Raw genomic sequence first — 65,924 nt, 5'->3', positions numbered from 1 at the left:
CCAATGGAAAGTTGGTTGATTTGTCAAGTCGATCTATAATCACCGAAACATCATCATAATCTCCATATGTACAAGATATCTCGTACCTGGAATTCATGGTGATATTCCCCAGTTGCATTTGGATACATGAAGTGATTATGACCACTCGAGCAATTTCTTGATGATTTGTAAATAACATCAAATTGATGCTTGTGAACTCCAATTGGAATGGGATAGGAAAGGCTGGAAATGTTCAAGGGTAGATATGTCTTTTGCTGTGGTAAATGGTAATTACGTTTGCATAACCAGGGTGATACACGAGGGTGCAATCATAGACGTTGTTTTGGTTTTTCCATCACAATGTCAGAAATCTAATTCATTTCAATTGAAGATGTATTTGAGAAGTCTAGGGTTGATAAAGATTTTGGACATGTTTCTCCATAGAGAAGCGTCATCCGGTTTTCAAGTAAAGATGGCAATTGTTGACTCAAAGTCATGAAAAAGGTGGTTCATTTCATACGGTTCTAACCGTTGGGAAACATAAGTGATACCCAGCCATGCTGCATCTACCCAGCCAAATCATTCAGAGAAAATGTCATCGTGGATTTCCAAATTATTGAGGTCGTTGAAAAATGTGAGAATAATGCTCGGGAAGAGACAACACTTAGGTTGTCAGAAATTTTATTCATATCCAACACAAACTAAAGTAACGTTCCTCGATCCATAAGTGAGGAAAAATGCTATTGCTGAAAAATCGCTAATAAACCGCCAATTATTATTTACAAGGCCAAAGATATCACATATTTCACAACACTTTGTGAGGATTTCAAATTCTATAGTTACAACCTTTCAGGAAAATGAATAGAATGTTGTCTGCTGAGATCACGTGTCACAAGAAAAGTACCAAGTTAACCTCTGAGGAACGTGGTAATAAGTTGACTGTCGGTGTTTAGAAAGTTGAATCTTGTTGCTGGGATAGGTGAGAAATTCGTCTATAAGAATACTATGAATTCGTCAGGCTATGGAAGAAAACTTGGCTCAAAAGGTTGTTCAGGTAGACCGTCAATTCGAAGTTAGGGTTAACGGTTTCAATCGTCACCTGATGGAGTTGCTAAAATCTAGATACGATCCTAAGGTTCAGCCTTTCACCTTCACGGATAGGGTTGAGGTTCTTTAGGTAAGGTGTTTGGTTGGGTAAATTCCTAATCGGTAAGTTTTTGTAACTAAGTTCTCTAAATGATGTAGGAGTTATTTGAAAGACGCAAAGAAAATTGGTGTAGTACAAGAAAATGGATCGATGGTGTACTTCACTTCACCATTTGGTGATATCCAGGTAAAATTTTAAGAAATGACGCCAAAAGTATACATCCTCGAAACATACCATATTACTTCTTTTCTCTATGACACGTACTAGTAAGTCTTCACAACTTTCTCGATACTCAATTTGCTCTTATAATGGGAATTAACTCATACTCTAATTCTAATATTTGTCGGTGGATGTGACCATAAGAATGACTAGTCGAGAATGTTTGGGTTACCTAATTGGGTAATATGGTTAACATAACTATAAATTTACTGTCCTAATACAAGGCTTGCTATTAAGTTTTCACGATTTTAATTTCTTCGGCTCAGGTAGTCACTGTTAATCAGTCTATCAGTCGTGCTGCTAATTAGCGCACATATGATATTTTGATATTGTTCGCAACCCTAAAACTGTGAACCAGCGTTCTGACATAAAGGTATCACTCCCAGATATTAGTACCTGTGTCCGGTATCAGAAATCATACCACCTGAATACCGGTTGACAGTTCCCGGATATCGGACAGTATCATCAATTAGTAGTGCCACCATAGGTTGAGTACAGGTTAGAGCCCGCTCGAGTAGACAGTTTCTGATGGTTGGTAAGGAACTGGTCCTGTGAGGTGGTTCCGTTCATTTTAGGGAAAATACTTGCTACATGGGGATTTCTACTAACTATAAGTATAATAACTTGTACTCCCATGCCTATACTCATCGAAATGACGAGTAAATCATCAAAAGAAATTCAGAAAACTAGTATTGGTTGGAATGGCCTAAGGCCGGAAAAAGGAATTTGCTAATGATCTACCTTAGAACGGACTTAAACGGAAGTCGATCTTCCTCCCGAAGATCCGGAATGATCACTTGTAATTTGAAAAGATTAGTGCCATCGGGGACCAAAATTGGATGTCTCCCAGATGATCTTCCGTTGAGTGCTACCACTTTAGCACTAGGTTTTCGCTCAAGACATTTCTTTCGATCTTTCTCCCAAAGATCCGTAGTGATATCTTGTGCATTTGAAAAGATTAGTGCCATCGAGGAACAAAAGTGGATGTCCCCTAGATGATCTTCCGTCGCGTGCTACCACTTTAGCACTAGGTTGTCGCTCAAGACATTTATGGAATCTCGATGAAAGTAAACTTCGTAGGAATTCTGATAGATGGTATACTAACGGATACTGTCATGGAATCAAAACTATTATTGGTTTCCTAAATTGAAAGGGTTGGTAGAAATAACTAGATGGTAGAGGGATTGATTGGTAAATCTCTGGTGCCATACAATTATCAATACATTAGCCCTGTTTCAGGGCCATGAACTCGTCTTCGAATTGGGATTTTCCTTGGCAGGAAGGTTCTTTGTTTAAAATCTAAAAGGTGGTCACCGAAATGTTCTTCTAGAATGTCGCTAGGTCGTCTAAGTCACTCAAAACTTAGAAAAAGTTAACACAATTTTCGTGCTCGACGAGGTGGCAATATTCGAAAATTAGGCTTAAGAACCAAGAATGCTTACATCACACATGTGATGAACGCAATACTGCCCAAACTTATGCTCTGATACTAAACTAACACACCCTTATCTGAAATGTCCACCTGGACTTTGAATCGAGCTATGTTGGCCATCACCAGGAGGGTGATAAAGCCATAAAGTGTAGTGATGTGGAAAAGGTGAATAAATTTAAACCTAAAGGTGCCTAAATATAAGAGTGCGCTTGTGAGCTAGAATGAACTCATTTCACACATGATGTCAGAGCATAAGTAAAGTATAGTAAGGTAGGATGAGAATCATACCATCTAAGGTAACCACCTATACTAGGATTTGCCAAGAATCCTCGTCGACAAGAATGCTCAGCCACTAAAACTTGGAGGGGCGAAAAACAAGGATGAGTGGGCCTAAAAACAAGGCGATGAACATTACTGGAATAATTTGATAGAAGAAGTGCTACATTCGACAACATGATGGAAGCATGAAAAGCTGGTAGCAAATTAAAAAAAAAAAAGTAGCATAATTTGAATAGCATCATGCAAAATAATGTATTTTAATAAGACATAAATGTCAACATTATTGTGGACTCCGCTACAGTAAATAAAGAAAAAAGCTTGACTTATTATAGATTTTTCATACAACAAATGTCATTTTGATTAAGAATGAATAGTAATAAGCCATTTTTATTAAGACTCCCAAAATATGAGAGTGTTGGAGCTCATATTAGTGCACAATTGGCTGCATTTTACGCCCGAGAAGGCCCAATGACAAAGCTCAATAGCCTTGAGGCCCATATTGTTTTTAAATAAAAAAAAAATTATGACAAGTATATTTAGACTAAAAAATTAATAAACAAGGATATCCACTAAGCAAATTTGTTCGTTAAAAGAAAATAGAAAACAAAAAAATTTATTACGAAGATAATTCTCATCGAATCTTAAAAGTTACAACCATACTAACAAAAGTTTAATTTAAAAAAAAATTACATTAAAAAAAATATTAATACCAAATAACTTGATTTTTTTCAACTATATTTTCCTTTGGTTTGATCCAGACCCAAATTTGAGTTGTTGTTGGATTTAGTCTAATTTTCTTATTTTTCAACTTTAATTATATTTTTTATTTGAATATTTAAATATAAAAATCTAACAACTTTCATGGAAAATAATTAAAAATAAAATTGATATCTATTCATATATGAATCCTATACCATAGGCTGATAAAGTACTTTTAATCTGTGATAAAAAGTATCTAGAAAAGTAAATAAAAATTAATCTATCTATCATTCATGAAAATAGTTCAAAGAAATTACATCTTTCATGCATTTATAAATTCATACTAGTATATATGCTGATACATACATACATACATACATACATATATACACATATACATACATACATACATACATACATACATACATACATACATATATATATATGTATATTACCTACAACAGAATTAAGTTAACACAGTTAACCTGTGAAAGAGGTAGAATACAAAATTGAGATACGAAATGAGAAACAATATTCTTATATTTAATTCTAAAATTGGGGTAAAGATAGACGTATAAATATGGGATGATATTTATTACAATTTAATAAAAAGATAATAAAAAGCTGATGTAGATAACTAGGGAATAAACCTAATTCAACAAAGTGGACAAAACCCAATCATGACTCACAAAAATGGACTTATCTAGTTTAAAAATAGGTACTTTACTTTTATTAATTTTTCATAAATGAACTATTTATATTAAGACTTTTCTTTTACAAGTAAATAGAAATAGCTGTAGACATGTAAATTTTGTTGCATGCAAATGAAGTATCATAAAGCTTCACGTAGTATATGACTCATCACAAATGGATAAGTCATGAATAACATGTGGCACAAAGCAAAGGAAATTCCAAAGCATTCCTAAAATGCGGCAAAGGGGAAGAAATCTCCTTAAAATCGGCAAGCGGCCCAAATTGCTCCCAAAACTGGAAAGAAAGCTATAGTGTTTTTACAAAACAAGCAAGAATTGAAGATTGCTCGTAAAATAGGCAATAAAGCCCTATAGATTTCAGCCAAGTAAGGGAAAGTGGTTGAAATTAAGACACAAAACATGCGTAAATTCTCCCATGGATGAATCAAGACACAAATCAAAGCCAAATCCATCCAAAGGCAAGCTTTGAGAAGTCTATAAATACAAGGTCCCAAGACAAGCATAAGGTGGACAATTTCTACATTGAAAGGCCGAAATTCTCACAAAAGGAAAACCTTTGCCAAATCATTGAAGACTAATACGATGCCAAAGCTCTCTTCGAAGAATGTATAACCAAAGCCGAAACATTCCCTTGAAGAATCAATAAGCACTTGTAACGATGTTCGATTCAAGATCAAGTCCATCAACATCACCTTTGATTCCCTCAAGACTTTGTTGCAAGCTTAAAACTTGTAACGACGTTCGATTCAAGATCAAGTCGCCAAGACCCTTGAATCAACAAAATCCCACATCAACATCACCTTTGTTGCAGGTCATACACAAACCTAGATAGGATGACTATCCATGCATTGTTTCAAGCTCAAAACTTGACACAATCGTTTAATCATTCGTCTAAGATCAAGTCATCGCGATCATCGGATCAACAACCTACGCATCTACACCAAATTTGAAGACTAAATCAAAGGAAAGTTGTAAACAGAGATTGTAACCCTACAAATTCATCAATAGAAATCTACTTTGTACACGTGTTCTCGTTTCATTCGTTACAGAATTTTCGTGTTTACAAATTTGACATACCTAGTAGGACCTCTCAGCATCTCATCTCTGTCTTCAAATCCATAAGAAACACACATGGCTTTAAGAAAAGATCAAATTGTTCCCGTAACCAACGCGAAGAACAAGAACATCTTTGCTGCAAATGGTGGCACTTTGGGCGTCACAACCTAAAGCAAGGCAAAAGCTATTTCTGCCATGCCTTCCACCTTTACATCAATTATGCTAAAGGAGCAATAACACCTAAGGCACGAGCCCGTGATCACCCTGGCCTCGCTAAGGGTGCCAAGGGAAAAAAGCCTGAGGAGGTACTCTGAGTCGTTAACTTTCGATGCCGACTCAAGTGACAGCTCATATCTCGTGGCTTTACAAGTCATGACTATTAGTGTGACTACAATCGAGGAGCAGTTGGCATAAATGAATGAAGCAATCGCAAGGCTGACAAGGACGGTGGAAGAAAAAACTTGCAGATTGCTACACTAGACAATAGTCTGGAGGCGCAACATGACAAGAAAGCTGACCCAAAGGTTGATCCACCAAAGAAAGAAACCAATGAAAAAATAGGAGTTTTTGGTGGAGAAAACCGAAGAAAATGTGGAGGTGGACCGAGTTACCACGTTCATGAGATCTCTCTCTATCTAACAGCTGCAAGAAATGATCACAAACATCATCAAGGCGCAGTATGAAGGGAGCTCACATGACTACGTGTTGTACTCAAAGCTTTACTTCAAGAAGATTGACGCCTTAAGGATGCCAAGGGGTTATCAGCCGCCCAAATTCATGCAATTCGATGGAAAGGGCAATCTTAAGCAACATATTGCCCATTTCATTTAAACCTGCAACAATGTTGGGATAGAGGGAGACTACCTCGTCAAACAGTTCGTGCGCTTGCTAAAAGGTATCATCTTTGATTGGTACATCGACCTCAAGCCCACGCCTATTAACAGCTGGGATCAGCTTAAAAGGGAATTCCTCAACCGTTTTTACAGCACCGCCGCAATGTAAGCATGCTAGAGCTGACAAGTACGAAGCAGTAGAAAGATGAACCTATCGTTGACTACATCAACAGATGGCATTCATTAAGTCTAGATTACAAAGATCCGCTTTCTGAAACTTCCACCATTGAGATGTGTGTTCAAGGCATGCACTGGAGGCTACATTGCATCTTCCAAGGCATAAAACCAAGAACTTTTGAAGAATTGGCAACTCGATCCCATGACATGGAGTTGAGTATTGCCAATCATGGGAAGAAAGAGCCGATCATCGACTTCACTGGAGGCTACATTGCATGAGTACTTACCGAATGACTTCTTCCAACAATGCACTATTGTTACCTGTCATATGGTTGAAGTAGAAATAGAAGAACCCTAAAAAGGATAAGTTCTTGGCATCGAGGAAGAGAAGACCCTCACTCCTAAAAAAAGTCTGCCAACATACTTTAGCATTGAGGAAGCACTACTATTGCCCAAGGAGATGCAAAAAATACTAGTAGCGGTCTTGGTGAGTCTCGAAAACCACGAAGTACAAGAAAACAATGATAAAGGCTTGAAACTTTGGCCATATGAGTATGCCACTTGTTGTGCCATCCATGACGCAATCAACTTCACTGACAAAGACTTGCTGCTGGGATCAAAGCTTCACAACCGTCATCTCTTCGTCTCTGGGTAGGTAAGGAAACACAAAGTCAACCGTATGCTTGTGGATGATGGTTTGGCCATAAACATGCCAAAGTCAACAATGACCACAATCGGCATCAAGGTGGATGAACTATCCCGAAGCCGCTTCCTAATCCAAGGTTTTAACCAAGGAGGACAAAGAGCGATGCGCATGATCCGAGTAGAGATGACCATTGGTGAACTCAAATCAAGCACTCTATTCCATGTGATTGATGCAATAACTTCCTACAGCTTGCTCTCATTAAGGCTTTGGATCCATAGGAATGGAGTAGTGTCATCCATTCTTCATCAATGCTTGAAGTTCTACCGAGAATGAGTAAAGGTAATACAAGACGACATTAAGCCATTCACCAAACCCGAATCACACTTTGTGGATGCCAAGTTTTACATGGATGAAGATATGGTGCCCCTAAGCTCTTCCAAAAGAAATCAAATCCACAAGCAAAGTTGCACCAAAGAAACAAGAGTGGCAAGCCGTGCCCAAGAAATAAGAAAGGGAAGTTGTGCCATCTTCAAGCAAAAATGACGATGAGCTTTCTAAGCCAACAACAATTAAATGGACTGTGACGCCCTCAAAAGGACCAAACATAACCGTCTTCCGATACATCCCAATGTCGAGAAGAAAGAATAGGCAATCCCTATTCGAAACTGGAATAAGCAAAGTCGACACACAGCTGGACAAGGACGATGTAAAGTTGTTCAAGACAAATGCAGTTTTACCTCTAACACAGCTAGGCAACGCTAAAGTTTCAAAACCACCACAAGGTTTCATAAAACCTCTGCCAAAGGAGGCAGAACTAAGCTCTCTTCCAACCAAGAGAATCGAAGAAGGTTTCGAACCAAACGCCTACAGACTCATGTCAAAGGTTGGGTACAATTTTGCCTTTTCTTTAAATCTTGGAAAGAAGAATGTAAACAATGTTAATGACAAAGAACGTGACCTTACTGAGACTCAAAAGAAGTTGAAGGAGCGTGGTTACGGAGTTGACAACAACAAAGTTGGACTTCGCTTCACACCAAATACACTGTAAAGATTTCAAGCAAAGCGAAAGATGTTAGTGCTCAACACATCAGTAAAAGCCTTAAACAAAATCAATAGGAGCCTAAACCTACCCCTCGAACGTCAGTCTTTGATAGGCTGAATCGTTTAAACCTCAGAATTTCGGCATTTGATTGCATTGGTGGTCAAGACCGAACTTCCGTCTTCAAGCGGCATAACACGCTAACACCCTAAAACTCTGTTTTCGAAAGGTTGTCAAAACCTAAGAAACAAAGCAATACGGCTAGCTCTCATCCATGACAGTTAGCCTTGGAAAGACTTGAAGAAACCAAGTAGCCGTCTAGAAAGAGGAAAACAATGCCAAAAGAAGAAAAGCTCGATGGTCTAGCAGCAAAAGACGATGTTCGAAGCTCAATTCTTTTAAGGATAAAGCACCAAGCAACCTTGGAAGTTGACACAAAAGGACAACTGAAGGTAAAGAGGTGCACCATCATCCACACTGGCCAATCTTCACACCAATAAGCCCAAAAGGACAACACTGAAAATGAGGTCCAAGACATCTTCCACATCACAATCCAAGAAGACAAAGAAGACGAGATCCCCGAGGAAGACTTCACTGCTGCACTACCACAGCTTGAGGATGGGAGGCAAGCCACAGTTAATGATCTCAAGAGCTCAACTTAGGCACAAGCGAGGAACCAAAGCCTATCTTCGTAAGTGTACTACTAAGTGCGGACAAGATCAAGAAATGCTACCATATGGAGTACAAAGATGTCTTTGTTTGGACCAACAAAGAAATGATTGGCCTTAGCCCTACCATCGTCGTGCATTATCTTACAGTCAAGACTGGAATGTGACCGATAAAGCAAACTCAAAATCGATATCGATCCGAGCTTATCTCATAAATTGAGGTCAGAATTGACAAGCTAATTGAACCAGGCTTCATTCGAGTGGTGCAATACCCTAAATGGATTTCCAACATCGTCATTGTCCTTAAGAAATCTAGACAAATACATGTTTGCATAGATTTCCGCGACCTCAATGATGCTTGCCCGAATGATGACTTTCCCTTACCGATCATCGAAATCATGGTGGACATAACCATTGGCCACGAGGTACTATCATTCATGGATGGCTCATTTGGATACAATCAAATTTGCATGGCTCTTGAAGACGAGGAACTAACAACCTTCCGCATTCCAAAAGGTATTTACTGCTACAAGGTAATGGGCTTTGGTTTGAAGAATGCTGGAGCTATGTATCAACGCAAAATGCAGAAAATCTTCAACAACATGTTACATAAAAACATAGAATGTTACGTGGAAGACGTAGTTGTCAAGACCAAAAAGAGATCTGATCATTTTAAGGATTTATGAATGGTGTTCAACAAACTACGACACTACAACCTTAAAATGAACCCGTTGAAGTGTGCATTTGGCGTCACTTCTGGGAAGCTCCTTTGCTTCATCGTCAAACACCATGGCATTGAAGTAGACCAATCAAAGATCAAAGCCATCTAAAGCATGCCCGAACCAAGGAACTTAAACGAGCTAAAAAGTCTACAAGGGCGGCTAGTCTTCATTAAATGCTTCATCTCCAACCTCGCTGGACACTATAAACCCTTCACTCGACTCATGAAGAAAGGTGCTCCGTTTATATGGGATGACGCATGTCCCAATGCCTTTGTGAGCATAAAAAGGTACCTAGCAAGCCATATGTCTTAAAAGCTCTCGTGCCTGGAAAGCCGCTCATCATATACATTGCCGCACAAGAAGGTTTTATTAGAGCATTTTTGGCACAACAAAATGAAGACCATAAAGAAAGAGCACTCTATTACCTAAGTAGAACTCTCATTGGTGCCGAGGTTAACTATTCACCGATCGAGAAGAAGTACCTTGCCCTAGTCTTTACTGTCCAAAAGCTAAGACACTACATGCATGCTTACACCATCCACTTGGTTGCTAAAACTGACCCAATTAAGTACGTTATGTCCAAACCTATTATGACAGGGTGACTAACTAAATAGGCTTTGCTTCTTAATAATATGAGATCATCTACGTCCTAGCTAAAGCCGTCAAGGGACAAGCCCTAGCAGATTTTCTTGCTGACCATCCAATCCTAGCCGATTAGAAAATCTTAGATGACATGCTGACATGGACAATATTCTTTTACGGATCCGCATGAATGGACAGAGCAGGGGTAGGAGTAGTTTTCATGTCGTCACAAAGACAAGTATTACCCTATTCCTTATGACTAAGTGAACTATGCTCCAATAACGTCGTTGAGTACCAAGCACTAATCATTGGACTCCAAATGGTAATCGACATAGAAATGACAATGCTAGTAGTGTATAGGGACTCCAAGCTCATAATCAATCAACTCTTGACTGAATATGAAGTGACGAAAGATGATCTTGTTCCATACTTTCGGCTAGCAACTCAAGAAGACGAAGCTGCGAACGTGACAGTTTGCCAAAGATGGGTGATCCTGCTCGTCACTGAAATGCTATTGGATGATACAAACGTCATCTCAGTACTTCCAGTTGACATTGAAAAGTGAAGACAACCGTTGATCAACTACTTGAAGCATGGAAAGCTTCCAAACGATCATAGACACCGCTCTGAAATAAGTCGATGAGCACCTTGTTTCCTCTACTACAAAAGAACACTTTACCGACGTTCTTTTGAAAGAGTACTTCTAAGAAGCCTAGGTGAGGAAGAAACCAATCAAGCTATGGAAGAAGCACACTCAGGCGTATGCGGGGCACATTAGTATAAACCAAAGTTACATTTCCAACTCAAAAGAATGAGTTACTACTGGCCAAGCATGGTGAAGGATTCCTAGAGTATGCCAAAATGTGCCAAGCTTGCCAATTCCATGCCAACTTTATACATCAACCACTTGAACCATTACACCCTACAATTGCTTCATGGTTGTTTGATGCATAGGGATTGGACGTCGTATGACCAATCATACCAAAGTCATCTACAGGAGAAGTCCACATCTTAGCCGTAACAGATTACTTTTCCAAGTGGGTTGAAGCCGAACCCCTAAGGGAAGTCAAGAAGGAAACTGTCATCTGTTTCATCAAGAAGCATATCATCCACCGATATAGTGTGCCTCGCTACAACATCACTGACAACGAAAAACAGTTCTCTAACTGACTCATGGACGAGCTTTGGGAGAAATACAAATTCAAGCAGCACAAGTCTTCTATGTATCATGCTCCGGTCAATGGTCTTGCGGAAGAATTCAACAAAACGTTGTGCAACCTCTTGAAGAATGTGATCGGCCAAACAAAGAGAGACTGGCACGAAAGAATAAGCGAAGCACTTTGGGCATATAAGACGACACATATGACTCCTACCCAAGTTACACCTTATTCTTTCGTATATGGTGTGGAAGTTGTTTTACCGCCCGATAGTTAAATCCCCTCATTAAGGATGGCTATACAAGGAGGATTGACTGAAGAGGAAAATGTAAAGCTACGACTTCAAGAGTTGGAAGCACTCGACGAAAGAAGGCTTGAAGCTCAACAACATTTGGAATGCTACCAAGTACGGCTATCTAAGGTATTCAACAAGAATGATCGCCCAAGGTCTTTCCAAACTGGAGATCTTGTCTTGGCATTACGAAGGCCTATCATCACAACTCACAAGACAAAAAGCAAGTTCACATCAAAATGGGATGGACCTTAAGTAATACAGGAGGTCTACACCAATGACGCCTACTTAATCATGGCAGAAGACGACTTAAAGATTAGCCCCATCAATGGAAGATTCTTGAAACGTTACTACCCCTAAACTAAACAAGCAATGCTCCTTGTCTGCATGAGTCTAAATTGCACATGGCACAAAGCTCCTCACCTGCACGAGCCTAAACTGCACAATGCAACAATGCTCATTGTTTGCACAAGCTTAAAAGGCAACACCCAATGCTCCTTGTTCACACAAGCTTAAAATGTGACACCTAACGTTCCTAGCCCGCAACTGTGTACGACAAAACAAATAGCAGCAACTCGCATGCAATCCTTGGCTATTGCAATGAGAAAATTCCACCATGCTAGGAACAACCTCATCACAAAACTTACCATGGATCGGCAAACCTCTTATCTTGTGGAGATCCCAAAATGAAATTGACATATTCCCTTGAGCCGTGTGAAGTGTGTTGGTTGCTAAACACCATGCTAAAAGAATGCACGAAGGACGGAAAGATGATGATCATAAATAAACAATGATGCGTATACAACATGATAAAGGCCCATGTTAGTAAGCACATCTTTGGATCGACTCAAGACATCTTCAAGCCACTCCCAGTAAAACTCAGCAAAGATGGTTTCTCCAGTAGTCGACAAGGTGCTATTCCAAGTCATAGCTCCACTGTGGATGCGATCGCTGAGAAGCTTAAACGAAGCTAGTGGATTGTCACAAACATGGTGCGAAGGATTCAAGATAAGAATCCTTGATGTACACGCCGTCTTTTTCGTATTTGGTCGACCAAAACTATCACCTCCTAAGATACTTCAAAAGACCATGACTTGATATGCATCGAGTTGTCTTTCGCAGGAAGAACAAGCTCCTTAGGGCCAGTTAACGACGCATAAAGTTTCAACACCGTTCCCCTATCTTGCGAGTCACCTTCCTTCGTAAGAATAGTGATGGTATTGCTCTTAAAGCACTTGAAAAATACCATGGCTGCAACAAGTAAAAATAAAAAATAAAAAAAATAAAAAAAAAGACAAAGCACAAGGTGGAACGACAAGAAAAAAAGAAAGAAAAAAAAAATTTCTTTACTAAAGAAAAAGACATGGGAGATAAACCTCGTGAGTGTTGAAGGATGATGATAACAAAGTCACAACGACGAAAAGAAATTAGCCACAAAGCTTGTGCAGCACAACAAAGAGGGCAACTACAAGATGGTCCTTCAAAGCACGCTACAGTAGCACGCAATCGCACTATGCAACCCCGCAACGATTACGCAAGCAGTTTCTTGCACTGTACAACAACATCATCATCAAGAGAAAACTACGACCAAAAGGCACTACATGGCGTAACACCATTACAGTTTTTTGCACAGCACCACACGGTAAAAAGTGAAGCACTACAAAAACTTGGGTGAATTACAAAAAACTACCTCAACTATTGGGTCATTAACAATTTCATACCTCGTCTTTAAAAAATTTCAATGTCATACTGTATCTTTCGAATTTGTTGCAATGTCATACCTTCTGTCAGTTGTCTATCAATTCCTCTATTAAATGCTGACATGGCGTGTGACGTGACACACTTTCTATTAAAAACTAATAAAATATTATTAAAAACTAAAAATAAATAAATAAAAAACCAACCCCCTGCAACCCAGAAGAAGAAGAAGAAGAAGAAGAAGGATGAGGAAGAAGAAGAAGAAGAAAAAAAAGAAAGGAAAAAAAAAACCCAAACTAAACCCAGTTCGTCCCCCCTAACAAAACCAACCCCCTGCAACCCAGAAAGAAGAAGAAGGAAAAAAAAAAAAAAAAAAACCCAAACCAAATCCAGTTCATTCCCCCCTCCCCCGGCGACCTCCGCGCCCACAAACCCCAACCCAGAAAAAAAAAATAAGGATGAAGAAGAAGAAGAAACAAAAAAAAAAAAAAAAAAAAAGAACCAAACCAAACCTAGTTCGTACCCCCACCCCCCAAAAAAAAAACAAACCCAACCCCCTACAACCCAAGAAGAAGAAGAAGAAGAAGAAGAAGAAGAAGAAGAAGAAGAAGAAGAAGAAGAAGAAGAAAAATAAAAATAAAAAACACCCAAACCAAACCAGTTCGTCCCCCCCCCCCCCCCAATAAACCCAACCCCCTGTAACCCAGAAAGAAGAAGAAGGAGGAAGAGAAAGAAGAAGAAAAAGAATTAAAAAAAAAAAACCCCCAAACCAAACCCAGTTCGTCCCCCCCCCACCCCATCCCAAACCCAACCCCCTACAACCCAGAAAGAAGAAGAAGAAGAAATTAAAAAAAAAAAAAAAAAAAAAAAAAAAAAAACCCAATTCATTGCCCCCCCCCCCCACAACCCAACCCCCTTGTCCTTCACCTAACCTGCAACCTAGAAGAAGAAGATGGGTTTTTCTTTTTTTTTTTTTTTTTTTTTTTTTTTTTTTGGGTTGCGGGTGAAAGGGGGGAAGATGGGAAAGATAGGTGCGCGGAGGAGGTGGAGGATGGGTTGCGGGTTGGGCTCTGGTTTTGGTTTTTTTTTTTTTTTTTCTTCTTCTGGGTTGTAGGAGGTTGGGTTTTTTTTTTATTTTTTTTTATTTTTAATTTAATTTTTTTAATATTTAGTTAATATTTATTTAATTTTTTAAATATTTTTTTGTGTTTTTAATAATATTTTATTTAATTTTTAATAAAAAATGGACCCTGCCTCATGCCACGTCAGCATTTAACAGAGGAATTGACAATCAACTGACAGAAGGTATGACATTGCAACAAATTCGAAAGATATAGTATGACATTGAAACTTTTTAAAGACGAGGTATGAAACTGTTAATGACCCAATAGTTGAGGTAGTTTTTTGTAATTACCCCAAAAACTTCAAGTAGCACCCACGATAGCAGCAAGAACGGTGCACACAACAAGGTTGTGACAAAAACACACACCCAATTGTCCTATAAATAAGGGTCAATTGCTTCCTAATGCTATAGGGAGAATACATAGCAAATAGCAAAAGGAAAATCAAAAGAAGGAAGCACATTCCAACTGCAAGAAGGAAGCAAATTCCAAGCAAAAAAAGGGCAAGCTGATTTCGGCACAAAGAGAAAAAAAAACATGATGTTTTTGCAACAAAATCAGCAAAGAGAAGAAAAGGAAACAAAGAAATAAGGAAAGGGCTTTAAAATTTCTAAAACATCAAAGGAAAGTACCTTTCCTTGCCAAAATACAAAAGGAAATCCCTCCAAAGCAAGGACAAGTCTTCAAGTTTCCCAAACCAAAAGGGAAAAACACCCTTTTGCCATGGAAAAAGAAAGGGAAGAAAAAAAAAAAATGCAAATCCTACTTACCCAAGGACAAGAATTAAAGCTTTCCAAAACCTTGAAGGAAATCACCCTCATTGCCAAAATTGAAGGAGGCTCTTACTTAAGGAAGGAAAAAGCATTTTTTCCCACACCCACAAGGACAAAATTCAAGCCTCAAAATACACCAAATGTATTTTGTAAAAAATTATGGAAAATCAATACGCACAATAAGTATGTGTCAATTTATCCATTTTCAAAATTTTCATTCAAGATCAAGCCTCTACAGCCCTTGAATTAAATTTTCATTTCATACAAAATTAAGCCTCTACGACCCTTGAAGAAAATTTCCATTTCATTCAAGACCAAGCCTCAACGGTCCTTAAAGAAATGTTTCGTCCAAGAAATACGCCTCAACGGCCCTTGCAGAATTTCATCATTTCAATTCAAGAAATATGCCTCAACGACCCTTGAAGAAATGTTTCGTTCAAGAAATACGCCTTCACGGCCCTAGAAGAAGCAAACTAATTCAAGATCAAGTCTCGACGACCCTTGATATATAACATTCACATTGCAGGACTTCAAAACATGTTTCCTACATGTGACAAGCACATGCCTACAACGCGCCTTAAAGTGGTGGCATTTGTAGACATGTAAATTTCGTTGCATGCAAATAATGCATCACAAAGCTCCACGTAACATATGACTCATCACAAATGGACAAATCATCAATAACATATGGCACAAATCAAGCAAAGGAAGCTCAAAAGCATTCCTAAAATGCGGCAAAGGGGAAGAAATCTCCTTAAAATGGCAAGGGGCCCAAATTGCTCCCAAAACCGGAAAGAAAGCTAAAGCATCTTTACAAAACAAGCAAGAATTGAAGATTGCTCACAAAATAGGCAAAAAAGATCTATAGATTTCGGCCAAGCAAAGGAAAGTGGCTGAAATTAAGACACAAAACATGCCTAAATTCTCCCATGGAAGAATCAAGACACAAATCAAAGCCAAATCCATCCAAAGGCAAGCTTTGAGAAGTCTATAAATACAAAGTCCCAAGACAAGCATCAGGTGGACAATTTCTACATTGAAGGGCCGAAATTCTCACAAAAGAAAAACCTCTGCCAAATCTTTGAAGATTAATACACTGCCAGAGCTATTTTCGAAGAACGTACAACCAAAGCCGAAGCTTTCCTTCAACCAAAGTTAAAGCATTCCCTTGAAGAATCAATAAGCACTTGTGCCGACCTAGAGGTGAGGACTATCCACGCACTGTTTCAAGCTCAAAACTTGAAGCAATCGTTCAATTGTTCGTCTGAGATCAAGTCATTGCAACCTTTGGATCAACAACCTACGCATCTACATCAAATTTGAAGACTGAATAAGAGAAAAGTTGTAAACAAAGATTATAACCCTACAAATTCATCAATACAAATCTACTTTGTACACGTGTTCTTGTTTCATTCGTTACAGAATTTTTGTGTTTACAATAGCATGTACTAACATGAAGGAACTAGTTACTATGAAATGACTAGGTACTTTACATTGTAATATTATTTTAGCGTTTATTGGAGTGGGGAATGATACTTTGGTTTGTAGTGTTGGTGCCTCCTTGTGTTCTCTACTCCTATTTATTTTGTTAAACTTGTTAGCCAATTGTGGCTTTCCTTTTGTACTTTGGCTTTTGCCTAGTTGTGGAATGCATTTCTAGTTTCTCCAAAATATATATATATATATATATATATATATATTGTAATATTATTCTATAGTTTTTTAAGGTATTTGCTTAATTTGTTGACTTGGAGCACATATACATATATATATATATATATATATATATATATATATTTCTTATTTAGTGTCACACATGCTCTATTTGATTAAAAGAGGTTATGAGTTCAAATTTTATGCAAGATAAACTAATGTTAGAAAAATATTCTTGAAATTCGAGAAACCTCACTTATGATCACTGTTCTAAAAATCACCGTCTTAATCCGTGTGCATTTGAAAATTGAAAGAGTACTTAGACTTGCTTAGGCACTCACCTGTACTAGCCTATGCATCCTCCTAACATGTCTAGACGTTCGCCTAGCCTGCCTAAACCCACTAAGGCAACAACTTGGTCATGACTCTCACTTAGATAGAAGATTAGATAACTTTCATTTTACATTTTATTTTATTTAATAATTGTAGAAGACTTGTTGAATATTTTGATAAACACCTCATTATATTCTGGTTTCCCATGTTTTTGATATGTTCTAATACTTTCTAACCTATATGTCATTGTCTTTTTTAATTTAGGTATCCCAACACCATTATGTATTTGTTAAGTATAAACATGCATTTACTTATACGATATATATATATATATAAGATAAGTTTACTTAAATCTGCCTAGGCTCTCGTTGCTTAGGCGCTGAGTCCCAGTCCACCGCCCAATTAATGCCTAACTTCTTTTAGAACTTTGCTTATGATATGATTTCATGGGCCAAGATATTTTCTAAGATACAGCCTACAACTTTTGCATGCACGTTGATCTTCCAAGTTAGCTTCAACAAGCTCTAACGTGTGTGTTACAATGTAATTCAGGTTCTATATATCTATTTCATAAAAATACTAACTTGAGGCTTTTGTTGGAGAATTTGGATAAGTAGTGTCTTGAAGTCTCCTTCGAGGATGACATTTTTTAATTGTAGATGAACTATTGAGATAAGTGCTTGTTTTAATGTCAACGTGAAGAAAGTTGAGTTTCATCATAAAAAATTGGTAACATAATAAGTAATTTTGTTATTTATAAGCACATATAAAATTCATTATTTTTTCGATATGGGATTAATACTCGTAACACATTGATTCCACTGCAACACATTTGATATACAAATAAAAATACTTCAAAAGAAAAAAAAAAAAAAAAAAAAAACCAACATCCTGATATGAATTTTAATCTAGCATGCACTGACACTGTCTAAGGATCTCACAAATTATATTGTACGAATCCTACGTTTTCTATAATTAATTAAATATATATAATCAATGTTGAAAACTTGAGTTTGATATCCTTCTGATATACATTGTATTATTCAAGTCACGTTAGGCACATAATCCACTTATAACATATCAACATTACAATGATTATGTTACAGTGGGTGCAAACTACTATATATATACGTATATTGCTTTTTCTTAACCTAATTTTTAATCCATGCAGATTTTCTAATGAGTAATGCTAAGGAAATTAAATTTGTAGACACAATTTTGTAAACTAAATGACATAAAAGTTTATGATTTGATTATTACTTATGCGTTGATAAACGTGCTCATTTCCTATTGGTGACATATAATTTAGTTTGCAAATTTTGTTTACAACTTTAGTTTCTCTAACATTACTTTTTTCCAATATGCTACACTAACAGATTATTCTCTAGCTTGAAAGCCTAAATGTTAAAAAAAATAGGCTATGTCCATTGTGAGACCTTATGCGTTGACAAACATGCTCATTTTCTTTTGATGACATATCATTTGGTTTGCAAATTTTATCCACAAATTTAATCTCTCTAGCATAAATCTTTTCTAATATGCTATACTGATAGATTATTCTCTAGCTTGAAAGTCCAAATATTAAAAGATTATGCTATGTCCATTGTGAGACCTTGTGTATCTACAGGTAAGAACTGGCATGAGCGACTGTTCTAAACATTTCTCCAAACTAATGCTATAAGCGAGTGTCGATAATGACACACCTTGACCGAAGTTGAGGCGTGCTGGCACACACTCGAAGGTGAAGTAACCATAAAGGAAAGTGATGCATACAAATATGGATAAATTTAAATCAAAACTAGGATTTATTTAAGCTAATAAAGTGTGTGCGCAGTAGTGGGAAGAACCTATAAAACACAAATGTTCAGAGCATAGATGACATAGGTAGTGCAGTCGAAACTGGTTAAGTACTTAATACACAATAGAAACAGCTCATACATTTAATTATATATATGTCAGAACCGTCGGAGATTCCTTGTATGCCACAGAGAGTTCAGCTATCTAAGACCTAGATGGGCAAAAAACAGAAGAGTGAGTGGGCAAAAACAAAGGTTTATAAAACACATTTATTTTCTGAACATACTAACCCTTCGCTGTAAAACATGTATAGTTTCCAGAAAATCATACTATGTATAAGTATGAAATCAAATGCAAATCAACAATAATTCCAGAAATATGCCAATCACAATATCTCAATGGTAGCATAATAATATTAGATGGTCATCGATCTATGCTAGCACACAAGATAGAGTCACCTAATGCAATATGTATGACAAGACTGAGTGTAATCATAATATACGCTCTAGTGCTACAATCATGTAAAGACTAGCGTTATTCGCGGTCACTTACGAGTCAGAGTTGCCTATTGCAACCTATAAGACAAGATGTCGGAGTCACCTAATGCAACATGTACGACATGACTGACACCTACTTGGATCCAAGGTGAGTGTGCGGTGCGGATGTGAACATACATGTGAAAGACTGGTCTTGGCCTAAGGCAAGCACTAACATCAGGTGCAACAATGATGAGTAGACTACATAAATATAAGCATGCCATAATGATTCAATAATTCTAGTCAACATAATAAACTTACCTGCACATCCCGTAGTATTATTTTAGCATTTCACAACAGTACAACATTTCTTATAACAATATTTAATCATGGCATAATAGGCATGAATCAATTCAAAAACATTTGTGGAAACTATAAAACTTTATATATCATATATATAAAAGAAAATGTCCACTCGCTGATACATGGTCGGATCGTAGCCTTACTTGACCTCGTACTTCTTCAGGATAATTTTCTTCTATACGTGAAATAACAAAAATAATTAATTAATTAACACATACACAAAGAGGCTAGGAAAAACCCCATAGTTTCCTTAAACGGAAGGTTTAAATATACAAAAATGTTATACTCGACTTCACGGACCTGTACACGTCAAGCACATGCCAACCGGAGGCTGGACGGGCCACCTAGCCCACGGCCACACGTGCGCCCAACGCGCAAGTCAAAAACTGACAGACCTAGGGAATATTCCGTTAAATAGTAACGGAATGTAACGGTGTCAGAATATTCCGTCAACTTTGATGGAATATTCTCCCTCTTCTCCGGTGATTTCCGCCATCCGTTGCCGCCAGCGCGTTTCGTCGGAAACTGGAAAAAGTTGTCTGTTTCTGGAAAAAATTTCAAAACTTCAAAACTTGCTCATTTCTCAACCATTTTTAACGAACTTTATATGGAATTGAAGCTCTTGAGGAGTAGAACATATTGTACCTTTCAAAAGTCCAAAAGATGGACAAAAATGGCTTGAAAAAGTCTCAAAAGGTTTGGACTTATTTTCTTCGCCTCGAAACCGTGTGTTTCCATGTCAAATCGACTTCAAACTTAGGCTATTGACTCGAGGGAGTTGTGTGGAGGCTTCCAAACGTCCTAAAAGCTTGTAACTCGGCCAGGAACACGTCGGGAAAAACTCGTCCGAGTTGGAGCTTTCGAGTTGGGTGTTCAAAACTCAACCATGTCATGATCGGTTTGCATGGTTGGGTTCGTGAGGATGAGAGAAGTGTCATGATGGAAATTTTAGGCTCTATTCGTGGAGTTTGGTGGTTGTTCTTAGTGGTTGCAGAGAAGAGAGAGTCTCAGGATAGAGAGAGAAGAATAAGAGAGAGAAAGAGAGAGAGACAGAAGATGAGTTCTAATTGGCTGAGAAAAAGAAAAATATGATTGGGTGCAATAGTGTGGGAAAGTAATTGATTGGTGGTGAAGAAAAAGGGCACCTTTCCAATTTTTAAAAGAAGAAGGGGATAAGATTTTCATATTTTGTACAGTAAGTTGTACATCAAAAATTTGTCTCCTTATCAATAACAGTGTCTCCCACATTGATAAATTAAAATACGAGTGTACCAAATTTTCCCAATGTTAACGTACTTTAATTGTGCATAACTTTTTCGTTACAGATCCGATTTAGGTCTAATTCGCACTCACGCGATCGTAACAACGACTACTAATTAATTACGATAACGAGAAATTTTTTAATTAAAGCCGAATAACCACATCCATGTCACTTTGCCCACAAGGGCATAAATGTAAATTTATACACTTAGGAAGAAAATTACATAAGAAATTAGGGACGGGTCGTCACAGATAACCTTGAGTTTATATCAAACCTTATATAATGATCATGCTTATTTAATAGTTAGCTATATAAGGTTTTGTGTTTGGATCAAAATGTCCCATACAATTAATCTAAGAAAATGGAGTATAGGCAAACAACAAATTAAACCAAGTAACTAATTAACCAACGATATCTTTATAAATATGTTAAAGGTAATCATAGGTGATAAACTGATTAGTCCAATGAGGATCTTGTTACTGCCTCTAAACACTTATTAAAGCCAGGATTGAGTTCCAAAAGCCTAAGAACACTTTCCGTTCTTACTAATTGGAGAGATTTTTCAATGTGATCGATACACGGGATGGTACACTACATGTCATTATACAAATAGTGGGATATATGTGCTAAAAATTTAATAACTTAAAATATAAAATTTCTCACTACTTCTATTAAAACACATATTGTACCACTTGTGTTCCTATCATAATGAAAATTTTCTCTTATTTATTGGTAAAAGTAAAAAATTCAAAAGTAAAGAATAGAAGCATCTTCTAGATTTGTCTTTGCGAAATCCAAAACCCTAAAATAGGGTTTGAGTCAGAAATGTAGAAAGTAGGTTGGTTTTAACCAAATAAATAAATAAACTAATTAATAATTATAAAACTTTTGGAGAGGACAGAGAGTTTGGAGCAGAGGGAACATGATGGCCTCCATGCTTACAAAGCCATGCCTGGAAGTGCCTGACTATTCCTCACTCAGACAGACCCACTCTCACATTATCAATGGCTTCATTCTAAAAAGAGGCATGGGAAATGTAGTCACTTGATGACATGAATCTCTCTGGGAACTCCCCCCAACTTTTCTTTTCGCTTAAGGGTCCACTACGTACTACTGCCATTTCCTGAACTGGATTTCACTGACTCACTACGAGTTTGCCCAATCTGGACCAGACCTAAAATTTCTTGCGGCCACCACCTCGACAATGCATGTTCTTAGGAATTGTATGGAGATGAAATATACGCATTGCCTAATATTAGTGGAATATCTTCTTAAATTACGTACACACAGATTTTTTGAGATTGTAGTGTGGCAGATCACATTCCAACAAATAGTTTGCACTTAGAATTTCTGCGATGCCATTAAGTTGATATGGATGTGAGAGTGAGACGAGAGTTGCAAGTTGACATCTCAACACATAATTGACTATGAAAATTGAATTTAGAACTTTAAATACCATATTGATCAACAAATGAGTAAACTAAAACGAGTTTAGAACTTCCTATCATACCATAATGACTAAGTTTAGTAAAATAAAATGTAAACATCTATCATAAAAGTAAATGGCAACTCTCTAATATCATACTAGAAACTGAACATCCAACCAAAAATCAGTTGGTAATAAAAGATCAAAGATTATTCAAACTACATATGTGAAACTTTCTTTTCAAACTACATATGTGAAACTTTCTTTTGAAATGTGAAACAACTCACAACCAAATGGTCATGAAATTAATCCAAAACTTGCTCTTAAATTCCTAATTTGAATTAATCTCAACCTAAAAAAAATTCAATAATTCTATTTAGATACATAAGACTGAAGACTTACATACTCTCTAATAGAGGTGAGTTCTACCATCGTAAACATAGGTTCTACTTGTATTAGAAAGTGTGTAAAAAAATGTGAGTTTTGTGTGTTTAAATAACATTTCTCAAAGAACTCATATATCATGTTAAGTTCAGACTATACATGTATAACATTTGACCAGGTATATTCATGTCAAATTAAGTAAAAATTATAACTTTTCGTAAGCTTCGAATTAGCAGAGTGGATGAGAAAGATCATCCATAAGTCATCTGCTATTCAAAATGGATAAGTACTACTCTGCTGTTATGTACTTGAGTGAGGCCTTTGGCTAAGAAAAGTAAGTGAATAAGACAGCAGAGGCAAGGGTGAGGCAGCAGAGAGAAAAAAAAAAACAAGTGAAGGGCTCGCAAAGTCACATAGCAGCATGAATGATGCTTGCCTGGAGCAATTGAGAGAGATTCCAACTGAGAGAGAGAGAGAGAGGCTTTCTGAATTAAAAAAGCACGAGAGAAATGATGTGGCGTGTATGGAGGATTAGGATATTGCTCTCTCTCTCTCTCTCTCTCTCTCTCTCTCTCTCTCTAACCCCATCTCCCAAGCTTCGAGATAGATTTTACATTTTGGTCTGGAAGGGCTCGAGGACTTGGAGACTGTGTGTATGAAAGGAGTAACCCTTGTTATTATTTGGTCACTTGGGTGAGGCTTTGTTTGTTTGTTTGTTTTTGTTACTATGTGGGGGCAGTGTGTGACTTGGAAGATTATGGCCACTTAAAACTTCCTAACATGCTTTGTTTGCTTCAGAATCTTCATCACCTACTAGGATGTATCATATCATTCTTTAGTGGGAGCCATCACTTGTAAAGAAATTAAAAACCCAAAGAAAAAAGAACAAGTGTTTTTTCTTTTTTCTTTTTTTCATATGGCTTGTTAATTAATTATGAGTCATGAGTATAGTGACTCGAACCTAGGATAACCCTTGAGATTGCCTAAGTGGCTAGATGGAGATTTAAACGAAGATAACTAGTAAACTCTTTACTGATATAAAAAAGCTTTACTGGTATAAAAAAGCTTAGTTAGGCATGGCCACTACTTGAGAATTTGATTGGCCTTTTAAGGTTCTAATCATCAAGGTTATTCTAACATGAGGTTGACTTGTTATTTGCAATGGGTGAATAATTAAAAGTTAACATTCCATTAAACAAACATGTAAAGAAGTAACTTTGTATTAGTGATTAATTAACGATCATATACTTAAAATCATCTCTAACCTTTTGAAGATCAATATTCTCACTATATTTGTCAACATAATTCCTCTCTAGATATAATAGAATACATCTAATATGTTCATTGCTTTTAATATAACCAAGGTGTAGTAGTACACTTTTAGTATTTGTCACGTAATCAACATAACTAAAAATAATATCTATGGTTATGGTTGCAGTTTGTGAGCTTGGCAAAGGGCTAATGGGAAGAAAACTCGACGTCTGTTGGATGTGACTTAACATGACTCTTTTGCAGACGATTGTAAAATCATCAGAGGGTGGTGCCATCCTTTCCTCGTGGTGCCTTTAGGTCTTCAGTTTGCAAGGTTTAGTCCTCGTGACTAGGGTTTAAGGTTTAGGACTAAAGGGCCTCTGCGAATAAAGATTTGTATTGTATTCTCTGTTGAGTTTGTGATTGTGGAGTTGTTGTGTGATGTGTTCTAAGGACCACGTTTTACATGCCCCATCTTATGTACGTTCTTGACTATTTTTAATGAAATTTATATCTAAATAAAAAATAATAATTAAAAAAAAAAAAAAAAAAAAAAAGGCCAAACTCACCAAGGACCACGAGACTCATAAGTTAAAGTTGTACCCATTTAAGAAATGTGATTGACAATGTGATTAATAGAGGCGAATATTTTTTTTTTTATCGGTAATTTGTGAAGTTTCCTAACCATTAGTTTCCAAAATTTGCTTGAGAGAAAACAAAGTAATACATACTTAGCAGTGTTGGCACTAGCACACGTTTAAATTCATCAGAAGGAAAGTCAAAGAATGAGAATAGGACTTATCAAACCACACCATTCAATCCTTTTTAGTACATGAGCTTGATCTCCATAAACAAAAGGAACAAAAAAGCTTTGAGAGTGAAAACACATAAACTCGATCATGATGAAACTGAGAAGCAAAGCTTTCCAAGGTTTCAATTCTTAGCTTCTGCTGCTCAGCTGTGCACAAAACATGAACATATCGTCAGATGGCACCCCAAGTGAGAGTGGTGGGATCCTCCATACAATACATGATATACATTTAGGCAAATTCTGCGCGCATGGTACAGTAGCACTCACGAATCCTCCTCCACATAGTGCTCCAAGAAAATACCCACCATATATAAAAACACCAACACACTTATATATCTATATATGAAAAAAGGGAAGGATTGGAAAAGGAGCTATAAAAACAGAGAGATTTATTTCATCCACTATTGTATAAAGTTATTCACTTATCTCATAGTCTTATCACTTCAAATCTCGCCCAACACTATGTATAACAGTTAAGCAAGATTCATTCATTGTATAGTATGTGCAGCACAGAAAATACTACGTATGAAAAGTCTATTCGCACTAGTGCACGCTGAGAGATTAGTTATTGTGAATACAAACCAAATATTGGAACCAATTAATACATGTGTGGAAATAAGTATTGTGCGCGTGAAAGTATGGCATGACTCATGAGTCATGACATGGCGGCTAGATAATTAAGCCCTCCCTCTTGTTCATTATCAATGATCAGTTTCATCCCAGCAATTGCAAATGGTGCGACCATGGAGGGGCTCGTAGGGCCAACGTGCCTTCAAACTGAAATACATGGAGATCCGAGGGAGGGGTGGGACCAAGTGTGCCAAGGAGTTGGGACACATGCTAGATGATGTGTAGCTTTGTAGGGTCGTTCATGGTGGTTGTCGGGGGGTGCATGAGGCCGCTGAGTGGGACCAATTATATAGGGTTGGAGATGTTGTAAATTCATGATTTCATTGATTTGGGATGGGGACGAAGGGAAAAGTAACTCTTGTATAAACTAGTGTATTTGCTATAATTGTATTTGTATCTTCTCCTTATGGTTTCTGCCCTCATATGACACGATAATTTATGTACAAAAAACACTAATTTATTCAAAACCCTAATATGGTATTTTATTTTCTTATATGTCCAAACCTAAAAAGGTAAGTTAAGTTCATAGACAATATAATTGTATAAGTTCCCTAATTTTTCATGTGCTAATTTTGAGACTCGTTATTGTGAGAGGAGCGTTGTATACATTCAATACATATAACTGATGAAAGAGTGAGAGATTAAGTTATATATAAGTAAAAAAAAAAAAAAAAAAAAAAATTGGGCTAGGGGGGGGCCAATTAAGTATTATGGGTAAAGTCTTTCAAAATGCCCTTCTTTGTCCCTTCAAATTACCAAGTTTTTCAAAAAGGATATGAATTAGTCCTCCCAAGTTGAAGTTAAAGAGGAAGATTTTGGATTCAACTTTTCCTCATGTAAAAGGTGGGGACTTTGTTGACACTTGATAGTTTGGTTTGGTTGAGACTTTTTAAGTAAGATTTGATTCTAACAAAGTGGTTGACTATTTTTGAATGGTGATGTGTTTGTGTTGAGAGAGAGAGGGAGAGAGAGAGAGAGAGAGAGAGAGAAGAAGAAGAAGAAGAAGAAGAAGAAGAAGAAGAAGAAGAAGAAGTTGCGTGCAGAAGAAAGAGAGTGTTGTGGTGTGGGCTTTTAGATAGTGTTGAGTTTGGTGATGCGCGTGCAGCACAAAGAGGTGGGATTGTGGGCATAATGGGGGCTGCCAGCCACATATCCATAAGATTTATTCATGACGCCATACATTCTGCATCATTCCTCTTCCTAAAACAGAAAAATTTTGATTCCTAAACTCACATATTTTCATCATTGCTTTCTCAACCCTTTCTAATTCTCTCAATTCAAAATTTAACTCTCTATACTATACACCTTAGCTACTAGTGCATGCCCTACATGCATCATACAAATACAAATTGGTTGCTTCCGTTTCTATGCATCATGCAAATACAATTGGTTACTTCCGTTTCTATTGATGTTTTCCAACCTAACAGCACATGCATCATACAAATACAAATTGGTTGATTCCGTTTCTATTGATGTTTATCTTCCAACCTAACAGCATATAGTATACAATATCAAACGATGTTATGAGCTCAAATCTAACAGAAGTTAGTTGTGTTGTTTATAATAATTGATCACGTAAAACTTCGTTTGAATGTGTGATTTAAATTGAAAATTTGACACCATAACTTGTTTTTAGTTGTGCATCTATAACCTAACATGCCAAAAACTTTTGCCAAGAGAAAGCTTCTTCCTAGCTAGCTGATCATTCTGAATTATAGATGTAATCTTTCAGCAATAGTCTTGAATTAAAAGCCAAGGAGAACCAGAAATGTAATGACTAATGAGGCGAGTAGTAGCTTAGGTTGGCTATGAAACTTCATTGGAAAACCCACCAAACACTAATTACTCCCTTTTACTTCAAAGTTACTGTACCTAAAATTAACACGAAAATCATTGTATGAGAGATACAATACAACTATGTGTCGGTAGTTTTGGCAAATGAATGAAAAGAGAAATGATAAAGGAACTCTTTATAGATTATTTGTCAACTCATAGTTCAACGTCAATTTTTATACCAACATTATAAAACATTGTGCCAAAAACATTAGGGGACATAGGGTCTCACTTTTGAGAGAATTTCTTTAGCATTTCTCAAATGAAAATATGAGCCAACAAAATTATATGAAATGTTAGGCAGCATGCAGTTTGAAATTGCTAAAGGTTTAATTAAGTTACTTTTGAGAGAGTCACCTTACCATCGAATAAAATATGAACCAACAAAATTATATGAAATGTTAGGCAACATGCAGTTTGAAATTGCTAGAGGTTTAAGTTACTTGTATAAAGAAAAGGTTTGGCTAATCAAAGTTGACATAATTAATTCTATGTATGGCAATCTTTTTCCTAATTTTCCTTTTGGGCGAATGCTTAAATATCATCGTTTACGTTATACTGCTAGACATACGCGTAAAGATCTCGTATTTCGATTTTAGCTCATATCTTGGTTCTCTTTTAACTGTGATTATCACGGTCTTGTAATAGCTCAAAAACAAGTTGGTCTTCCATTTTTTGAAGGGGAAACAAAGATGACAATGTCATTTGCATGGAGAATAAAAATGATGGGAGAATGGCCTTGATTTCACGTATGGATCTCCCCCTAATTCAAAGATATTCTCATTATTTTTATCAGCCACGCCTGATTCCTTTTATTTTTGTTTTTTGCAAACGAAATTATTATTGTTTTAACTTATAAGCTAAAATATTCATGATATTCTGGGCACGTCTTTACCTTTTTTGTTATCAGCACCTGCTCGATCAATGCTCAAGAACATATGGCAGCGTTGTCCCTATCAACCAGTTGTTTTCATATTTTTAGTGTAGTTTTCACCTTTCCATTATCCCACTGCCCATTTTCAAAGTTTTGAGTGGTCATATTGCAGCTCTTTTTACACTAAATTTATCAAAATTACGAGAAGGAAAATTCGAACTTGGGTTCAAAAGATGAAACACATTGCTCTACCCCAACTTGACTAAATTCAAATCTGCAATTTTTTAAATCTCTTTTCTTAACCACTTTTTCTAATCTTCTATAGTACGGAAAAATTATTATGCCTATAAAAAAAACATATTGAATTTAGCAACAATGCTAATAATTCTTGTCATGGATAGGAACAAACAAGAACATATCTACTTCTAGTCTATAATTATGTCCCAGAATTTTCAAGCTAGGACTTAGATATAATTCCTTGTAATTGTGATGCTGAATTTTGACCCATCTTATTTTCAATTATTGACATTCAAAAGTAACCGAAGTTTCCCAAAATTTGGCAGAAAAACACATGCAGATAATTATCTTCATCAGCTAGAACTTGTGATGATAAGGTTCTTGTACAAACAACAGTTCCCTGTAGGCTAAGTACAACCTACTTGTGACTGAGCAGATCAAGCATATATATGGATCCATCTGTCCAATTCTTACAATCGTAGAATTACTATGCCTATTTATGATGTTTGTTTCTTGGTCCAACATCAATTAGTCTTAAGGGACCTCCCCTGTTTTATTGCTTATTTTTTAGACAGCAAGTGAACCATGAAATGAAATTATATGTGCAATTTAGCACAACTCATACCATGCAAATTAAACTCGTTTAAGTAAAGCAAACAACGATAGTAATAATATCTGTTAACCAGTGTTACACCTTGTAACACAATTTGGAATCCACAAGAGATGAGAAAACTCTTCTACCAAACCAGTAGTTGACATAGAAAATGACATCGAAACCCTTAAAATGCCCTATATCATAGCAAAACAATAAATTTTGACCATCTTGACGTTCTTTCGAAATACGTAGTATGAATTCAAATCAGGCATCATGACCATAACTTCATAAAACTCAAAATTTGTTTTCTTTAATATGTTTATTGAGTTGTTGCATGATTGAATTCATTAACTGTTGTGATCGTTAAGAAATTGTAAGTACATAATAATTTAATTTTTAACATGATAATTGGATGGAATATGTTTGTCATCTTAATCAAAATGGACTGAAATGAATTAAGTGGAAACAAATCATTAATCGGCAATATGCATTGTTGGATTTGCTTAGCACTACTCATGGGAGAGAACAGTGACTGTCTGCCGACTGGAAGTAAGTGGAGAGAAGTGCAGGATTCAGATACAAATCATACAAACAATAGACCAGAAAACAAAACAACAAAAAAAATAAAGATTAATATTATACGCGTGGGCATAAATTCCGTTTGCTTGTACACATCAGTCTCTCTCTCTGTGCTGAAAGAAAAGATTTTGCTCACGAAAAATAAAAAGGATTTGTAAGCAAATTTCAATATACATATCATCATCCTTGTTCACTTCATAATGCCTGCAATCATGATTCTTGGTTGCCTCATCCGCATGCCCCTCCTCTCAACCCTCCCTCTCTCTCTCTCTCCTCCCTCTCTCTCTCTCTCTCTCTTCTCCCCCTCTCCCACCTACCTATAAATTCCACACACCCCACCCTCTCTCTCTCATCTCTACATTCCCCACTCACAATCTCTCTCTCTCTCTCTCTCTCTCTCTCTCTCATCTCATTTCATCCTCTGCATCTCTTCTTATCGCTATTTGTTCATTTGGGCACTTGTTTGATTTGCGCCCTTGTTTTTTAGGGCACCTTGTTCGTTTTCCTAGGGTTTACCCGACAGTTTGTGTGTGACCTAAACAACCCGAATGGCGGTTTCTGGTTTTGAAGGGTTCGAGAAGCGATTGGAGCTACACTTTTCAGGGGACGACCCTAAAAATGTAGGGTCGCTCGGTCTTGGTCTTCGCCTCCTTGACTTTGAGTCCTTGCAACAAGTCCTACATGCCGTCCAATGCACCGTTGTCTCGGCCGTAGCGAATCAGCACTTCGATGCTTACGTGTTATCCGAGTCCAGCCTCTTCGTCTACCCCACCAAGATCATCATCAAGACATGTGGGACCACCCAGCTCCTCAAATCCATCCCTCCACTCCTCCGCCTCGCTTCGCTAGATCGCGGCCTCACTCTCATCTCCTGCCGCTACACCCGCGGTAACTTTATCTTCCCCAGTGCCCAGCCTTTTCCCTACACCAACTTCCAAAACGAGGTCGTTTACTTAGAGGAGTCACTTCCCGCCACTCTCTGCTACCGAAAGGCCAACGTCATGCCCTCCAAAACCCCCTCGCACGCGTGGCACGTGTTCACAGCATCCACGCAAAACACTACATGTCGTGTAGGCGAAGACGACAACGACGGCGGATTGTTCACCCTCGAAATCTGCATGACCGAGCTCGACCGCGACCTCGCGCGCAACTTCTTTCTCCGTCCCAGCGCCAAATACGACGGCGACTCTGCTGGCAAAGAGATGACGGCGATCACTGGAATTTCCGAAATTAACCCTCGGGCTCTGATCTGCGACTTCGCCTTCGACCCCTGCGGCTACTCCATGAACGGCATCGACGGCGACCGCCACTCCACCATCCATGTTACCCCCGAGGACGGGTACAGCTACGCGAGCTTCGAGTGCGTGGGGTCGGTCTACGACGACCGCGACGACGTTGTTCGGGTGCTGAAGAAAGTCGTCCAAATCTTCCGGCCGGCGACGATGTCGGTGTCGACCACGTGCGCGAGCCACGAGGTGTGGACGCGTGTCGCGGGGGCAGTGGAGCCGCTGGGGCTGAAGTGCCGGAGTTGCGCCGTGGACGAGTTTCCCGCCGCCGGCAACGTCGTGTACCAAACGTTCATGGATCGTCGGAATACTGAAAATAATAATAAGTAGGATTAAATCGTAATTAAGTGGGGTTTTTTTTTTTCTTAATTTTAATTAGAATTTTAGGGGAAAAAGCGATCGGACGGTGGAGGTGCGAGGTGAAAGAAGGTGATGATCGAATGTGAGGGGTTGACTGTTGGGATAAATAGTAGAGATGACGTGGAAGCTAGCACGATGATAATGCACCCCACTTAGGCTTGTCACGCCTAAGATTTTGAGGTTGTTTTTTGTCTGGTAGTGGGGGATATCAATATGAAGTGCTATTTGTTGAGAGGGAAGTTTACTTGAAGTTTCTTTCTTCTACATTCTCAACCTCTATTCTTTTCATTTTTCTTTTTCCCCCAATCTTTTTGGATTTTCTGTTTAATTCTCTCTATTTTCTTGACCCTCTCCCTTTGTCCCTAATGCATGCTCTAATTTGTTTTTGATAATCAATTACCAAACAAAAATAAATCATAAGAAATTACGCAAAATGAGAACTCATAAAACGAGCAAAGAATGTGCGCATGATTGTCTCAAGATTAGTTGCCCCATTTCATAAGTCTGCAGTTGGACGTCTATCCATAACATGACAATATGTTATATGTATACGTTCAAAAATGTGTTCAATCTCTCTTTTTTTGAAATCAAACTCATAATTTTAAATATTCCTTGTTCATTTTATGAGAATACAACTAAGTATTCTGAGATGTTAATTTTTTCAAGTCATTGTACTTGTATGCTATAAATTTATAACTCAATATCTTTGGGACCCTAACAACAAAACCATCATCGTATTCTATTGAAAATATCCTTTGTTTTAAAGTGGCAACCCTAGTTTGCATGCATGGGGGGTTTAATAAACTTTTCCATAAACAAAATAATTCTCCCTCCATGATAATATGCAACGGGCAATGAAGTCACGACCCCTCACCATGATGTCATCCAATAGTTCCATGTCGCATATAATTTTATTTAATTTTTTAAGGAATTTTAACGAAAAATTCTTGGTATTGTTTACTTTAACGAAAAATCATATTTTTACATTAAAAAATCAATCCTAGTATTATTCACTTTATCCTTTATTTTATCCTTATCGTTAAAACTCAAAAATTTCAAACTATTTTCATTAATTTTTCTAATTTTGTATCCTTTTTACTTTCACGTTAATAAAAAAAAATCATATAATTTGCACGTGATAATTATTATTAAGTTGAAGTGGTCCGACACACCTAATAGCTACAGGTAAAAAGAGAGTGGAAGCTGGTTCAAAGAACCACCTGTCTAAAGTTGATTTGTCCTCAAAAGGGTTCATATGATATGAAATTATTACATTGGGGGCTAAAACTTTATTTTGTCTAAAAGTGGGTTCTTTTCATAAACACTATTTTTGGAGAAATATTTCATTGTGAACGAAACACGGAGAGTATATCACGTGTTTTTATATAAGTGGTGAGAAATTTCATTTTCTAAATTATTAAATTTTTAACACACATATTCCATTATTTGTATAATGACACGTGATGTACCATCTCGTGTACCGGTCATATTAAAAAAATTTCTCATATTTTTGGTAAGTGGACTGATTCGTAAAATGGGTAAAACTGTTAACAGGCTACGGCCCATTTCATGACAAAAACAAGTTCTAAGCCCAAAGACCCAAAATTCTTACCCAAATAACTAAGTGAAATGGACTACCTACACGTGTTGGTCTTTATAAATTTTTTTAAATATTTTGTATTTTAACAAAAGATATGATCTACACTAAAAAAAAGATAGGCAAACTTAGCTTAAAAATAGGCTAGTAATTATGTGGTCGAATATAAGACCTCTCACTTACAAGGGAAGAGGAATACCACTAAATTGTAATATAAAGTAGCATAATGATTTTTTTTTTTTAATCATCTTTATAATTCGAGGGACGTGAGAGAGTCGGATGACAAGTATGGTGCGTGACGGCTATCTGTATCACACATTTCATACAATGAAATCCAATCTGTAAAGCAGTATGTTTCTCTACATAAATAAAAAAACTCCTAATTAAACATGATCATGTTTGAGCCTTTGAGGAGTGTGAGACAGTTGAACGTTTAGTTGTATGGTGTGTTACAGGATATCATACTTCTCGTAATTGAAATCCCATTTATATATGAAGACAATATGTATCTTTACATTACTTTCAGAAAGTTTTCCATCTACCGCAACTATTTGGTCAACCTAAAGATTGAAGTAAAGAAGTTGTATTTCCTTATACGTTTATGATGTCGGTAGCACCTTAGTAATGTGATAAGTAATTCTCTCTTGCCAAACTTATATATGATCAAACAAATTCTTCTGTTGCAAGACTGAAAGTAACACACCAGAACATGATAATTAATCATGGTTTAGCGAGAGAACATAAACATGATTGAGCTGTTTCCCCTTTTAAAGTGCATGCCTTAATCAAGTAATTAATAAAGCATTAAGAATCTAAGATGATTAACTAAAAACGATAAAATTTAATTAACCCATCAACTTTTGGAGCTTTATTATCAAAAGCTGAAGATTAAGATGGAGAAAAAGGCTACACATCAAAAGCTTGCAAGAATGACAGAATCTAGTGGGACTCTTTTCAGGTCATGCGACAATGCTTTTGGTTCCCCAATCATCTTGAAAATTGAAATTAAATTGCTGCCCAACCCAACACCCTCTTTTCCCAAAAGCAAATATTGGAATTTTTCTGGGAACAAGGTTCAAGTTCTTCGGAGAAATTCTTATGTCATCTCAAGCCAAGGGTTACAGGTCATTTTAGCCCCAATTTGTATAAATCTATCTCCATTTTGATTCTCGTCAGATATGAAGTTGAACCACATTATTATGGGAAGTCTATTATAAGACTTAACTCACTCCTCTACTTTATTAGTGTATATAATATCGTTTGTTAAAAAAAAAAAAAAAAAAAAAAACAAAAGATCAGGGCTAACTTTTGCTAAGGACAAACTACAGATAGAAAGCCCTCAAGTCCTTCAACAAGCCTTAACATGTGTATTCCATAAACTATAGTCTTGTATAATTGGAGATGAAAAATTTTAGCCCTACAATATTATTTAAAATCTTAATTTTTTTTGGAGGGTAAAACATAAGGAAAACTAATGAAAAAAGCTTGAAAATTTTGAATTTTAATGATAATGACAAAATAAATGGTAAAGTAAATAGTACCATATTTGACTTTTTAGTGTAAAAATATGATTTTTCGTTAAAGTAAATAGTACTGTAGACTTTTCGTTAAAACTCCCTAAAACATTACCATGGGCTACGTTTACCTTTTGTTATGAGAGGCAGTCTTATGTATATTAGAAACATAAGTCACGATGTATTATTTTATGTGGAGTGAATGAAGGAATTGATATGTCTCATTTATATTAATAAATAGATTTTACGTTTTATTATTTAAATGATATAATAATGTTACATAATTGAATTTGAATTCTGAGTATTGAAAAATTGTCGTGAGATTTGTCTCACAAGTTACAGCTCAAAGAACTGTAAGCTGTCAGAAGTGTCCATCTTAATCATTTGTATTTTCGCAAGTGTTGAAGGAGAAACTTCCAGGTTAAACAGAGATAAGGATTCAAATGCTACAACAATTCCATTTACTAAAGAGCTGTGGATATAACACATCATATTGAAACTCTTAACTTTCACGCACACCTTTTCATCCATTTATGGAAGATGGCTGGAGTTTTGATTTCTAATTTTAGACAATTTTGAACTTCATGAGTCAATTGGTGATTTTCTACACTATCGTGGTGGCCGTGTCATAGTTTATTGGTTGTGCAAATTTATCTTTGGATCAAGAAATTAATCACTAAAGAGGATGTATACATTTAGCACCTCATTTTATCAGTGAAATCTCTACATGCATTGCATATTGTCAAAATATATCTAACTTAATAGCGTCACTCTCTCGTTTCAAGGTCAAAAATTGTTTGAAATTTAACGCATCATGTGTACTTATTTACTATACTTATCATATGTTCATTAAATATAATTATTATTACCAAATTATAATTATAACATGTACACTAGTATTGCTTTACCACACACTCAAAACATTTCACCTCTAAATTAAAAAAAAAATATCGATATGCGTTAATATTTATATTCGAAAGTTGTCACAAATGTGCGTATCAGGTTTTTCTTTTCTTTTTGTTCCCTTGATCTTGTCTTTCCACAAAGCAACCGATCATTTCGAAAAGCCTGCTCTCTTTACCTTTGCCAAAATTATATTCCATGCGAACCCCACACGTGCTTGTATGGTGATTTGATGCATTTGCTTTGCTTCTGATAACCTTGCTTTTTCGTGGTTTTATTCCAAATTTGAAACGCACTAAATAATAAAATTGCTTACTTAAATTTGCTTTCATATAGCCACTTAGTATTACAGTTTAGTGGTATTCATCATTACTTGTAAGTAAGAGGTCTTAGGTTCGATTATCGTCAAAGGTGAAGTTAAACCTCATTATTACTAGTCTATTGTGAGGCTAAGCACACACTCTCCTATTTAGTGTAAATAATATCGTTTGTTCAAAAAACAAAAAAATTAATTTCATACAAGGTAAGCATATTATTAATATTTAATTAGGTCGGCAATTTGAAGGACTCAGTCCAATATTTGAATTCAAGGAAGATGGTTGTTTTATTAGCACATTATATATTGTTAAACAAACTCCATATTTTCTTTCTCAATTTTAATACACTCTGCACATTTTCCCTTACTATCCTCACATTCCACACATATTATATAAAATTAAGTGCTTCATTAGTGTCTAAATTATGCCTAGTCTAATGCATATTGTAAATTGTAAGTTCTATAGTCTGCGTTAAATGTTGTTAAGTCATGGAAATACTAGAATATGTATAACGACTCTGCAACCGTTGTTGCAGAAAGAATGAAACAAATATGAAGTCTTATTTTATGTGAAATCTCCATAACGTTGATTTTATGTTTCATTTGTCGTAAAGAACTATTTCCAATCAAACGTGTTTGTGCTTTTAGTGATTTGAATGTTGTTCTACAGTAGAGAGGGAGTGGCTATGAGAGCTTGGAAAAGAAGTATATTAGAATACATGTTGAAAATAATTTGGAGCGTATACAGAAAATAAGTTTCTTTCTTAAAATCTTATAAAGCCTAAATAGTCATCTCATATTAGGATATGTAAGTTAATTAATAATAAATTTTTGTAGGATGTGTATTCAACAATATGTGACTTGCATCTTTTCTTCTTTTAGATAGGCAACGGAAGCAAGCATGAGTGGGAATGATCAATGATTGGAGTTTAGTTCTTTAGTTCGAGTGAGGGTAACATTCCGGTCTTAAGCAAAGTCGTCCTGCATTTCCTATTCAGTCAGTTGCATATTTGTAAGCATGATTGTAGAAATACAAATGGGCGAATGAGTTTTTCAACAAATTAATATATGGGCGTGCCTGGTGAATCCATTAGATTCATCCTCAGAACGCCCTTCGTCTCTATTAACACGTCACATATTGTTAAATACACCCCTAAAAAGGTTTATTATTAAATAAAGAAGCCCAACCAAAATCACTTCCGACATCCACCCCCACATCTCCAAAACCAAAGACACCCAATGTTCTTCACCCCTTCCCCAACGATCCAGCCACGCCACTTGCACCTCCCCTACCACCCACAATCGAAGACCCAAATCTCATCTCATCATTATATAGAAGCAATGCTTCAATACCGCAAGGATAAATCAATTAAGAAACATCATCCAATTAAGTCATTTGTTTAATATGAACCACTAAAAACTAGGTTAACGAGTGAGTTTGTGCGTAGAACCTTAGTTATTCATTAATAATTTTCACAAAAATTCAACTATTTTGTGAAGTAAACCAATTTGAGTTCAAACTCATTGAGTTAAATCATTCAATAGGAATGAAAAAAAGTTTCAGAGGTTGGATTTTTTTTTTTTTTTTTTTTTTGGGGGGGGGGGGTGGTTGATTTGTTTTCTTGGAGGACATCGATGGGGTAATTAAATATTTCTCTTTTAACTAATAGGTTTTTGTGATGGCTTTTTCTTTCTAAACCCATTTTTTTATGGGGGCAATATTCATAATAAGTTTGGAAAAAGTAAAATACAAGAGGAGTGCATAAATTATTTTCTAAAAATAATTAGATATTTTTGTTTAATGAAAATCATTTGCTTGATATAATAATTAAAAGGGTTAAAAACCCTTTTGGTCACTATCAAAAAATATAATTTTGTCACTGTGTTTCTATCAACAGAATAGTAAAATATTTAATCTATACTAACTATTAATAGAACACTCTTTGTCAACCAAAAGATGGTGAAAATACCATTCTATCCCTAAAGACAAAACTAAAGAAAAATAACCAAAATAAAAGTTATGGGCATTATAGTAAATCAAACACAAAACAATTTTGCTATTCATTTTCTCTCCCTCGTAGTCACCCCATTTTTCCTCTCATCTCTTGGGCGTGTATGGCTTTGACCTTGATTAACTGTGTTGTTTTATTTTGTACGTTTTTGTCAGGACTGAAGACGACAAAAATTTACTACCACAACCTCCGACATCCACCCCTACCTCTCCAAACCAAAGACACCCAATGTTCATCACTCCCTCGCCCAACCACCCACCCACCCAGCTACCTGCACCTCTCCTACCACCCCCAATCAAAGACCCAATTAAATCGCTTCCCACCATAAGGATACATCAATTAAGAGACATCATCCAATTAAGCCAATTTGTTTAATTTGAACCATTAAAAACTAGGTTAACGAGTGTCTATAACCTTAGTTCTTCATTATTGATTTTCACAAAAATTCAACTATTTTGTGTATTAAACCAATTTGAGTTCAAACTCAATAGGTTTAAATCATTCAATAAGAATGACAAAAGGTTTCGAGGTTGGAGGGAGGGGGTGTTTTCTTAGAGGGGCATAGATGTGATAATTTGATACATTTCTTTTCACTAATAGGTTGCTTTTCCTCATGTCTTTACATGGACAATTGATCTTCTTTACATAGACAATTCATCTTCTTCCTTATGTCTCACCGTTCTACAACTATAGGATTGGCCCGTGACCACTCTGGTCCCTTATGGCTCCACCCCTGCCATTATGCACACATCACACCAAATTAATAAAAACATAACGGAAAATTTGCACAAAAAAGTGCATAATTTCATTTTTATCGTGTCAATAACAACATTGAGAATAAAAGCATTAGTCTCTAAACTAAAAACTTTAATCAGTTTCTAAACTTGCCACATTGTGAAACAACAATTTTTATTTAATATTCAAATAGAAATGTTAAGGGGGCTCTAAAATGTGACTTTCTATGGATTTTCTCCTACCTCACATTTTAACTTTAATTCCCGTATAAATATTATAAAACGTTGTGATAAAAATATGAGATGACAAAAAATATATAGTGAACTTTACTTTTAAAAGAGTTTCATTAACATTTCTCATAATCAAAACTCTAATTAGTCCAAAGTTGATGAACCAAGCTCAATTTTTTTTCTGACAATGTAGTAATAAATAAATTTTTTATATATTTAGAAATTAAATTACAGAAAGGGACAGTACCTTTTACATGGTTTGGTCGATTTCTTGGGACATGGGTTTCTTTAACACACTCAACCCACCCATGCACACATAGAATATCATTGCCCTCCCTCTCTCTCTTGAAAGAAACCCCATTTCGTCACCATTTTCAGTCACAGAGGGACACAGGGACACGGAAAGACCCCATCTTCTTTGGACTCTTCCTTTCTTAGGGTTTCGTATTTTTTGAATCTTTAAGTTCTTGATCCCTCATCTTTCGCCCTGAAAAGAAAGTAGAATATGTATATTTCCATCTGAAAAACTGCAAAGTCCTCGGTTTTCTGTGTCAATTCCCCGTTGCGCGTGTGATCACAGAAGCATCAAAATGTTTCCACCTTTTTAACTTTTTATTCCCCTTTGCGTAGCTCTGTGGTTTTGTGTTGAACATCGTTTCTGGGTGGCGGATTTTTTTCTCTTCTGAGGAGAATTTTCCCGGAAAGTTCTTTTCTTTCAGGGTGGAAAACAAAACCCACCAGAAATTATCATCTGGGGAAGCTTAATCCTCTGTTGTCACTGCTCCCAGGGATCCATTTTCTCAGTTCATTTGCTTTTAGGGTTTTATTCGTCGTGCCTAAATTCTGGTTCTGAATCATGAGCTCTGCTCAGAGTCACCACATCAAGCCCCACAATGTCGAATCCCAAGACTACCCATTTCGCCATTCGCACCAAGAATTGCGTTTTGGAAGCTGATCGCGCTTGGTTTCTTTCAGGCATTTTCTCAAACACGGGCTGCAATTGGCCTGGAATTGAATTTCTTGGCTCTGTTCATCTCGATTCTTTTCCTTATAGAAGCCATGGGTTGTGTCCATGGCAAGTGTTGCGGCCGGTACCCCCAGTCTTCGGATGGTGATCTACGGGACTTCAGAGATGCTGGTCCGTACAGCGCTCAGAGGAAGAACATACTCTCAGAGAGGTCATTGGAATTCGTCCCTGTTCCTTCACACGATTATCGTTTAGAGTACTCTTTGTTAACGCAGCGCGGCTACTATCCCGACTCGCCGGATAAGGAAAACCAGGATAGTTTCTGTGTTAGAACGCAAGTCCTAGGTAACCCAAATATCCATTTCTTTGGTGTGTTTGATGGGCATGGCCAATTGGGTACCCAGTGTTCTAATTTTGTTAAGGACAGGTTAGTAGAGATACTAGCGAATGATCCCACATTGTCAGCTGACCCTGTGAAAGCTTACAATTCTGCTTTTCTAACGACGAATTATGAGTTGCATAATAGTGAGATTGATGATACTATGAGTGGTACTACGGCGATAACTGTGCTTGTTATTGGGGATACCCTTTATGTCGCAAATGTGGGTGATTCGAGAGCAGTAATTGCAGTGAAAGATGGTAATAGAATTATTGCAGAGGACTTGTCTTCTGACCAAACGCCGTTTAGGAAAGACGAATGTGAGAGAGTGAAGCTGTGTGGGGCCAGAGTTCTGAGTGTTGATCAAGTGGAAGGGCTGAAGGATCCAGATATCCAGTCGTGGGGTGATGAAGAGAGTGAAGGTGGTGATCCTCCAAGGTTGTGGGTTCCAGCAGGGATGTATCCTGGAACTGCGTTTACAAGGAGTGTAGGTGATAGTACAGCTGAGACGATTGGTGTGGTTGCTACTCCAGAGGTGTCAATAGTTAAGCTGACACCTAATCATCTCTTCTTTGTTGTTGCAAGTGATGGAGTTTTCGAGTTTCTCTCAAGCCAAGCTGTGGTTAATATGGTATGTCACTTTGACCATTTATAAACTGCAATAAAGCTATAGTTCCATTATTTGTTATCCTTTTAATTGATGTTCAACTGGTTTTTTCATTGATGCATTGTATTTGATTGTCTCATTATGCTAATACATTGATCTTTTGCTGCTTTTGTTATCTCACTGATAGTTCATCATCTTGTGTGTTGTACAATGACCAAGGAGAACGATTGTTTGTATGCTCTTGTGTTCATATGGTCTATGATAAATTGGGATTTGTTAGCTCTTAAATCCCGACATATAAAAGCAAAAAGTGCGGAAGAAACTTCTATTGCCATCAGAAAATAAGTTGTTATTTGGAGTTCCAGATACGTTGATAAGTTGATTTCAAATATCGTTGTGGAAGAATGTTGATAAAACTTTCTCGTCATTGGTATATCCATTATGGTTGTTGAGTCTGATCTCAATATAAACTAATGGTAGCACTATTGGTTGCTTATTTAGAATCATTAATGTCACGTTGTCGTATCTGTACCAAAGAATATTCCAAAACTAGAAGTTAGCTTGCGTATTTTCCTCTTTAGCATCTATGAACTGCTAGTCTTTTGATCCTTTACAGTTTGCAAGCAGTTAGGGTTTGAGGTACTGCCCTTTTGTATCCATATATCATCTTCTGCCTGTGTAATTGACCAATACATATATGTGGATTTCATCCTGTATCGCTACAGAGTTTTCTGTAAATATGTAATTATTTAGCATCAATGCCACTCCAAAAAGAATAAAAATGTCAAACAGTTTTCTCTTTTTAATTTTTAACATTTCTATTACTATCCTTCCTGCTCACAAATATTAGGACACCATTCTTTATACAGGCGGCAAGATATCCAGATCCTCGAGATGCATGTGCTGCCATTGCTGGAGAATCATACAAATTATGGTTGGAACATGAAAACCGGACAGATGATATAACAATAATCATTGTTCACATCAAAGGCTTGTCCAATGTACGAATTCTGCAAACCTTCTCTTAATTTTGTTACATTTTCTTTAGGCTGATTCCCCTGCTCTGTATGAACTCTCATCAGTAATTATAGTGGTATGCTGTAAGATTCTTGGGTGTGGGATATGTTGTCCCTAGGGCTTCCATAATTAGGTTGTACCTTGTTTCTGTTTGGTTTCTATAGAAAAGTTGCACGTTTTAAGCGGTTAATTTTTTATCATATGATTTAGCAGGGTGACATCCGACACTAGATAACATATGCCCATGCCCAGAAGAGGATTTAAATTTACAACTAGCTTGATGATATTATCTATAATATGAAGGAATAGAGGAATATGAGCAATCATGTTACACTCCTATCATATTGCTGCTATTTCACATGACACATGCATAATCTGATATTAGCTATAGAGGGCGTTGTTTTCCGATGTACACTTTCAACTGATGGCTCGTTTACCAACTTTATATTGTGCGTGCTACAGTCTGCTGCTGGTGCTACAGATGAAGCAAGTGGGGCCAATAATAGGCCAGCAACACGAGTGAGAAAAACTTCAGAGTCATCTGTTACCACTGGGTCGGAAGTTTACCGCTCTGTGAGAAGTGATTCCTCAGAAGTAGAGTCTTGTCAGCTTGTGCTTTCGATGAGTCGAAGCCCAGCTATTGTTGTTCCATCTCCTTCATGTCAGAGATCTTTGAGTTGGTATGTCTGTTAAGCTCTCGTATATCATTTTATGACTATCATTCTATCAACTATCCATTTATGTTGCCTCCATTGACTGCAGTGGTTGAACTGAAGGGAATTGACGGAGCTGCCACACGCCCCCTTGTTATTTTTCTCAAGTGGTACTTCTTTACACGATGTTCCCTTGGGTCCTTTTATATCTGATACAATCCCAATTAAGTTGATTGTAACAAGCTTATTTTTGGAGAGTAAACCAATGCCTTTGTTCAAATACCTGACTCAACTTTTTCTGTTTGCAGGATGTGGGTTGGTGGTGCATTCAGCCGTTAGCAGAAGTATTGGTTCTGCAAATAGAAGAAGTTCCCCTGAACGCTAATCTCTGATCTCTAGGTTCCGTTGCTAATCTCACTAATGACACAGTTTCTGACCTATATGATATGCCTGGAGAACATTTCTCCTTCTGCTAATCCAAGAATGTAGAGAGGGAGGAAATGAGATTTGATATAGGAGGCACATACAGGAGATTCCTTTACACGAAATTCAGGGTGAACATTTCACGCACTCTTGTAAAATCTTTAGCTTCCGTTGTAATTCGTCATATCCTAAAACTGATGATTAGTAGATGTAACATATTGTGTGTTCCTCTCTCTCGCTCTCGCTCTGTGTGTAATATGATTTCCTATTGAGAATATGAATTCGATTCTTAACTGATTCAGGCATGACATACTTGTGAGCAATATATTGCGTTTTCTATAACGCTGATTCTCTCCCTATCTATTCCCTTCCCTCACAATTCCTTTTTTTGTCTCTGTAAAAAATCAATATAAGGTGTTGACGTGATTTAATCGTAACCGTTTAAAATAGAAGGAAAGCGAAGGGAAGGTAAGAGAATCCTACTCTTCCTATTATAGCGTTTCAGATTCGAATCTTGTTTAATTTTGTTAAAGATGAGAAGACGTGTGATGTTATTTGGATGATGATTTTTTGAGCAATAATGTTGGGTATTGGATTCAATAATGTGATGACGGTATGAGATTGTTTGAATGTGGCGCCTTTTTCATGTTGTTTATTTCCCCATCAAGTGACCGAACCTTCAGTGCAAGAGTGGCCTACATGCCTTCACCTTTCGTGGTGGACTTTAAGTCTTACCCTAGCCAGTAGCCATACCTACTGGTATCACGACAGGTGAGGTAGTTGAGGTAAATGACAAAAAACTACTTGTATCACGATATTTTCATTCTTCATTTTTTTAAATTGACAATATCATACCTTATCTTACGAATTTGTGCTAATGTTAGACCTTCATCAGTTTTTTCTGTTAATTTCTTTGTTAAATGCTGACGTGATACGAGATCCACTCACTAATCCAACTCGATTAAAAAAAAATAAAATATATTTTTAATAATAAAATATTCAAAAATTAAAAATTAAAAAACTGAAAAAAAATAAAAAATGGCCAGGGATCTGGCCTTCCCTTTCCTCCACCTGCACCCACCCTTTTTCTTCTTCTCTTTGATAGCCACCAAACCCTTCCCCATCCCCTCAACCTTCCACCACCGTCTCTCTCTCTCCTCTCTCTGAGATGCAGTCTCCCTCCTCCGTCCCTTTCCCCACTCGCACTCATCCTTCCCTCACCACCACTTCCCAAACCGACCTATCCCTCCCCTAGTCCCTCCATACCCAATCTTCCTTCACCACCTGCACTCGATGCTTAGCTCGCCGCTGGGAAGCTCGATCCAGAGGAATCGAATCTCGTTGAAATTCTTCAAGACTTGGGTCAGGGAGGTGGGTGACGCCGGATTGGTTGAGGCTGTTGTTATCGGCTGCAGAGGAATATGGGTCATCGACGGAACTGGCCTAGCGCTTGCAAAGGCAGACCACAACTCCATCCCTTTCTTCTCCAATGAAACCACCAACCCAGTCCTTGTCTCTGGCTACCCCACCTCAACCTCTCTCTGCTTCAGCGAATGTTATTCCCATCTCCAACGAAACCCAACGTCTCTCGTATGGACCTCAGCATCCCATCTTCCAATATATCGATCTCCTCATCATCTCACCCCCTCCATCTGAAAAATCTGAAGCTGCCGCCCGCTATCCTGAGATGCGAGGCCATCCCCTGCGACAAACTCGAAGTCGCCTTCCAGGCCGTCAAGATTTAGATCGCCGATCAAGTAGTTTTGCCGGTTGAAAACTCCCTCGATGGGGACACAGAGGTCTGCAATTTGACGAACCTCAAGGAATGGTTGGGGCTGCACCGCGCCGTTTTGGAGGGAGGGAAGGTGAACAAAATTAGGGAGATCTTGTTGAAGACAAGTATGAGGAGGAGTCAGGGTGGGATCTGGGTTTGGGTTGGGGGAAGACGGGAGAAGATAAAGACGAGAGAGAACGGTTGGTGCGGGTGGGGGAAAGGGAAGGCCGGATCCCTTAGGCCATTTTTTAATTTTTTTTAGTTTTTTAATTTTTAATTTTTAATTTTTTTAATTTGTTTAATTTTTGAATATTTAATTATTAAAAATATATTTAATTATTTTTTAATCCAGTTGGTTTAGTGAGTGGTACCCGTCTCTAGCCACGTTAGCATTTAACAGAGATATTAACAGAAAAACTGACGGAGGTTTGACATTAGCACAAATTTGTAAGATGAGGTACGACATTATCAATTTTAAAATATGAGGTATGAAAGTGTCATGACACGAATAATTGAGGTAATTCCAAATTATAATATGCTATGATGTATCTTATAGATCGGGTTTTTTCTGGACAGATATTGGTTATTGAATTATTTATCAGGGCATTAACGGCTAGAAACAATAGTATATAAGATACACCAGGGCATACTAAAAAATCACAACTCCTTTGTTTATTAGTGTTGTGAAAACATTGCCAGCCAATTACTGGAAACAAGTGCTCCATCATGGTGCCGTTCAACGCAGAGCACCTTCTTTTTTGGGGACCCGCGGCCAAAGAAAGAAAAAGATTGAAGTCTAGGTTCAAGCACGCGTTTGTTGTCTTTGTAGATTCGATGAATGTAAACCAAGAAGAAAGCAAAAAAAAAATGCTAGGATCAGTCGTGCATCAAATCATGATGCAATCTTTTTATGAGAGCGGATTGGCTATGTTGTACAAAACCATCAACGGCTAAGACCGTGTCAGGCGTGGTGGATGTGGTCTACTGTCATCCGTGGTTGAAAGATGGAAATCTAACGGTTATATTTCAAGTAAATTAACTCAAGTCGTTTGAAAATTCGTACATAAATCGTTAGAAAATTAGAAATAAATGGACAGCTTCTCGTCTATCACATTCTGTAACATGTTACACTGTTCTAGCAATGTGCTTAATTTTTCAGCTCCCTTGGTCGCTTCTCCAGTCACCACCATTTCTCTGCCAGCATTCTCCAACCTCCCATTTTCGTGGGATACGTTTTCTATTTCTGCTTCACCATCGTGCGCTAAACTTCGTTCATCCTCCATCCAGTCATTTGCATTCAGGGTCTCGTGGATTTCACCATCAGATGTTTCACGAAGAGCTAGACCCGATTCTAGCAAGGGCCGCCCTCTATGGGATGAAGGAGGGCCGCACCCAACTTCGATGACTTCATCCAGAGTCGGCTGATTAAGGTAAGAGGGCGAAGGTCCGGTATCTTCAAGCCCCAACTTACCCAGGTTCCCAGAAACTGTGTTAAGACGAGGACTTTCCAAGACATAAGCTGAAGAGAATGCCCCATTGGCTAAACCCATTAACCGCCAGTTGAAAATTCGTCGGAAGATGATAACCCAATTCGGAACTATATAGCAGCACGAGTCATGGCGCTCAAGTCGGCAGCTTCTTTGTAGCATAACATGTGCCTCTTTTATAGCAAGTGCAGGTCCCATCATCTTACTTGAATGCGTCAGGTATTCAATCAAGCCATTTTCAAGTTCATCTCTCAGGTTTTCAATCTCATTTCCTGCATTACATCTGGGTAGCCACGAAATACTGTCGGGAAACGTTGGAAGTCTACAATCCCCTAGAGCCGACATTAGTGATTCAACTTTTTCCGACGAGCTCCATCCTACAATTGGCAGGCACCAATTGACAAACCTGTACTCATCACTGAACTCCTCTAGCAAAGCAATCTCGGGGCAAGGCCAACTGGATGGATTTGATTCCACAGCAGCAGCAATTTTCTTCTGTGACCAATCCAAGGCTTTGTTGAAGGCAAGGATACAGTTGTCTGGACCTACTTCATAATCTTTCATTTTGTCTAGTGGCTCCAATGAAGAATTCAAGTAGGTAAGAATGAGTTCGCGTGTTTTCACATGATGAAGAATGGGTTGAAGGGGCGATTCACTTGCAAGCCATCGTAGCCCTTCCCTAAGTCGGTTGTCACTGAAAAACCCATCCCATTGGTTTTCAACAAGCGGGACAACATGAAAGCTGCTTATTCGTGACTTATCCAAGTCATGGAGACCCAAATTATCGACAATAGTGGAGTCATCAACATTGTTCTTGTATGAGCCACTTAAGATCAGAAGGGGCAAACAGGAACCGTAAGGTATCGACATCAGAAGATTACGAAGGCGGTCTTTTTGCAATTTCCAAGGGATGCTTTCAGATGTAAGAAACAAAATAGCACTTGCACCGGATACACTTTCACTTGGATTATCAGAACTTGCATCCTTGACCACAGACAAACAGCAGTTCAGATCTGAACCAGATTGGTCACGAACCCATTTCTTCCATATTGAGACACCAGGGGATGAAATTACAAGATCCTCATCATCATCGTCCACATCATTTGCCGAAGGCATGAGCTTTGAAAGCAACCAGGGGGCTACTCCTGAGACATGGCTCCTCTGCCCCAGTTCATCACCTTCTAGATTGTTCATCTGAGAACATACAACAGTTTTCCAGCATAGGCATCTAGCATCCGGGTTTCTTCTGCCTAGTATATCTGCTATTACATCTGAAACATTAAGTCTTGACCATGACTGACCATGCTTTTTATATCTCTCCCTCAAAACGAGATCAATGTCAAACTCGCCAGAAGTGCTTGGTTGCTACAAAATGAAACAAAACGATTTAGGCTGAGATAAATAATCACTTAGATTTCTTCCCAGCAAATAAACCATGTTCCAACAGATGTAAAAACAATTCTCCTATAGGAACCAATGCTTCAATAAGTCAGAAAAGAACATTATGGGACAAGAAATCCAATAAGACAGCAGTACACAAAGAAACAATCTCTAAAACCAAAATTTTAGTTATCCTTCCATTGACGAAACTATTGAAACATACTTGAACCCACAACAATCACCCAACTACAGCTTCACAAGCGGCATGAACAAGAAAAGAAAGGAAATCTCTAAAATCTGAATTACTTAAGCTCACAAAGAAGGAAATTTACTGTCTTCTTAAACTATCATCTTCTAAGCACAAACAAAAACAAAGTGGCACAATAAAGCACACGGGCATATTAGCTTCAAAAAATTGAAAAAGCTTACATCTCTCTTGAGTTGAATTGGTGGCCCCAATGATAAAGAATTCAATGCAGCATTTGCTGCTAACTGCTTTTTCTCTCGCAGTGCTCTTAGCTTCAGAGAACGTCGCTTCCATAATCTGATGAGGAAAAAAGTGGGAACATGAAGGTACTGGATAACAATAGCTTCAACATACAGCCAAATAACTACAACACGCTAAATACCTTAGCATCAATTTGAGTTTTGCCTCCTCAATTTCTTCCTGTTGAGAATTCGCCATAACATCAATGTTTTCATCTACCTGATGGAGGTCTGGAATTTCCTCGTCTTCCAACTTATCGGTGACCATATTTTGGAAAACTGGATATTCCATACTGGAACTATATGTACCAACAGATGATCTCTCTTGTACAGCTTTTTTTGACTCAATTTGCAATGGCATTTGTTCCATTCCAGAATGCATGCGTCCCTCTGGAGAGTTACTAAAAAGAGCATCATAGTTTGGCTTCTCCATGGTATCAACTTTATCAGGCTGGGGTGTAAATGATGAGAAAGCCCACGAGGAAGGAGACACAGCAGATGCCCTACGGGGACCTTCACTGTATTGACGAAAAATTGGTGTTTGAATCGTTTGCTGCTTTTGTCTGACATCTTCTGGAGATGAAAAAATTGGTGCTTGAATCATTTGCTTCTTTTGTCTGATATCTTTTGGGGATGAAACATCTTCAAAATTAGGCCTTTTTTCATCAACTTCACTAACAGATTTTGTTACTTCAATGGCTGGGACATGACGAGCAGGACTTTCCTTTTCAACATATGAAATATTTTTTGGTTCAGGCTTCTTTGTCTTAGTCATCAGAATTTCTTTTGTTGCTTCAGAAGACAAGGATATGACTTGACTAGAACCCAAAACATCCTCGACTATCCTTCTTGACTTTTTCATATCGACCAGTTTAGAACACTTGGTAGGATAATCCTCATCAACATTGAGAAATGGGCCTTCCTTCACTATATATGGCTCTTGGAATGACTTTATTGCAAACCCGTGATACTCTGAAAGGCTTTCAATTTCATCTTCCTAATTTCAACCATCAAAGAAGAAGCATAAGATAAGTAAAAATGGTTCATCCTTCCCCTGTACCAAAGCATACATACCTCCATTGCCAGCCACTTGGCAGCATCCGCAATAGGGAGACCTTGGTTATTCTGGAGACCTGCATGTATAGAAGCAAGTGCCTGGGTTCGTAACTGGTCAAAACAGCAAAGAATGTTAGTTATATGTACCAGCATACAAATCTAACATCAGCAGGAACAAGTAAAATACATGAGCTGAAGATTAGCGGTTTATTATGGCGTTACAAGAGACCCTATGGCCGAATCTTACTGCCTTGGGTCTTTATGTATGACTATCATTAGAGCCTAGGCCCTAGACACTGCAAAGCAGTGCTGTGAAGGAGGAAGAGAGAAGAAAACACAGTAACCATGCTTTAATCAAGTTCAACCTAAACTTCTAAGTCTTCTATTCACAAAAGATTTTCATCTGAGTACAATGAGATTGATTCGCAACTTCTTCCCTTCTTTACATAAGAAAAGCTACCAAGCAAAAATCTTAAACACTTCACCTCAAAGAAACCACTTAGAAAACCCTAGGTAAACCGTATTCTAAAAATAATCTATATTTAGCAAAAAAGTACAACTCTACAATAGCATAAGAATAATGGAGACTTCAAATTCTTTTAAGCCTACACTCTTGATGACACTTTGTTCAAAATAATGTTCACAACATTTCCCTTGAATGTCACAGATAGAGCAGCTGGAAGGGAAAAAACAAAATCTTTATTATGTTTCCATCTATCTAGCTCATCAAGTTTCTAAAATCACAGCGCATACTGCATTTTACAGTACTTGCTACCTTAGCACTGTATGCTTTGCTGGTAGATAGAGCAGTCTTGTTTATTTTTTGTGGGGTCAAAGATCCCCATTTTGAAGCAATACCACAAACTAAGAAATTTAATCACACCTTTGAGAAGTGAGCATGCATTAGGCAAGCTTGGAGGTAACTTGCTTTCCTCGCAAGTCGAAAGAAAGCTATAAAATTACCAGTTCTGCAAGCTCTGCAAGAGGAAATCAATTTATATTAAAATTCAGTTTACACCAAAATCAGAAAATACATTTGAAGTGATTACCTAGCTACATCACGCGCAAATAGCACCTCTGAAGTTTGTCTTATTTCTGGAGTCATCTTTGCAAGATCAAGTGAGAGCTCTGCAGGTTCAACCTAGCAGGAATCCCGAAAACTTTAGACAACAACAAAATGAACCGAGTACAACAGTGTGACTACTGCAGGAGACCTTACCATGTACCCAGGATGCTTGTCCAGCTTGAGAAGGGCATAGTAACCTCGAAACTCTTTTTCTGTAGGAATGTTTATTCCTTTCTTTCTGTGATCATCATACAATTGGAACAATTCAACAGATGTTTTATTCATCTGTTCGATATTGAGGTGTGCATCAAATCCCTCAGAAAAGCCCTCTCCTCTTGAGTATTCACATAATTCATGCATGACAATTATGTGAAGTCTTATCTGAAACTCAATGCATAACAATCAGTGCTTTGTACTTATCACCAACCAAATGCATATCCTTGAAGAAGAAGAAAAAATGCTGAGATAGTATGTATGTGAAATACGTAGAAAGGTAAAGAGGAGTTTCCGAGTTACTTATCAAAACAAAGAGAAAAAAACATGAGTACATAAGAATAATTTAACCAGCCATTTTTATACAGCTTGGAACTAGACGATGAAAAGGACCTCAGAAAACTATTAGGAAGAGCCCATAAGAATAAGATAATTTCGCTATCCCATCATCCTCACTCCTTTCATAATAAAAACATGTCCACACATTTTGTTCACAGTTAATGTTGATAATTACAAGTTATGTTAAAGCAATAGCATATCAGCAAACAGGAAGAAAAGTATAGAGGAGAGGACTCACCATTTGCTCCAGCATAGTAATAGCCTCTTGGTTAAAAATGTGCTGCATTCTCAAGTCCATTCGAATTGCTCGCATTCGATCCCATAGGAAGTTGTATATGCTAAGAAACCCATCATTGTACGGCTTATCAAGCAAATTGAGCAAATAATCAATTGTCCTCTGCAGGATCCGCATTGGTCGTATCAGGTTTGCATCTCGCTCAGCTGTTCTGTTATACTGTATACAAATGACATTGAACATCCATCATGCTTCATCTTATTAATGAAGTAGTTTCTTGAAGAGGGCGGAGGTGCGTGTGGGTGGGGGTGAGGAGATAGCACAACGAATACCTTTTTAACAGCAAGGGACATGCTGGTTTGATTTCTATCCCCATCCAAGCGCTCATATTGATCAAGATCCCCTTTCCTTTCTCGTTCTGCCCTTTCTGACTCTGAAATATTAAGGAAAACTTAGTCAGATTAAAGGACTGAATGTCTCATACTCTTCTAGCACAAAAGAAGAAAGCAACAGATAAATTACTAAAAATGGAGCGTTAATCTTTCATTGATATTTCCTCACTTATGGACCCTCGATATTTTGGTCGATACTATCGGCCATCTGTCCTACTTTCTTCCACATTTTATCAAGTGGTCATGCTAGAGGCATAAAGAGCCATAGATAATTGTGTATCATGGTTGAGAGGCATACTAGGACACATATCCGGGCACAACCCAATAATGATACCAGACGACTCCACGCCTTCATCCTCAGGTAACGCATTGCCATCAGTACCATCCATAGCCAGTTCGGTAGATTTATATGCAGCTAATTTGTTCCTCTCAACATTAGATAGCTCATGTCTATATGCAGAAACCCCTGGCTCTACAATATCAGGATTGTTTTGTGGAGTTTTACTTAATTCAACCTTGAACCGGGCTAACCGCTTAGCTTTGGCTTGCATTTCTCTGCAAATGACATCAGGAAAAATACTTTAGTAAACCTCAAGCTTGAGTAAGCATGTAGAAAAAAACCAACACACCTAAAATTTTACCGTTCAGTACCATCTTGAGTGGCATAAGAGTTTCCGTGAAACACTTGATCCTCGGGAAGTAAAGGAGGTGACCTTGTTCTTTTGGCCACCGGGTCGCTGGTCAAATTTCTTGCAGCAGCTTCAGAAATAGTATTACTTGCAGATTGCAAAGACTTTTTGTGTACCCGAGAATCAGGAGTACTAAAACTGGTATTTGATCTACTATTGAACCCAATAGGAGATACAGAAGGCCTGGAAAAGGTCATATGAGATTCACTCAGAATATTCCCACCTTGTTTCTGGGGATGCAAACAGCCATATGCCATAAAAATGCCATTAAGAATAACAGATTTAAGTGGACAAATTCCATTAAACTTCTCTTTTTCCAAACCTAAAGATCCACTTTCACTTTACAGTAAACAACTGCTTGGATAAACTTTGCAATGAAACTGTCCCATTTATATAGAAGAAGATAAGAACTCCTCTATTTCTCCCCTTATGCACTTCACATGAATCTTAATCCTTTTTGTATGCCCAGACTACAGATAGTAGATCCCAATTGTCTTCACAAATCTTAAAAATTTTAAGTGTCTACTAATATATGTTAATTTAAGTTTTATAGTCATCTCGAGGAAAATGTGAATTTTCTTGGACAACTTCATTAGTCGTAACTAGTAAAAGTGGGAACCTTGTTCTTTTCGGGACTTGACCATTGTCATGTTTCAGAGGAAAATTTCTACCAGTACCATAAGGCCCATCAAAAGGTGATACTAGAGAAGGTTCTTGAGGAGCCCGCAATGCAGCATGATCAAGTAACTCCCGACAACTATCCACTTCAGAAGAGGGAAATGCATGCCTATATACAAAACAACAGCCTGTTCAAAGAGAGATCACTACGAGAAAAAAACTGCGATAGAATAAAGTTATCTTACAGACTAAAGCCATGTTTAAAAGAAACACACAAAAGGAAACCATGCATATCATCTTGGATAAAAAAATGAAGCACATACCTATATAAGAAAAAAAATATGTTCACAGGGAAAATATTTTAATTTTCTATGTTGATCCCATAGCAATGAGCAGACATGCAAACATAAAGGGACCAGTATTTTTGGAGATAATGTAGCTGAACTATTATGTGCTCACCCAGAACACAGTTTCCCAAATACTGTACATGACAGTGTTACAATAGCATAGAAAAGATGGTTTTCATCAGAACATTAACAGTTTAATTGTCACCGAATCATCTCACACTCAAACAAGCACACACAAAGAGTTGAACTTAGAACTTACTCTTCAATTCCAACAGAAGGATGCAAATCCTCATAAGAGACCAAGGGAGGCGATCGTATTCTTGGAGAAACTAAGCGACTGCATATATTTACAAACAAATCTAAGTGGCTATAGGATTAAGTAAATTAAACCAGAACTAATAAGGCCAAAAAACAAAGCAGTCTTTCAAGGAGCATATCCTCATGGAAACTTTTCAACCTCAAACAAAAGATTAACAGTTTAAATGTCACCGAATCACTTCACACTCAAACACGCACGCACAAAAAGTTGAACTCAGAACTTACTCTTCAACTCCAACAGAAGGATGCAAATCCTCATAAGAGACCAAGGGAGGTGATCGTATTCTCGGAGTAACTAAGTGACTGCACATAGTTACATGCAAATCTTAGTGACTATAGGATTAAGCAAATTAAAGCAGAACTAACAAGGCCAAAAACCAAAGCAATCTTTCAAGGAACATATCCTCATGGAAACTATTCAACCTCAAGTCGAAAAAGTAAAGAAAACATATTAACCTCATTATGAATCAATAACCAAGCATAGAGCCATAGATCATAGCACTAAAGTTGATAAACTGACCCAAATTAAAGGTTGCGGTCATGTTATACAGTTTTACTCACACAAAAGTGAGCACACTTCCAACAGCTAGAGTCACTAGGTTGACATAGTGCAATTAATAATGTAAATAAGTGCAAACTCATCAACATCAATTACAGAGAACAAAATGACAAAACTAACAAGAAAGAAAGCACTTAACCTTCTAGGGACACCTTGAGTGGAATTTCTGAAATTGACATCTTTAGACAGAAAGGGAGGCGATCTGATCTCTTTAGTGTCTTGGAATCTGGACACCTTGGCAGTAACACTAGTTCCAGAATTACGAGAAACAACAAATGATGTGACGGCAGATGTCCTTTGATGAGCCTGGGTATCATAATTCTTAAAGGAGGATCCCTGCCCACCATCCCAAGTAGGATGAGAATCTGTGGACCTGGATGCAAAAGAATAGCTATCAGTATGAGTTATCACATATATGATTTAAAAGGATCAGTGACCAATCAAAATAATACGCAAGGGTCACATCAAACAGAAATGACTTACATGCAAACAAATGCATACATGAAAATGCAAAGCACAGAATCAATGTTGCTACTGCTAAACATAAAGGTCTGTACATGTAACAGAAAAGTATACACAACGACCATAATATGCAGAGGACACTGGTTTGATAAAGTTAAAAATATCTAAACAACCAATAGTATATCTTTCAGAAGAAACGAAGAAAGAAAACTAATATTTTGTAAACTGTTATAGTCAAAACGTGCAACACATATATCCAGCTCCTTAGTTTAAAGCCACAATAAATTTATAGGTTGGGGTTTGTCTTTACACATTGACCACAAATATAAATTGCGGACAAGCCTCAAGCGCTCAGTTCTCCAAGACCACATGCCAAAATTACTCACCAAGGGGTAGAAGAGATGCTAAATGTAATTGGTTTTCTCAAATCATCTTAAACACAGAATACTGAATGTACAATTACAGGGGTTGTTGTACCTATGGACTCCTGCAGATGGGTAAGAATGACTTGCAGCAGGACGAGCTCTTTCAAAGGCCAAATGAGGTGAATGCAGCTGCCCAGGAGCTTCAGGCCCCCTATGTTGAAATAAAAATCAATAAGTTTTTCATACATAACGAAACCCAAATGCTCAATGGCTATTCAATCACAGGTGTTTATGCATAACTCAGGCACATTCATGCATCAATAATATATCACAGCACTATATTCTTCTCTAACGTGTCATAAATTAAACATGTGCCACAAGAATGTGATCGCATTGAGACAGATACACACGGAAAAAAACATAAAACACTAAGTGAAACACAAAATAAGGAATTTAGACGTTTAATTTACAAGGGTTGTCCTTACCCATGGACTCCTGCAGAAGGGTAAGGTTGACTCGCAGCAGGAAGAACTCTTCCAAAGCCTAAAGGAGGAGAATACAGCTGCCCTGGAGCTTCAGGCCCCCTATGTTCAAATAAACCAATAAGTTTTTACCAAAGCCAAATGCTCGATGACCATTCAATCACAGGTTTTTATGCGGGACTCAGCACACTCATACATCAATGATATATCACAGCACCATATGTTTCTATGACATATACATTAAACATACACCAAATAATTTTGTGATCGCATTGGGACTGATAACAAAGACAGAAATCATATAACACCAATTGAAACACTTTTAAGGAATTTAAAAGTTTACAGTTCTTGGTGTTGTCATTACCTACGGACTCCTTCAGACGGGTAAGGATGACTCGCAGCAGAACGAGCTCTTTCAAAGGCCAAAGGACGTAGAGCTTCAGGCCCCCTATGTTCAAATAAAACCAATAAGTTTTTAATACATGACCGAACCCAAATGCTCAATGGCTATAATTCAATCACGGGTTTTTAATATGCTAATTAAATTAATCCAGACTTGCACATGACCCATAAACCCATACAAGATATGCAGATTTAGAAAGCTGACAATGAGCTATTGTTATAGAATTTGATTAAAAAAAAAAAAAAAAAAAAAAGAATTCGAATTCGATCACGAATACATTCTTCCACTCATACATAATTGAGGACAAAATTCTTCGCATTTATCCAAATTTCTGTAGTATGCTTAAACACAGAAAAGGGAAATTTAATATCTGAAATTCTTAGAGAGGAGAAAACACAAAATAAAAAAATAAAATAGAATGATACTTTGAATTAGTTTCAACTATCCAAAAGAAACCCATGTGAGGAGCAATTAAGAAAAATTGAGAGAGCGAACCTGGACGGAGAACGCAGCGGAGCAGCGTCGGAAAAAGGAGGGTTGGTCGGCGGAGAAGGCGAAGGCGGCCGACCGCTGCCGAAGTTTCCGAATAGTGGCCGCGATCCCGGCGGTCCTGTTGGTCCTGACGCCTTGCTAAATCCCGGGTACATTGTGTGTTCAGAGTGTGCCTTCTTGCTGATGGTTTGCTCTCTTTCCTTTGTTTCAGACTTTTGAAAGTTTTGAGCTTTGAAAGCTTGAAACGCGAAGGGATGATTTGGGTCTTAATGGCCCAGATCCAAGCCGGACTCAGACCCATTTGCGACTATTGGGCCGCATCACATCACCACTCCAAATGATTGAGGAAGTGCACATTTAAGTTAGGGTTATTTTATACGGATATAACTTGGCTCGTGAAAGAATTAGCAGCATCCCTTGCTGATGATCAATCAAAGCTAAAAACATGTCAAAGTTGTAATTAAAAAATTTATAATTTGGACACATGTTTAGTCGTGATTGGTGATGAGCAGTTCCTGTTCATTTTATACACACCCCACAATTTTATGAAAAACCCCACATTACAAAACTTTCTAAAAAAATTCAGCTTTGTCTTGATAGAAAAAAATATATAAATAAAATTCCAGCTTTGTCCCTCATTCTTTTGGAGCAACCCCATATCACCACTCCAAAAACCAAAAGGCACGTTTGGCAGTCCCAATTCGACAATCAAGTATTGGCTCATTTAGATGTACTTTTAAAATGACTAGAATCGCTTTTAGATAAAATGTTTTCTTTGGTTCTAGGAAGCACCTTAAGTGCTTTTCCATAATTTACTTGCATTTTTACTAAGGATTGGTTCTAAAAACATTTTCACCAAAAATTCTTTCAGTTATTTTAAAAACACATTCAAACGAGCTCTATATTTGATTACCTCAATAAACATTGGTCGGAAACTCTCATTTCATTGGTTACAATCCAACACCTCGACTCACCAACCCGGATACTCCTTTACCTTTATCACCTTCGTTGTCGAAGTCGTCGTCCCGCATAGGCGGTGTGGCCCCTCTTTGTCTCTATCTCTCTGAAAAAACATAAAATAAATAAATAAATAAATAAAAAAGCGAGACATTTCTTCTAGAGTATCAAATGCAAATGCGAGAGAGAGAGAGAGAGAGAGAGAGCGAGAGAGAGAGAGAGAGAGAGAGAGAGTTACGCTTTAAATAAAAGTCGTTACGTGAGATATAATGGGCAAGGGGTTCGTGATTGTGCAGGTTCTTGGATGCCACCCCACAAGTCCAGAAAACTTAACTCGAACTAGAGCCATAAGGTCGTCTCCATTTGCTTGTTACTTATATATATCATCTTCGGTCGACTACAGTTTTAACTGTGCTTGATTAGACGTTCGTATGACTAATTGTAACACAGATTTCAGTCACAAGTATATCTGGATCTGATGGTTTTGTAACAGCAGTTTGTGTTATTTCAACTAAAGTTGATAAGCTGATATGGATCAAATTGCTTCAATTTATGTGAATCTTAATGTGATTTCTGTTGTCTCAAACTTATCATTTTAAAATAAAACGAAGCATGTGTCGGAAATTTGTTACATACAAGAGGATAAAAGGCACATATACACCGATCCCCTTAGATTGTACTTGTACAGAAGAAATTGCCACCTTTCAAACATCAGATATTATCCTTTTTGGTGAAAAGTAATATGGAGAGTTAGAATCATTTCTTTTTTCTTGACTTGAAAGATATTCTAATTTAATCCAAATGTGAGAAATGAGGTGTTGAGCGGAGATCGCAATGCTCTAGCTATGTTTCTTCGTCCATTTTCGTAGAATCATTTTATACTCAACCAGACATAGATACTTCGCATGTGGGACATTTTCTAACATCAGAGAAAACTTACCGGCCCACAATAGGAAGAAGGAACCAGCCCAAATACACAAACCCGACTCAGATACTTCACCTATAAAACCACCACAACTCCACGGTTGTTTTCCCTCCCATTTCATGCAGGAAATCAAAATGCCGAGAGCAAATGCAGGAAACCCTACGAATCCAAGGAAAAGAGCAGCCAATCCCCCACCATCAACCACCGCCAACGAGCACCAACAAGTACAACAATGGCAACCCAATCTCCCCTGCAAATTCCACCAACTTCCAAATGCTCTGATCATGGAAATCCTCTCAAGGCTCCCCTTCAACACCCTCTTCAACTGCAGGTGTGTTTGCAAACCCTGGCTTTAGCTAATTTCTGATCCTCAATTTTCCCCTCTCTGCGTTTCGAGATCACCCGTTGGCGTATTGATCAAGAACTCCCCCCCCCCCCCAAAAAAAAACATATCAAAGAGGCTCGACTTTATCCACATTGAGGAATCTGCCCATTCACAATGGCGGCACGAAAAAATGAGGTTTACCCCCTAGACTAGCCTGCCCATTTCTGATTGCACTCTAATAAACTCGTTCAATGGCTTACTTTGTTTGTCTGGACCTGGAATTTAAGACATTTTGAGGCTCTGCCCAAAGTGTGCCAGCAGTTCACAAATACCACGTCATCCCTAGGATAAAACAGCCCAGAACCTTCTTCTTCTATGAGGTTCTTCCTTGCACAATGAAAGAACCTTCGAACTTACACCTTTTCGATATGTTGCTATTAAATCAATATATGTAAAATTTCTATTTTTTCTTCTTAATCCTTCTGCAGTACGCATTTCAATATATATCTTTCTATATATATTATATAAATAAAGAGACGTTGGGGGTGCAAAACGGTAAGAAATCAAGGGAGTTATTAGGGGGTGCAAAACCGTGGGGAATCAAAAATAAAAAATAAAACGGACGAGATCAAAACATAAAAAAAAAATCAATACGAAAGGATTATGGATAAAGACTTGTTCTTCTTCTCTATACAGAGAAGGAATCTTCCTTTCTATTTTAGTTTAAAACAATTTTAAGACGAGTTCAATCTGTCATGCATTATAAGAGCAACTCCAGCGTGGGAGCCCTCCCCCCAGGCTATTTACTATTCAATCCACCTGGTTAACAGTAACTGCCCTTAATGAACAGTAATCGCCTTTTGTATCTCCACTGTTACACTTCAATAGCCCTGGTAATAGGCAATAAAATATTAGTATTTTTTTTATTTATAAAATAATACAAAATAATTTTAATTGTAATTTCGAATAAGATTTTTAATCGTTCTCGTTGCGCCACATATCATTATCCGAAGTATTATTAAATAATACAAAATAATTTTAATTGTAATTTCGGATAAGATTTTTAATCGTTTTCATTGCGCCACATGTCATTATCCGAAGGATTATTAAATAATACAAAATAATTTTATTTGTAATTTTGGATAAGATTTTTAATCATTCTCGTTGCGCCACTTGTCACAAAATCTGAAAAGACAATTATTGGGGATGGATTTCCGATAAGATTTTTAATCGTACTCGTTGTGCCACGTGTCATTATCCGAAAATGCAATTATTGGTGATGGATTTCTGATAAGATTATTAACCAATCACGTTGCGCCACGTGTCATAATCTGTTTACAATCTTTGAGGATAAATTTCTATCAGATTTTTAATGAATGACGGCATGCCACGTGGCATTATCTACAACGTAATCCTTTCTAAATCCTCCATATAATCCACCATCCATCCTCATAAATCTCACACCAATTTTCTCAAGATCTCTATCATTATTCATAGTTTATGCTTCATTCTTCACAAAAATCTCTATCATTATTCATAGTTTCTGCTTCTTTCTTACAATGTCTTCTTCTTCCTCAAGGCTGATGTGGGAACTCGATCAGGAAGAGGAAGAATTGTTTAACTAATCAGAAGGAATGTTCAATCTCCAGGTGGCAAAAAATGAGAGGGAAAAGGATGAGAAACGTAGAATGAGAGATGACGAAGCAAGAATGGGCAGAGCCTCACATTCCCGTCGAGTCATCCAAACTGTAGCTCAAATCTGTAGGCCCAGCCGTTCCGGAAACCTTGATAGAAGCAGGCAACGACGAGGTACGAAACTCTTGGACGATTATTTTGTCCATAATAGTGCATTCCCTGATACGTACTTTAGACGTCGTTTTAGAATGGAACGACATTTGTTCAACAAAATCATGATTGCTGTTTCCAACCATGATTCTTACTTTGTGCAAAAGAATGATGCTTTTGGTGCTATAGGTCTCCTTCCTCAGCAAAAAATGACTGCTGCCTTGCGGATGCTTGCATATGGAGCATCTGCAGACCAAGTGGATGAGATAACGAGGATGGGGAAATCAACCATTCTTGAGTCCCTGATGAGGTTTTGTGGAGCAATTAAATCTATCTACACCGCAGAGTACCTCTGGAAACCTACAAACATGGACTTGCAAAGGCTTCTGAAGAAGACCGAGATGCGTGGTTTTCCTGGGATGATTGGAAGCATTGATTGTATGCACTGGACGTGGAAAAACAGTTCAAGTGCATGACAAGGCGCTTATGGGGATAGAAAATGAGCAAAAAATATCATTTTAGAGGCGGTGGCATCTTTTGATACATGGATTTGGCACGCCTTTTTTAAGGTTCCGGGAGCTCAAAATGACCTCAACGTCTTTGCCTAATCCCCTGTGTTCAACGATGTCCTGCAAGGAAAGACACCAAAAGTCACGTATGAGGTCAACAGACGTATGTATGACGGGCCATACTACCTAGCTGACGGCATTTACCCAAGGTGATCAACATTTGTCAAAACAGTGCCACATCCGCGAAGTGCAAAGGAAAAACACTTTGCAAACTGTCAAGAGGGGTGTATGAAGGATGTGGAGCATTGTTTCGGTATCCTCCAAGCTCGCTGGGTGATTGTCAGGGGTGCTGCCAGATTGTTTGATGTAGAGTCGCTTCGATCCATCATGATGACGTGCATCATTCTTCACAACATGATTGTGGAAGATGAGTACGATTATGAAGCCGTTGATGAATATGAGTCAGACACGATGAACAATTCAAGAACACTTATATATTGTGCTCATGACGCCACCGATGAGCCCGTGCAACATGAACCATTACAAAGGAATGGACGTTACAATGAAAGGGTCATTCAATGATATATTGCATTTCAAATGCCAGACATGCACAATGCCCGACAAAATGACTTGATAGAGCACCAGTAGGCATTGAAACAAGTTGAAGATAATTAAATTCATTTAGTGTGTTTTTCATTATTTGGTATGTTTATGTAATTTTATTTGGTATGTTTATGTAATTTTTTTAGTTCAGCTTTAGTGAGTTTTTTATTATTCGGTATGCTTATGTAATTTTATTTGATGTGTTTTTGTCATTTGAATAAATATTCTCTTAGTATAAATAACTTACCAAAGTCATTTGAATAAATATTCAATAAATTGGAAACAACATAAAGTACTATATTCAATAAATAATAAATTACAACTCAAAGTGATTGGAAAATTATAGGCTCCGATTACAAAAACTACTCTATTCATCATCACTTTACCAATTTGTGGTGCTAGGATGATCTTCTCTTGTGGTGCTAGGACCATCTTGGCTTGCTCTCGCTTCTCTTGCATGCCTCCTTCACACCATGTGCGCTTTCTCTGACTTCCAAAAAAAATAAGAATTTGGAGACTTCCCTTCTAAAAGCGTGTTCATAATCTCACGATCTCGTTGAGCCCGTCTTTCTTCTCTAACATGTTCCCTTTCTTGCCTAAGTAGCTCTCTTTCTCTCTCATTAGCCTGAAATTCTCTCCCAATAACTGTAGCTTTTGTGTCATCTCTAGCCTTATCAGCCTCATATTTCGCCATTTCCCTCGCCAAAGTCAATTCACCTTGGCAAGTAAGTTCTTCCATGAACTTTGCATAATCATTCTTGGAAGCACTCCCTTTTCTCTTTGAAGCCTTCTTACCTTGAGGCCTAATTGGATAACGGGTCGAACCCGACGCTTGTTCAGGGAGGGGCGTTTCGGGCACTTCTTCTGCATCATCTTCCTAAACATGCGAGCCATAATTGGGTGTAGAGTGTAGAGGGGTGCTGTTTATGAAAACTTCTGGACCGACAAGCACAACTCTAAATTTAGGACAATCTTTGACAATATTCCAACATTCCCACCGGTTGAATAATTTATTTTTGCTTTTGGTTTTGGCACCGTACCAAGCTTGTGGTTGAAATTCCTACACAATGCGGGAAAAGAAATAATTATAATGAAAATAGGTAACAAATAAATAATACAAACAAATAATTATAATGTAAGTAGGTAACAAATAAATAATACAAACAATTAATTATAATGTAAATTTGGGTATAGTACAAACAAATAAATAATATATTGTTACCTGATCCGAGTAATTTTCCCCACTTCGAATATTAGTACTAGCTTGTGCCATGGCGTCTCTCCACGTACTAAACGATTGGCTAAGTAATTTCCAACGACTGGACATCGATTCTTTGGTTCTTTTCCCCACAAATTTTCTCAAGATAATTGGTATGAATAAGACTCCACATTTCTCGCAACTGCATCTCATTACTCGTAAGCGAACTATGAGTAACTTTAACCCAGCTAGTACACAATGCAACATCTTCAAGAAGCAACCAATTCGTACCTGCATCAGTAGTCATTTTGCTGAAAAAAATGGATTGAAACTTTGAGAGAAAGAAAGGAATGTGATTGAAAGTAGTTGAGAAAATATGAAATTGTGGTGTAAGGTAGATAATAATGAGAAGGTATTTATAGAAAAGTAAAAACAAATTTTTTTTTTTTAAATTCAGATTTTTTTTCGAATTATTTATTTATTTTTTTTACAATTTTGTACAATTTTTTTAAAATTTTTATTCAACTAATTAATCTCTGCCATTGGATATAAAAAAATTTGAATTCCATCACTCCAAATTGTGCCACGTATCACAACGGTAACTTTTCTTAATTTTAAAACTATTTTTTATTTTATTTATTTATTTATAAAGCATATTAATATCGACCGTTGATCTCAGATCAAACGGTGGATATTAAATAAGATTTTTTTTATTTTTTTTACCGTTGAGATCGAACTGTCCAAGTTAAAGAACCGTTGAGATCGAACGGACCATAGGAAGCCACGTGACTTCCCAACGGTAACATTTGAATCTAAAAAAGTGGGCTGATTTTTCTGAAACTACGTCCGCGACGCGCCCCCATGTGTAAGTGGGGTGCGCGCGCCTGATAGAAAAAAATAAAAAAAGGCCCGATGCCAGGCTGAAGTCAGCCCTGACGTCACATCCACTCGGGCTCTCGGGTTGGCAATTCTTCACAGGCCCGAAGCTCGGGCCTCCACCTCCACTCGGGCTCTTTAACGCTAGAGCCGATCCACAGGGCCTTGGGGCCTTTTCTTTGGCCTGTCCCCCAAGCAATCCACCATGGTGGAGTTGCTCTAAGGAAAACTCTGCTTCTCAGGCAAATCTTGTTGAAGAGCAACTGATAGCAATGATATCAGAATTTAACTTAGTTGATGGATCTGAGCGGTGGTGGGTGGACACTAGCGCTTTTCGCCATGTTTGCTATGATCGTTCCCTTTTCAAGACCTATTCTGTGACTAAGGGAAGGAATGTGTTATTGGGTGATTCACACTCAACTGATGTTGTTGGTATTGGAGAGGTGGAATTGAAGTTTACCTTTGGAAAAACCATGATACTAAAATATGTGATGCACGCTCCGGCGATGAGCAGGAATCTTGTCTCGGGCTTTCTTCTCAACAAGGTTGGATTGACTCAAACTATTGGAGCAGATATGTATACTCTCACTAAAAATGGGGTTTTTGTGGGAAATGGATATACTACTAATGGGATGTTTAAATTGAATGTTGATGCTAATAAAATGTCTACTTCTACTTACATGTTGTCTTCTTTTAATACTTGGCATGCTAGACTTTGTCATGTTAACAAACAACTTATCATTGAATGATTTTGAAAAATGTGAATATTGTAGTCAAGCTAAAATCACTAGAACTTCGCATAAATCTGTCAATAGAGAGTCTGAACCACTTGACTTAATTCATTCCGATATATGCGAATTTGATAGAGTGTTAACTAGAAATGGAAAACGTTATTTTATTACCTTTATTGATGATTGTTTGAGTTACTGTTTTGTCTATCTTATGAAAAATAAAATGAAGCTATTGACATGTTCAAAACTTTCTTGACTGAATTTGAAAATCAATTTAATCGTAAGATTAAAAGATTTCGTAGTGATAGAGGACAAGAGTATGAATCCACTGAATTTGTTATTTTGTTTAAGTCTCATGGAATTATTCATGAACACTACTACGAAACCATTTATTAGTGTCGCTATGATAACCGACAAGAAACGTATATTTCTGTCGGATTTTATGCAAAATCCGACAGAAAATGGATGCAGTGGCGGATATAATAAGCGACAGAATTGCCAACATCAAGAAATGAATTTTCCGACAGAAAATACTCTAAAACCGATAGAAATTGTGTTGGATATAATTGACAGAGAAAATATTAATAATGAATAAACAAGAGCATTCTCTGTCAGCTAAAACAGCCAGAAAAATACTAAAACCGACAGAACTTGGGTTGGATTTAACCGACAAAAAATTTATTAATACTGAATAAATAAAAGTATTCTTGTCAGCTAAAACCGACAGCAAATATATTAATAATAAAAATATATAAAAAGGACAATGTAAATAAACATAAACTAAACTAATAATTGAATAAAAATTTTATTTTTCTCAACACGACATCAAAGACTTCTACTGATTTTCATATGAGAACATTGTATCTCGACGATAACTAATAACATTTGCGATTCATTAAGGACAAGGATTGTAAATTCTACTCCGATCAAACTGACAAGCTAAATTCTGCCTCACTACTTCATAACTCCTTACCGAAACGAAAACAACACAATGTCAAATGACGATTAGCTCCTCTTCTCACTTCCTTTTCTTAGCAAGTGGCTGTGGAATCTCTTCCTCCTCTTCTTCCTCTTCTTCTCCATCCTCATCTTCATCATCGTCACAATCACCACCGTCATCATCGTCGTCTTCTTCATCATCATCCTCATCGCTGCCTCCGTCGCCATTGGCTTCAGGATCATCCTCTGGATCCCCTTCTTTATCTGCCCCTTCGTCGCCTGAGAAGTCCTCATCTCCGGCATCATCATCCTCCGGGTCATTTACCTCTTCATCTTCTTCATCCTCGTTGTCATCCTTTGTATCACTAGCATCTTTGCTTTCTACACTAGGAGAAAAAGAGGAAGGAATGGGAAAAGGAGAAGGCGATGCACTATGAAAAGATGGAGGGATTTTATTTTGGAAATTTTTTATTACTGTTGGTTAAAACTGACAAAAACATTTTTTTAAATATAAACTGACAAAAAATTTTCATTACTGTCGGATATAACCAACAAAAAGAAAATGGCGACAAAATTCCCCCCAAAATTTTGTTATGATTTTAAAAAATAAAATAATAATGGTTTGGTTTAATAAATAAATAAATAATATGTATTTAAATATAATACGTTTTTAAAAATTAAATAAATAATTGTTTGGTTTAATAGATAATAACCCATGTAAAATATGCAATAAAGAAACAAAAAGATAATTGTACAATGAAAATGTCATCACACAAACTAAATATTGTCTAATCAATACTTAAAAAACATAAATAAAAATTTAGCACAAATTACTTTTCCCACTTCAAAATTTTGGCAAATTTAACGGAGATATGCATTCTACAAAACTAGTTTCAATGATCTAACCGTTAAACTTGTTTGTAGATACTACAAGATCGCATACATAAAAAATTGCATAGAAAACAAAAAAAAAAAAGGTTCAGAGATTAGGTAACGAAACAAAAGTTTTCGACGGTTATAAACGAAAAATCACAATTTAACGGTTATTTAGCTCCGATTTTGATGATTTTTTTACAGCTACACTCCTCGACCTATAAGAATGCAATGAAAGAATTCAATCTTCAATTTAAAATATTTACACTAGTGGATACCACAAAATCTTATTTTATACTTAATGGA

The 65,924-nt window shown here is 37.3% G+C and overlaps 4 protein-coding genes across 4 annotated transcripts; 2 read left to right on the top strand and 2 right to left on the bottom strand.

Annotated features, from left to right (window-relative positions):
- Positions 1 to 30,110: 30,110 nt before the first annotated feature.
- LOC137730510 (S-adenosylmethionine decarboxylase proenzyme 4-like) lies at positions 30,111 to 31,677 on the top strand. The gene has a single exon (XM_068469500.1). The coding sequence runs from the start codon at positions 30,284 to 30,286 to the stop codon at positions 31,349 to 31,351; it is 1,068 nt and encodes a 355-aa protein (XP_068325601.1). The 5' UTR covers positions 30,111 to 30,283; the 3' UTR covers positions 31,352 to 31,677.
- Positions 31,678 to 39,040: 7,363 nt separating this feature from the next.
- Positions 39,041 to 43,085, top strand: LOC137731988 (probable protein phosphatase 2C 35). The gene is made up of 5 exons (XM_068471263.1): positions 39,041 to 40,665; positions 41,511 to 41,642; positions 42,121 to 42,338; positions 42,421 to 42,481; positions 42,620 to 43,085. The coding sequence occupies exons 1-4, from the start codon at positions 39,748 to 39,750 to the stop codon at positions 42,425 to 42,427; spliced, it is 1,275 nt and encodes a 424-aa protein (XP_068327364.1). The 5' UTR covers positions 39,041 to 39,747; the 3' UTR covers positions 42,428 to 42,481; positions 42,620 to 43,085.
- A 2,428-nt stretch (positions 43,086 to 45,513) lies between these two features.
- Positions 45,514 to 56,111, bottom strand: LOC137731804 (SAC3 family protein B-like). The gene is made up of 19 exons (XM_068471029.1): positions 55,901 to 56,111; positions 55,367 to 55,450; positions 55,006 to 55,104; positions 54,633 to 54,731; positions 53,833 to 54,066; positions 53,360 to 53,437; positions 53,076 to 53,153; positions 52,471 to 52,638; positions 51,804 to 52,034; positions 51,461 to 51,717; positions 51,103 to 51,203; positions 50,774 to 50,989; positions 50,137 to 50,364; positions 49,967 to 50,058; positions 49,801 to 49,894; positions 48,936 to 49,028; positions 48,005 to 48,858; positions 47,805 to 47,919; positions 45,514 to 47,360 (listed from the first exon to the last, which is right to left on the bottom strand). The coding sequence occupies exons 1-19, from the start codon at positions 56,050 to 56,052 to the stop codon at positions 45,588 to 45,590; spliced, it is 5,046 nt and encodes a 1,681-aa protein (XP_068327130.1). The 5' UTR covers positions 56,053 to 56,111; the 3' UTR covers positions 45,514 to 45,587.
- Positions 56,112 to 64,824: 8,713 nt separating this feature from the next.
- LOC137732680 (uncharacterized) lies at positions 64,825 to 65,245 on the bottom strand. The gene is made up of 2 exons (XM_068471975.1): positions 65,221 to 65,245; positions 64,825 to 65,126 (listed from the first exon to the last, which is right to left on the bottom strand). Exons 1-2 carry the CDS (start codon positions 65,243 to 65,245, stop codon positions 64,825 to 64,827), a joined length of 327 nt encoding a protein of 108 aa, XP_068328076.1.
- Between the last annotated feature and the right edge of the window lie 679 nt (positions 65,246 to 65,924).

The sequence above is a fragment of the Pyrus communis genome, chromosome 4, assembly GCF_963583255.1.
Source record: "Pyrus communis chromosome 4, drPyrComm1.1, whole genome shotgun sequence".
NCBI classification, from domain to species: Eukaryota; Viridiplantae; Streptophyta; class Magnoliopsida; order Rosales; family Rosaceae; genus Pyrus; species Pyrus communis.
This window is presented reverse-complemented; position numbering and strand designations above follow the sequence as displayed.

Bases quoted from the DNA above. Each gene is read 5' to 3' on its own strand.
- LOC137730510 (XM_068469500.1), top strand. From the start codon at position 30,284: ATGGCGGTTTCTGGTTTTGAAGGGTTCGAGAAGCGATTGGAGCTACAC.
- LOC137731988 (XM_068471263.1), top strand. From the start codon at position 39,748: ATGGGTTGTGTCCATGGCAAGTGTTGCGGCCGGTACCCCCAGTCTTCG. The intron at 40,666-41,510 runs GTATGTCACTTT...TTCTTTATACAG, and splicing joins GCCAAGCTGTGGTTAATATG to GCGGCAAGATATCCAGATCC. The intron at 41,643-42,120 runs GTACGAATTCTG...TGCGTGCTACAG, and splicing joins ACATCAAAGGCTTGTCCAAT to TCTGCTGCTGGTGCTACAGA.
- LOC137731804 (XM_068471029.1), bottom strand. From the start codon at position 56,052: ATGTACCCGGGATTTAGCAAGGCGTCAGGACCAACAGGACCGCCGGGA. The intron at 53,154-53,359 runs GTAAGTTCTGAG...AAATATATGCAG, and splicing joins CCTTCTGTTGGAGTTGAAGA to TCGCTTAGTTTCTCCAAGAA. The intron at 49,029-49,800 runs GTGTGATTAAAT...TGTTTTGACCAG, and splicing joins TGCATGCTCACTTCTCAAAG to TTACGAACCCAGGCACTTGC.
- LOC137732680 (XM_068471975.1), bottom strand. From the start codon at position 65,245: ATGTTTTTGTCAGTTTTAACCAACA. The intron at 65,127-65,220 runs GTAATAAAAAAT...CTCCTAGTGTAG, and splicing joins TTTGTCAGTTTTAACCAACA to AAAGCAAAGATGCTAGTGAT.